At 48.3% G+C, this 72089-nt stretch overlaps 1 protein-coding gene across 1 annotated transcript; it reads left to right on the top strand.

Annotated features, from left to right (window-relative positions):
• Positions 1–31819: 31819 nt before the first annotated feature.
• scrt2 (scratch family zinc finger 2) lies at positions 31820–65842 on the top strand. The gene is made up of 2 exons (XM_031904476.1): positions 31820–31951; positions 64018–65842. The coding sequence occupies exons 1-2, from the start codon at positions 31840–31842 to the stop codon at positions 64740–64742; spliced, it is 837 nt and encodes a 278-aa protein (XP_031760336.1). The 5' UTR covers positions 31820–31839; the 3' UTR covers positions 64743–65842.
• Positions 65843–72089: the final 6247 nt, after the last annotated feature.

Genomic DNA, 72089 nt, shown 5'->3' with positions numbered 1-72089 from the left:
AGCTGCAGAGTGCCATTGAGCCCTATGGGAGGCTTTCCTTGGGCCGGGTTGGAGCTGCAGAGTGCCATTGAGCCCTATGGGAGACTTTCCTTGGGCCGGGTTGGAGCTGCAGAGTGCCATTGAGCCCTATGGGAGGCTTTCCTTGGTCCAGGTTGGAGCTGCAGAGTGCCATTGAGCCCTATGGGAGACTTTCCTTGGGCCGGGTTGGAGCTGCAGAGTGCTATTGAGCCCTATGGGAGGCTTTCCTTGGGCCAGGTTGGAGCTGCAGAGTGCCATTGAGCCCTATGGGAGACTTTCCTTGGGCCAGGTTGGAGCTGCAGAGTGCCATTGAGCCCTATGGGAGACTTTCCTTGGGCCGGGTTGGAGCTGCAGAGTGCCATTGAGCCCTATGGGAGACTTTCCTTGGGCCGGGTTGGAGCTGCAGAGTGCCATTGAGCCCTATGGGAGACTTTCCTTGGGACAGGTTGGAGCTGCAGAGTGCCATTGAGCCCTATGGGAGACTTTCCTTGGGTCAGGTTGGAGCTGCAGAGTGCCATTGAGCCCTATGGGAGACTTTCCTTGGGCCGGGTTGGAGCTGCAGAGTGCCATTGAGCCCTATGGGAGACTTTCCTTGGGCCGGGTTGGAGCTGCAGAGTGCCATTGAGCCCTATGGGAGACTTTCCTTGGGCTGGGTTGGAGCTGCAGAGTGCCATTGAGCCCTATGGGAGGCTTTCCTTGGGCTGGGTTGGAGCTGCAGAGTGCCATTGAGCCCTATGGGAGACTTTCCTTGGGTCAGGTTGGAGCTGCAGAGTGCCATTGAGCCCTATGGGAGACTTTCCTTGGGCCAGGTTGGAGCTGCAGAGTGCCATTGAGCCCTATGGGAGACTTTCCTTGGGTCAGGTTGGAGCTGCAGAGTGCCATTGAGCCCTATGGGAGACTTTCCTTGGGCCGGGTTGGAGCTGCAGAGTGCCATTGAGCCCTATGGGAGACTTTCCTTGGGCCGGGTTGGAGCTGCAGGGTGCCATTGAGCCCTATGGGAGACTTTCCTTGGGCCGGGTTGGAGCTGCAGAGTGCCATTGAGCCCTATGGGAGACTTTCCTTGGGCCGGGTTGGAGCTGCAGAGTGCCATTGAGCCCTATGGGAGACTTTCCTTGGGCCGGGTTGGAGCTGCAGAGTGCCATTGAGCCCTATGGGAGACTTTCCTTGGGCCGGGTTGGAGCTGCAGAGTGCCATTGAGCCCTATGGGAGACTTTCCTTGGGCCGGGTTGGAGCTGCAGGGTGCCATTGAGCCCTATGGGAGACTTTCCTTGGGCCGGGTTGGAGCTGCAGGGTGCCATTGAGCCGTATGGGAGGCTTCCAAAATCATGCTAAGTCTGAAAGTTTCGGCCGCCGCTTACGAGCGCTCAATACGAAAAAGTGGCGACAAGATATGAGCGAATCGTAATGGGCTACGAAAAACTCGCGTTTTTTTGCGAAAATCGCATTGGTAACGAAAAAGTCGCGACAATTTCCGAAAAGTCGTAAAGGCGCCGAAAAAAATCGCAAAAAATACGAAAAAGTCACAAAATGTTCGTTTTCCAATCGAAATTTTTCCAATTCGGATTCGAATTCGTGTCTTAGTAAATCAGCCCCTTAGTCGCATTTACACACATTTACACACATTTACACACACATTTACTCACATTTACACACACATTTACTCACATTTACACACACATTTACTCAAATTTAAACACACATATACACATATTTTCTCACTTTTACTCACACATTTGCGCACATTTATACATATTTACTCACATGTACACACATTTGCTCACATTTGCTCACATTTACTCACATTTAGAAACATTTACTCACATTTACAGAAATTTAAAATACATTTACTCACATTTACACACTAACTAACATTCACACACATTTACACACACATTTACACACTAACATTCACACACATTTACACACTAACATTCACACACATTTACTCACATTTACAATTATTTACTCACATTTACACACACATTTACTGAAATTTACACAAATTTAAACACATATTTACACATATTTACTCACTTTTACTCACATTTACACATTTTTACTAACATTTACATAAATTTAAACATACATCTACACACATTTACTCACATTTATACATATTTACTCACATTTACTCACATTTACAAAATTATTTACTCCCAGTTACACACATTTTCACACACATTTACTCACATTTACACACATTTACTGACATTTACACACATTTACACATTTACTTTCATTTACTCACATTTACACACATTAACAGATATTTACACACATTTACTCATTTTTACGCACATTTACATACATTTACTAACATTTACTCACCTTTACAAACATTTGCTCACATTTATACATATTTACTTACATTTACTCAAATTTCACACATTTACTCATATTTACTCACATTTAAATAAATTTAAACTTACAGTTACACATATTTACTCACATTTACTCACATTTACACACATTCATAACTATTTACTCACATTTACACAAACATTTGCTCACATTTATACATATTTACTCACATTTACACACATTTACTCATGTTTACACATATTTATTAACATTTACACACTTTTAGTTACATTTACATACATTTACACAAATTTAAACACACATTTACTCACATATATTCACATTTACACTCATTTACACACATTTACTAACATTTAGACATTTACTCACATTTACACAAATTTACTCACATTTACACACATTTACATTAATTTAGACATTTACTCACATTTACACCTTTACTCACATTTACACACATTTTTTCCACGTTTACACACATTTACACATGTTTACACACATTTACACACTTTTACCCACATTTAATCACATTTACACATATTTACACAAATTTACAGTTTTTTCTTATTGCTTAAGCACATTTTTTGTAACTATTGGCTATTTTTGCAAAACTCTACACACAAATAAGAAAACCTTTCACCCAATTATCAAAACATTGTAGTTCTCTTGCAAAAGCGAACACAGCGAGATTAACTCTTCCCACCTTCGTAAAAATGGTGTTTTCGTATCAAACAGTACACACAAGCCATCATCTACTAAGCACACAATGCGCCAACTAAACACTGATGGTAGGAATACAAAACACATCTGGCTTTTTCTTTCTCTGTGTACAGATGTCAATTTGAGGTCATACTTTTGTCATAGTGTCATGTAAACGTACAAGGATCCAAACTTCAAGTATTGGTGTTTATTCACACTCATCTAAACCAAGACAAAGTCAGAACACAAAATAGTAATTTCACAAAAAAAAAAGGGAAAAAAAAAGACAGTCCAAGGCACCGGGGAAAATATCTCCTTGAATGCCGTATCCAGGCCTGACATGATGCCTGGTCAATATCTCCACATGCCTCCTCCATTGCCTGTAAAAGGGCTACCTGTTGATGAGGACGGTCGTACACTTTCCAGCACCAGGCAGAGAAGAACTCCTCGATGGGATTTAAGAATGGAGAGTATGGAGGGAGGTTGAGTGCCATGAAGGATGGGTGGTCTGTAAACCAGATGTGGACCAAAGCAGCCCTATGGAAACTAACATTGTCCCATATGATGACATATCGGGTATGCTCTGGTCTCTGAACAGTGAGCATGTCATGTAAGGTATCCAGGAATGCAATAATGTGTGCAGTGTTGTATGGGCCTATGGTTGCATGATGGTTAACAACACCATTTTGGCTTATAGCTGCACACATGGTTATGTTACCACCATGTTGTCCTGGGACATTGATGATGGCACGGTGTCCAATAATGTTCCTGCCACGTCTCCTGGTTTTACTGAGGTTAAAACTGGCCTCATCTACAAAAAGTAGCTCATGTCCCATGGCATCTGCTTCTAGTTCCATCACTCTCTGGACAAGACACAACAAATGCAACACATCAGGCCCATGCACAGCACTACAGTATGCACTTCCAAATTCAGAACCAATGCCACTATAGCTTACCTGCACATAGTCACATCGCAGTTGCTTTACACGTTCTGTGTTTCTCTCGAAAGGAACTCTGTAAATTTCCTTCATTCTCATTCTGTGGCGCGCAAGTACACGACTTAGTGCAGAAATGTTTGCACTGTGTATATTTTGAAAGATGGTGTCATTATCAATTATGCGCTGCTGTATTTCGTGCAGTCTTATTGCATTATTGGCAATCACCATGTTCACTATATGGGTCTCTTGCTCTGGAGTGAACATTCTTCCTCTGCCCCCATCATCTGGACGTCTAGCAATTCTGTAAAGTAACAATTTCAGTGTTTTTGCATGTAGGGTACTGTTGTGTTTCTCATTAGAGTATGGCAGTGCTACAAAGTACTTACCGATTCTCATTTCAAAATGTCCTAATGATGCTTGCCACAGTGTAGCGGCTCAAATTAGGCTGAACCCGTTGGCCAGCTTCCCTCAGGGTCATCCCATGGTTGATGACATGGTCTACTAGTGTAGCTCTGATGTCATCAGTTATTCTATTTCTTACTCTTCTTACCCTTCCTCTTTCCCCTCCTTGTCCTCTTCTTGCTCCTCCTTGTCCTCTTCCTCTAACTTCCTCTAACCCTCTCGCTTCTTCACCTCCACGTCCTCTCCCTCGGCCTCCTCTGATTCTCACTCTTCACACTCTTACTGCTCCTTCCATTGTACTCCACATAGACAGCTTACCTGTGGCTTATTTATAGCACTTAGGCTGATTGCAAAGTGAACTAATTATCTAAAACAGTTTTCACATGTGAAAGTGTGCCAGACAGTTGGCAACATAGTGTTAATGATAGCCATACATGTGTATAATTTTGCTAGGAGTGTGTTGGAAATTTGGTAATTGAGTGTAAGCAGTGAGTTGTGTTTAAAGTTCTGCAAAAAAGAGTGTTGTGCAGTGAATTGTGCCTACAGTTTTGTAAAGTGTGTGTTACAAAATTGCAAAGTGAGTGCAAAGCAGTGTTTGTGCTTTTAGTTTTGCAAACTCAGTGAGTGGTTTTGCTATAAGTATTAATAGTTTTAGAAATTGTGCTATAAGAATCACAGTTAGGGTTTAAGCAATCAGAAAAAACTGTAAACACACATTTACACATTTACTCACATTTACTCACATTTACACAAATTTACATAAATTTAAACACACATTTACCCACATTTACACACATTTACCCACATTTACACACATTTACACACATTTATTACATTTACCCACATTTACCCACATTTACCCACATTTACACACATTTACACACATTTATTACATTTACACACATTTACACAAATTTAAACACACATTTACACACATTTACCCACATTTACACACATTTATTTACATTTACACACATTTACATAAATTTAAACACACATTTATTTACATTTACACAAATTTACATAAATTTAAACACACATTTATTTACAGTTACTCACAGTTACACACATTTACTCACATTTACACACATTTACTCACATTTACTCACATTTACACATTTTCTCACATTTACACATTTTCTCACATTTACATAAATTTAAACACACATTTACACACATTTATTCACATTTATTTACATTTACACACATTTACACACATTTACACACATTTACACACATTTACACACATTTATTTACATTTACTCACATTTACACATTTTCTCACATTTACACATTTTCTCACATTTACTCATTTACTCACATTTACACATTTTCTCACATTTACACATTTACTCACATTTACTCATTTACTCACATTTACACATTTTCTCACATTTACACATTTTCTCACATTTACACATTTACTCACATTTACATAAATTTAAACACACATTTACACACATTTATTCACATTTATTCACATTTACACACATTTACACACATTTACACACATTTACCCACATTTACACACATTTATTCACATTTATTTACATTTACACACATTTACTCACATTTACTCACATTTACACAAATTTACATAAATTTAAACACACATTTACACACATTTATTCACATTTATTTACATTTACACACATTTATTCACATTTATTTACATTTACACACATTTACACACATTTACACACATTTACCCACATTTACACACATTTATTCACATTTATTTACATTTACACACATTTACTCATATTTACTCACATTTACACAAATTTACATAAATTTAAACACACATTTATTCACATTTACACACATTTACACACATTTACACACATTTACCCACATTTACACACATTTACTCACATTTACTCACATTTACACAAATTTACATAAATTTAAACACACATTTACACACATTTATTCACATTTATTTACATTTACACACATTTGCACACATTTACCCACATTTACACACATTTATTACATTTACACATTTACTTACACAGTGACACATTTTTCTTTTAATGGTTCCTTTTTATTGGGTTCAACAGTTTAAAGATACAACTAGAAGAGAGAGAGTCAGATTTAATCTTGGTCACACAACATGGAGTATGGGGGCAGCATTGGGGAAGAGACAAATTGCAGGGTTCCAGTATCGTGGTGCCACTCTCCTTACGTATCTCCATTAAAAGGATGAGAGAAGCTGCTGAGCTCCATTCAATGCATCACTAGGCTTCACTTCCCATGGAGCAGATGGAGTCTTTTGCGATCCCTGGTGCTTCTCACTGGTTCCATGGAGCCTGCTAGGCTCAGCAGACAGATTTTGGGGTCTGGAGTCTGTAGGAGGTTCCGCAAAACCCCTACCTTTAGAGATTTTTTAGGCACCTGAGGGCCCCCCATTAAGGCTGCCAGCCTAGGCACGGGCCCCTGAGTGCCTATATATAAATACAGTCCTGCTTTGTTCTTTCCAAAAATATATGGTTTTCTAGGGGACAAGAGGGGTGCAATTCCCTAACTGCACTTATTAGAGATGAGGTTTTGGGGCAGTTGGCCGGTACTAATACCTACAGATTTCTACCCGCTGACCCCACTGAGAAATTCAAACTTAACTTAATGCAATGTTACCCTTTGCTCTCAATGCAGGTTGGACTGACAAGGACACATATCAGTTTATGGGCACTGAATACCCTCCTATACCAATGATACCTACGTTACCCAAAATACATGGGTTGCTCTCGGCACCTCCTGGCAGATCCCCTATACCCTACACACAAGACTCCACATGTGTAATACTTAGGGGCACATTTACTAACCCACGAATCCGAATTGGAAAAATTCCGATTGGAAAACGAACATTTTGCGATTTTCGTATTTTTTGCGCCGTTACGACTTTTCGTAAATTGTCGCCATTTTTTCGTAACCATTACGACTTGTGTGAAAAGTCGCAACTTTTTTGTGGCCATTACGATTTGCTCGTATCTTGTCGCGACTTTTTCTTTTGAGCACTCGTAAGCGGCGGGCGAAACTTTCAGACATAGCATGATTTTGGAAGCCTCCCATAGGGCTCAATAGCACTCTGCAGCTCCAACCCGGCCCAAGGAAAGCCTCCCATAGGGCTCAATAGCACTCTGCAGCTCCAACCCGGCCCAAGGAAAGTCTCCCATAGGGCTCAATAGCACTCTGCAGCTCCAACTCGGCCCAAGGAAAGTCTCCCATAGGGCTCAATAGCACTCTGCAGCTCCAACCCGGCCCAAGGAAAGTCTCCCATAGGGCTCAATAGCACTCTGCAGCTCCAACCCGGCCCAAGGAAAGTCTCCCATACGGCTCAATGGCACTCTGCAGCTCCAACCCGGCCCAAGGAAAGCCTCCCATAGGGCTCAATGGCACTCTGCAGCTCCAACCCGGCCCAAGGGAAGTCTCCCATAGGGCTCAATGGCACTCTGCAGCTCCAACCCGGCCCAAGGAAAGTCTCCCATAGGGCTCAATGGCACTCTGCAGCTCCAACCCGGCCCAAGGAAAGTCTCCCATAGGGCTCAATGGCACTCTGCAGCTCCAACCCGGCCCAAGGAAAGTCTCCCATAGGGCTCAATGGCACTCTGCAGCTCCAACCCGGCCCAAGGAAAGTCTCCCATAGGGCTCAATGGCACTCTGCAGCTCCAACCCGGCCCAAGGAAAGCCTCCCATAGGGCTCAATGGCACTCTGCAGCTCCAACCCGGCCCAAGGAAAGTCTCCCATAGGGCTCAATGGCACTCTGCAGCTCCAACCCTGCCCATGGAAAGTCTCCCATAGGGCTCAATGGCACTCTGCAGCTCCAACCCGGCCCAAGGAAAGTCTCCCATAGGGCTCAATGGCACTCTGCAGCTCCAACCCGGCCCAAGGAAAGTCTCCCATAGGGCTCAATGGCACTCTGCAGCTCCAACCCGGCCCAAGGAAAGTCTCCCATAGGGCTCAATGGCACTCTGCAGCTCCAACCCGGCCCAAGGAAAGTCTCCCATAGGGCTCAATGGCACTCTGCAGCTCCAACCCGGCCCAAGGAAAGTCTCCCATAGGGCTCAATGGCACTCTGCAGCTCCAACCCGGCCCAAGGAAAGTCTCCCATAGGGCTCAATGGCACTCTGCAGCTCCAACCCAGCCCAAGGAAAGTCTCCCATAGGGCTCAATGGCACTCTGCAGCTCCAACCCGGCCCAAGGAAAGTCTCCCATAGGGCTCAATGGCACTCTGCAGCTCCAACCCGGCCCAAGGAAAGTCTCCCATAGGGCTCAATGGCACTCTGCAGCTCCAACCTGGCCCAAGGAAAGTCTCCCATAGGACTCAATGGCACTCTGCAGCTCCAACCCGGCCCAAGGAAAGTCTCCCATAGGGCTCAATGGCACTCTGCAGCTCCAACCTGGCCCAAGGAAAGTCTCCCATAGGGCTCAATGGCACTCTGCAGCTCCAACCCGGCCCAAGGAAAGTCTCCCATAGGGCTCAATGGCACTCTGCAGCTCCAACCCGGCCCAAGGAAAGTCTCCCATAGGGCTCAATGGCACTCTGCAGCTCCAACCCAGCCCAAGGAAAGTCTCCCATAGGGCTCAATGGCACTCTGCAGCTCCAACCCGGCCCAAGGAAAGTCTCCCATAGGGCTCAATGGCACTCTGCAGCTCCAACCCGGCCCAAGGAAAGTCTCCCATAGGGCTCAATGGCACTCTGCAGCTCCAACCCAGCCCAAGGAAAGTCTCCCATAGGGCTCAATGGCACTCTGCAGCTCCAACCCGGCCCAAGGAAAGTCTCCCATAGGGCTCAATGGCACTCTGCAGCTCCAACCCGGCCCAAGGAAAGTCTCCCATAGGGCTCAATGGCACTCTGCAGCTCCAACCCGGCCCAAGGAAAGCCTCCCATAGGGCTCAATGGCACTCTGCAGCTCCAACCCGGCCCAAGGAAAGTCTCCCATAGGGCTCAATGGCACTCTGCAGCTCCAACCTGGCCCAAGGAAAGTCTCCCATAGGGCTCAATGGCACTCTGCAGCTCCAACCCGGCCCAAGGAAAGTCTCCCATAGGGCTCAATGGCACTCTGCAGCTCCAACCCAGCCCAAGGAAAGTCTCCCATAGGGCTCAATGGCACTCTGCAGCTCCAACCCGGCCCAAGGAAAGTCTCCCATAGGGCTCAATGGCACTCTGCAGCTCCAACCCGGCCCAAGGAAAGTCTCCCATAGGGCTCAATGGCACTCTGCAGCTCCAACCCGGCCCAAGGAAAGTCTCCCATAGGGCTCAATGGCACTCTGCAGCTCCAACCTGGCCCAAGGAAAGTCTCCCATAGGGCTCAATGGCACTCTGCAGCTCCAACCCGGCCCAAGGAAAGCCTCCCATAGGGCTCAATGGCACTCTGCAGCTCCAACCCGGCCCAAGGAAAGTCTCCCATAGGGCTCAATGGCACTCTGCAGCTCCAACCTGGCCCAAGGAAAGTCTCCCATAGGGCTCAATGGCACTCTGCAGCTCCAACCCGGCCCAAGGAAAGTCTCCCATAGGGCTCAATGGCACTCTGCAGCTCCAACCCAGCCCAAGGAAAGTCTCCCATAGGGCTCAATGGCACTCTGCAGCTCCAAACTGGCCCAAGAAAATTCACCATACTGAAGCTTGAATGAATCGGAAACTTTCGTACTCGGCGCGAAAGCTGCAAAAAAGTCGCGACTTTTCGCGCAAGTCGTAGCGCTACGAAAAAGTCGATACATTTTGCGAAAAATTCGTAATGGCTACGAAAAAGTTGCGAAATTTTCAGAAAAATCGCAAAATACCGATCATTACGTTCGTGCATTAGTAAATGTGCCCCTTAGACTGAAGGATTTAGGGGACATTTCTGCTGACTGCTTTACAGTCACTATGGATGAGAAGAGCCTATTTACTATCATACCACATGATCAGGGCATCATGGCATCCAGGGGGCACCCCTGGATCCTTGAATGCACCTATTGAGCCCTAGGTACAACTACTTGAGCTTACCTTAACAGAACAACTTTTGAATGGAAAATTGGTTCTATTTACAGCAATGGGGAGTGTGCTCACTCCTGTGCCAATTTTGTGCCATTCCTGTGCTAATTCTGTGCCACTCCTGTGCCAATCCCATTGTTTCTATAGAGGCCAACTCCTTCCTTCTCTACTGTCGCTACATTGATGATCTATCCTTAATCTGGACACGAGGGGTAGATGATTTGCTTCAGGGCCGGAACTAGGTGTAGGCAGAAGAGGCAGCTGCCTAGGGCGCAACGATTGGGGGGTGCCAGGCAGGAGCCTCTCCTGCCTACCCCTAGTCCTCCTCCTCTGTCATTGCCAACCCCACTTGCCATTAGCGGTGGAGGCAATGACCATTGGATCATGCCTCCCCTGCACCTCTAGGCAACCCGGTCAGAATTAGGAATAATAACTCACTGAACTGGTCAGAGAACAACTTGAAGAAATGTAAGTTTCAGGAACGGGAATCAGGGGTGGACTGGGGGGTGCAGGCAGGGTCAGACTGGGCTGCCAGGGCACTGGCCCTTATAGGCCCCAGTGGCCCAGACCCTAACCCTGTAGGCGTTCCCCCAGCCATCAGTCTCCCTCCCCTGATGCATCACTTACTTGCCCTCAGGGAAGGACATAGGGTGGGTGGGTGGGGCCCCTGGGGGGTGTGACCAGGGCTCCCTGGGGGGTGAGGAGCAACTGGTACCCCGCCGGCCCAGCCTGACCCTGACAGGGATACACAGACACTTTGTAGGACCAACAACTACAAAGGGCCCTCCAGCCCCCACAGGAGGATCTTCTACATAAGAATACAACACATTTGGATCAGTCACTCATCTTAAGTACAAGCTTTACCTTGGCCTCACAACAGACCTGTAAAAGTCAATCAATAAGAACTGACCAATCATCAGTCAGGATGAGTCTCTGTCACTGCACTTGGCTAACGAACCCACAATGGGAAACGGAAGGAGGAGCAGCCTCAGGGATTAACTTGTAAGAAGAGACTTTATGGGCAGCATTAGGGCACCCTTAGGGAATCATTTGGGCACCATTACGGAATCATAAGTGCACCATTAGGGTGCTGTTAGGGCACTATTGGGGCACCATTAGGGAATCATTAGGGAACCCTTAGGGAATCATTTGGGCACCATTACGGAATCATAAGTGCACCATTAGGGTGCTGTTAGGGCACTATTGGGGAATCATTAGGGCACCATTAGGTAATCATTAGGGTGCTGTAAAGGCTCCATTAGGGTGCCATTAGGGAATCATCAGGGCGCCATTAGGGTGCTGTTAGGGCACTATTGGGGCACCATTAGGGAATCATTAGGGCACCATTAGGTAATCATTAGGGCACCATTAGGGAAACATTGGGGCACAGTTAGGGCACCATTATGGAATCATTAGGGAACCATTATGGAATCATTAAGGCACCATTAGGGAATAATTAAGGCACCATTATGGCACCATTAGGAAATCATTAGGGCATTATAGGTAATCATTAGGGCACCATTAGGGAGTCATTAGGGCACCATTAGAGAATCATTAGGGCACCATTAGGGAATCATTAGGGCATTATAGGTAATCATTAGGGCACAATTAGGGAATCATTAGGGCACCATTAGGGAATCATTAGGGCACCATTAGGGAATCTTTAGGGCGCCATTAGGGAGTCATTAGGGCACCATTAGGGAGTCATTAGGGCACCGTTAGGTAATCATTAGGGCACCATTAGGGAATCATTAGGGCACCATTAGGGAATCATTAGGGTACCATTAGGGAATCATTAGGGCACCATTAGGGAATCATTAGGGCACCATTAGGGAATCATTAGGGCACCATTAGGGAATCTTTAGGGCGCCATTAGGGAGTCATTAGGGCACCATTAGGGAGTCATTAGGGCACCGTTAGGTAATCATTAGGGCACCATTAGGTAATCATTAGGGCACCATTAGGGAATCTTTAGGTTGCCATTAGGGAGTCATTAGGGCACCATTAGGGAGTCATTAGGGCACCATTAGGTAATCATTAGGGCACCATTAGGGAATCATTAGGGCACCATTAGGGAATCATTAGGGCACCATTAGGGAATCATTAGGGCACCATTAGGTAATCATTAGGGCACCATTAGGGAATCATTAGGGCACCATTAGGGAATCATTAGGGCACCATTAGGGAGTCATTAGGGCACCATTAGGGAATCATTAGGGTGCCATTAGGGAATCATTAGGGCACCATTAGGGAATCATTACGGCACCATTATGGAATCATTAGGACATTATTATGGAATAATTAGGGCACCATTAGGGAATCATTAGGGTGCCATTAGGGAGTCATTAGGGCACCATTAGGTAATCATTGGGGCACAATTAGGGAATCATTAGGGCACCATTAGGTAATCATTAGGGCACCATTAGGTAATCATTAGGGAATCATTAGGGCATTATAGGTAATCATTAGGGCATTATAGGTAATCATTAGGGCACAATTAGGGAATCATTAGGGCACCATTAGGGAATCTTTAGGGCGCCATTAGGGAGTCATTAGGGCACCGTTAGGTAATCATTAGGGCACCATTAGGGAATCATTAGGGCACCATTAGGTAATCATTAGGGCACCATTAGGGAATCATTAGGTTGCCATTAGGGAGTCATTAGGGCACCATTAGGTAATCATTAGGGCACCATTAGGGCACCATTAGGGAATCATTAGGGTGCCATTAGGGAATCATTAGGGCACCATTAGGGAATCATTAGGGCACCATTATGGAATCATTAGGACATTATTATGGAATCATTAGGGCACCATTAGGGAATCATTAGGGTGCCATTAGGGAATCATTAGGGTGCCATTAGGGAGTCATTAGGGCACCATTAGGTAATCATTAGGGCACAATTAGGGAATCATTAGGGCACCATTAGGTAATCATTAGGGCACCATTAGGGAGTCATTAGGGCACCATTAGGTTATCATTAGGGCACCATTAGGGAATCATTAGGGTGCCATTAGGGAGTCATTGGGGCACCATTAGGTAATCATTAGGGCACCATTAGGGAATCATTAGGGTGCCATTAGGGAGTCATTAGGGCACCATTAGGGAATCATTAGGGCACCATTATGGAATCATTAGGACATTATTATGGAATCATTAGGGCACCATTAGGGAATCATTAGGGCACCATTAAGGAATCATTAGGGCGCCATTAGGGAGTCATTAGGGCACCATTAGGGAATCATTAGGTTGCCATTAGGGAGTCATTAGGGCACCATTAGGGAATCATTAGGGCGCCATTAGGGAGTCATTAGGGCACCATTAGGGAATCATTAGGGCACCATTAGGGAATCATTAGGGCACCATTAGGGAATCATTAGGGCACCATTATGGAATCATTAGGACATTATTATGGAATCATTAGGGCACCATTAGGGAATCATTAGGGCACAATTAGGGCACCAAGGGACTGGCATTCATTACAGGACAAGTTGGGCTGTTTCCTAATGGGTCCAGTGTTCCCTCACCCCTCCACATGAGAATAAGGTTCAGGATTAAACATTGGTTATGGTGTATTTATTGCTTCTACGTGCGGAATGAACTATGCTGAAAATACTAAATATGAAATAAATCAGTAATTGCTGTTGGGAAAATAATGAGGCTCTTAAGGAGGATAAAGTGGTTCAAGCCATTGCAAAACATGTTGTGCAAATGTAATTCTCCCTCCCAAATGAACAGCTATAGCCCCCCCAACCGCCTCCCACACAGGGGCAACAGGGGTTTGTATTCCAGAGGGATTTACAGACTGGACTGTGTGGCCCCTCAGGGTTTCAACAAGACTTTACCATTTGGAAGGTTTATACAGTCGGCTTTGCCTCTGACAGGATACTTAGTATTTCTTTATGTTGGGGAAACATTGCTGCTATTTTGTTTGCTGACTATTGAACGGATTCACTGGTCCTGAAGTTCATTTTTCATCCCACTGCGGCCCCTGGGACAGAGGAGCAGTTTGGTAGATACTTTGGGTGCCAGGCATACACTGTGCAATAATCTGGATATTGGTTGTGTAAAATGCCCTAGCTTATCTCCCCTACACCTGGTGCAAGTCGCCCCATGGGGGGCAGGCCCTACGCGCTATGTGGATGTGATTGTTAGTGAAGATCATTTCTGTTAATTTTACTGGTGCCTCCATCTGCTGCCGCACCCTTGCCTTGCTGTATCCAATGTGGCGAATCTGAATAAAGTCAGACTTAATGCTCCCCTAATACCTCTAGTGCTATAACTTTTAACCTCTAGTGCCTTTAGCATTTCTTCATAGCATTTCAGTAGAATGGAATAACTTTCAATATCAATAATCCGAAAGTCTGGCAGGACAAAGGTACAGAATGATATAGTAAGAAATGAGAAAGGAAAGATAACGACAGCAACATGGCACCCATAATGAATGGTTGGAGGTGTGAAGAACATAAAGGGGAAGAGAAGCAGAAGAGTAACAGAAAATTGGAAAGAAAGAGAGAAGCAGAGGAGGAGAACTAAATTGGAAAAAAAGAGAGAAGCAGAGGAGGGACAGTAAACTGGAAAAAAGAGAGAAGCAGAGGAGGCACCGTAAATTAGAAAGAAAGAAGAAGAGGAGTAGGCACAGTAAATTGGAAAGAAAGTAAGAAGAGGAGGAGGCACAGTAAATTGGAAAAAAAGAAGAGGAGGAGGCACAGTAAATTGGAAAGAAAGAAGAAGAGGAGGCACAGTAAATTGGAAAGAAAGAAAGAAGAAGAGAGGTAAACTAGAAATAAAGAAAGAAAAAGAGGAGGCATAGTAAACTGGAAAAAGAGAGAAGCAGAGGAAGCACAGTAAATCAGAAAGAAAGAAAGAAGAAGAGGAGGCACAGTAAACTGGAAAAAAAAAGAGAAGCAGAGGAGGCACAGTTAATTGGGAAGAGGAAGAGAAACAGATGAGGCACAGTAAATTGGAAAAAAAGAAAGAAGCATAGGAGGCACAGTTAATTGGAAAAAAGAGAGAAGCAGAGGAGGCACAATAAATTGGAAAGAAAGAAGCATAGGAGGCACAGTAAACTGGAAAAAAGAGAGAAGCAGAGGAGGCACAGTAAATTGGAAAGAAAGAGAGAAGCAGAGGAAGCACAGTAAATTGAAAAGAAAGAAAGAAGAAGAGGAGGCACAGTAAACGGAAAAAAAAGAGAGAAGCAGAGGAGGCACAGTAAATTGGAAGGAAAGAAAGAAGAGGAGGAGGCACAGTAAATTGGAAAGAAAGAAGAAGAGGAGGCACAGTAAATTGGAAAGAAAGAAGAAGAGGAGGCATAGTAAACTGGAAAAAGAGAGAAGCAGAGGAAGCACAGTAAATCAGAAAGAAAGAAAGAAGAAGAGGAGGCACAGTAAACTGGAAAAAAAAAGAGAAGCAGAGGAGGCACAGTTAATTGGGAAGAGGAAGAGAAACAGATGAGGCACAGTAAATTGGAAAAAAAGAAAGAAGCATAGGAGGCACAGTTAATTGGAAAAAAGAGAGAAGCAGAGGAGGCACAATAAATTGGAAAGAAAGAAGCATAGGAGGCACAGTAAACTGGAAAAAAGAGAGAAGCAGAGGAGGCACAGTAAATTGGAAAGAAAGAGAGAAGCAGAGGAAGCACAGTAAATTGAAAAGAAAGAAAGAAGAAGAGGAGGCACAGTAAACGGAAAAAAAAGAGAGAAGCAGAGGAGGCACAGTAAATTGGAAGGAAAGAAAGAAGAGGAGGAGGCACAGTAAATTGGAAAGAAAGAAGAAGAGGAGGCACAGTAAATTGGAAAGAAAGAAGCATAGGAGGCACAGTAAACTGGAATAAAAAGAGAAGCAGAGGAGGCAAAGTAAATTGGAAAAAAGAGAGAAGCAGAGGAGGCACAGTAAATTGGAAAAAAAGAGAGAAGCAGAGGAGGCACAGTAAATTGGAAAAAAAGAGAGAAGCAGAGGAGGCACAGTAAACTGGAAAGAAAGAAAAAAAAAGAAGCAGAGGAGGCACAGTAAATTGGGAAAAAAAGAGAGAAGCAGAGGAGGCACAGTAAATTGGAAAAAAGAGAGAAGCAGAGGAGGCACAGTACACTGGAAAGAAAGAGATAGAGGAGGCACAGTTAATTGGAAAGAAAGAGAGAACAAGAGGAGGCACAGAAAACTGGAAAATAAAACAGAGAAAAAGAGGAGGCACTGTACATTGGAAAAAACAGAGAAGCAAAGAAGGCACAGTAAATTGGAAATAAAGAGAGAAGCAGAGGAGGCACAGTTAACTGAAAAAAATAGAGAAGAAGAGAAAGCACAGTAAATTGGAATGAAAGAAGAAGAGGAGGCACAGTAAACTGGAAAGAAAGAAGAAGAGGCACAGTAAACTGGGAAAAAAAGAAAGAAGAAGAGGAGGCACAGTAAACTGGAAAAAAGAGAGAAGCAGAGGAGGCACAGTTAATTGGGAAGAGGAAGAGAAACAGATGAGGCACAGTAAATTGGAAAGAAAGAAAGAAGCATAGGAGGCACAGTTAACTGGAAAAAAGAGAGAAGCAGAGGGGGCACAGTACATTGGAAAGAAAGAAGCATAGGAGGCACAGTAAACTGGAAAAAAGAGAGAATCAGAGGAGGCACAGTAAACTGGAAAAAAAAAGAGAAGAGGAGGAGGCACAGTAAATTGGAAAGAAAGAAAGAAAGAAAGAAAGAAAGAAAGAAGCATAGGAAGCACAGTTAATTGGAAAGAAAGAGTGAAGATGAGGAGGCACAGTAAATTGGAAAAAAAGAGAGAAGCAGAGGAGGCACAGTAAACTGGAAAGAAAGAAAAAAAAAGAAGCAGAGGAGGCACAGTAAATTGGGAAAAAAAGAGAGAAGCAGAGGAGGCACAGTAAATTGGAAAAAAGAGAGAAGCAGAGGAGGCACAGTACACTGGAAAGAAAGAGATAGAGGAGGCACAGTTAATTGGAAAGAAAGAGAGAACAAGAGGAGGCACAGAAAACTGGAAAATAAAACAGAGAAAAAGAGGAGGCACTGTACATTGGAAAAAACAGAGAAGCAAAGAAGGCACAGTAAATTGGAAATAAAGAGAGAAGCAGAGGAGGCACAGTTAACTGAAAAAAATAGAGAAGAAGAGAAAGCACAGTAAATTGGAATGAAAGAAGAAGAGGAGGCACAGTAAACTGGAAAGAAAGAAGAAGAGGCACAGTAAACTGGGAAAAAAAGAAAGAAGAAGAGGAGGCACAGTAAACTGGAAAAAAGAGAGAAGCAGAGGAGGCACAGTTAATTGGGAAGAGGAAGAGAAACAGATGAGGCACAGTAAATTGGAAAGAAAGAAAGAAGCATAGGAGGCACAGTTAACTGGAAAAAAGAGAGAAGCAGAGGGGGCACAGTACATTGGAAAGAAAGAAGCATAGGAGGCACAGTAAACTGGAAAAAAGAGAGAATCAGAGGAGGCACAGTAAACTGGAAAAAAAAAGAGAAGAGGAGGAGGCACAGTAAATTGGAAAGAAAGAAAGAAAGAAAGAAAGAAGCATAGGAAGCACAGTTAATTGGAAAGAAAGAGTGAAGATGAGGAGGCACAGTAAACTGGAAAAAAAGAGAGAAGCATAGGAGGCACAGTAAACTGGGAGGAAAAAGAGAAGAAGAGGAGGCACAGTTAATTGGAAAGAAAGAAAGAAGCAGAGGAGGCAAAGTAAATTGGAAAGAAAGAGAGAAGAGGAGGCCCAGTAAACTGGAAAAAAGAGAGAAGCATAGGAGGAACAGTAAACGGGAAAAAAAGAGAGAAGCAGAGGAGGCACAGTAAATTGGAAAAAAAGAGAGAAGAAGAGGAGGCACAGTTAATTGGAAAGAAAGAAAGAACAAGAGGAGGCACAGAAAACTGGAAAAAAAAGAGAGAAGCAGAGGAGGCACTGTACATTGGAAAAAAGAGAGAAGCAAAGAAGGCACAGTAAATTGGAAAGAAAGATAGAAGCAGAGGAGGCACAGTTAACTGAAAAAAAGAGAGAAGCAGAGGAGGCACAGTAAATTGGAAAGAAAGAAGAAGAGGAGGCACAGTAAATTGGAAAGAAAGAAGGTAGAAGAGGAGGCACAGTAAATTGGAAAAAAAAGAGAGAAGCAGAGGAGGCACAGTTAATTGGGAAGAGAAACAGATGAGACACAGTAAATTGGAAAGAAAGAAAGAAAGAAAGAAGCAGAGGAGGCACAGTAAATTGGAAAGAAAGAGAGAAGCAGAGGAGGCACAGTAAATTGGAAAGAAAGAGAGAAGAAGAGGAGGCACAGTAATTCTGAAAAAAAGAAGCAGAGGAGGCACAGTAAATTGAAAACAAAGAGAGAAGCAAAGGGGGCACAGTGAACTTGGAAGAAGAAGAGAAACAGAGGAGGCAAAGTAAATTGGAAAGACAGAAGCAGCGGAGGCACAGTAAATTGGGAAGAGAAAGAGAAATAGAGGAGGCATAGTAAATTAGAAAGAAAGAGAGAAGCAGAGGAGGCACAGAAAATTTGAAAGAGAGAAGCAGAGGAAGCACAGTAAATTGGAAAAAAGAGAGAAGCAGAGGAGGCACAGTAAATTAGAAACAAAGAGAGAAGCAGAGGAGGCACAGTTAATTGGAAAGAAAGGGAGAAACAGAGGAGGCACAGTAAATTGAAAAGAAAAGAGAGAAGCAGAGGAGGCACAGTTTACTGGAAAAAAAGAGAGAAGAAGAGGAGGCACAGTAAATTGGAAGGAAAGAAAGAGAAAGAAAGAAAGAAAGAAGAGGAGGAGGCATAGTAAACTGGAAAGAAGGAAAGAAGAAGAGGAGGCACAGTAAATTTTGAAAGAAAGAGAGTAGCAGAGGAGGCACAGTAAATTGGAAAAAAGAGAGAAGCAGAGGAGGCACAGTAAATTAGAAACAAAGAGAGAAGCAGAGGAGGCACAGTAAATTAGAAACAAAGAGAGAAGGAGAGGTGGCACAGTTAATTGGAAAGAAAGGGAGAAACAGAGGAAGCACAGAAATGTCGAAAGAGAGAGAGTAGCAGAGGAGGCACAGTAAATTGGAAAAAAAGAGAGAAGCAGCGGAGGCACAGTAAATTGAGAGAAGCAGAGGAGGCACCATTAATTAGGAAGAGGGAGGGAAATAGTTGAGGCACAGTAAATTGGAAAGAAAGAGAGAAGCAGAGGAGGCACAGTAAATTGGAAATAAAGAAAGAAGCAGAGGAGGGGAAGAGAAAGGGAAGAGGGGGCACAGTAAATAGTGAAGGGGAAGAGAAAGGGAAGAGGAGGCACAGTAAATAGTAAAGGGGAAGAGAAAGAGAAGAGGAGGCACAGTAAATAGGGAAGGGGAAGAGAAAGAGAAGAGGAGGCACAGTAAATAGTGAAGGGGAAGAGAAAGAGAAGAGGAGGCACAGTAAATAGTGAAGGGGAAGAGAAAGAGAAGAGGAGGCACAGTAAATAGTAAAGGGGAAGAGAAAGGGAAGAGGAGGCACAGTAAATAGGGAAGGGGAAGAGAAAGAGAAGATGAGGCACAGTAAATAGGGAAGGGGAAGAGAAAGAGAAGATGAGGCACAGTAAATAGGGAAGGGGAAGAGAAAGAGAAGAGGAGGCACAGTAAATAGGGAAGGGGAAGAGAAAGAGAAGAGGAGGCACAGTAAATAGGGAAGGGGAAGAGAAAGAGAAGAGGAGGCACAGTAAATAGGGAAGGGGAAGAGAAAGAGAAGAGGAGGCACAGTAAATAGGGAAGGGGAAGAGAAAGAGAAGATGAGGCACAGTAAATAGGGAAGGGGAAGAGAAAGAGAAGAGGAGGCACAGGAAATAGTAAAGGGGAAGAGAAAGGGAAGAGGAGGCACAGTAAATAGTGAAGGGGAAGAGAAAGAGAAGAGGAGGCACAGTAAATAGGGAAGGGGAAGAGAAAGGGAAGAGGAGGCACAGTAAATAGGGAAGGGGAAGAGAAAGGGAAGAGGAGGCACAGTAAATTCAGAAAGGGAAGAGGAGGCACAGTAAATTCAGAAAGGGAAGAGGAGGCACAGTAAATAGTAAAGGGGAAGAGAAAGAGAAGAGGAGGCACAGTACATAGGGAAGGGGAAGAGAAAGAGAAGAGGAGGCACAGTAAATAGGGAAGGGGAAGAGAAAGAGAAGAGGAGGCACAGTAAATTCAGAAAGGGAAGAGAAAGGGAAGAGGAGGCACAGTAAATTCAGAAAGGGAAGAGAAAGGGAAGAGGAGGCACAGTAAATTCAGAAAGGGAAGAGAAAGGGAAGAGGAGGCACAGTAAATTCAGAAAGGGAAGAGGAGGCACAGTAAATAGTAAAGGGGAAGAGAAAGGGAAGAGGAGGCACAGTAAATTCAGAAAGGGAAGAGAAAGGGAAGAGGAGGCACAGTAAATTCAGAAAGGGAAGAGAAAGGGAAGAGGAGGCACAGTAAATTCAGAAAGGGAAGAGGAGGCACAGTAAATAGTAAAGGGGAAGAGAAAGAGAAGAGGAGGCACAGTAAATAGGGAAGGGGAAGAGAAAGAGAAGAGGAGGCACAGTAAATAGTAAAGGGGAAGAGAAAGGGAAGAGGAGGCACAGTAAATAGGGAAGGGGAAGAGAAAGAGAAGATGAGGCACAGTAAATAGGGAAGGGGAAGAGAAAGAGAAGATGAGGCACAGTAAATAGGGAAGGGGAAGAGAAAGAGAAGAGGAGGCACAGTAAATAGGGAAGGGGAAGAGAAAGAGAAGAGGAGGCACAGTAAATAGGGAAGGGGAAGAGAAAGAGAAGAGGAGGCACAGTAAATAGGGAAGGGGAAGAGAAAGAGAAGAGGAGGCACAGTAAATTCAGAAAGGGAAGAGAAAGGGAAGAGGAGGCACAGTAAATTCAGAAAGGGAAGAGGAGGCACAGTAAATAGTAAAGGGGAAGAGAAAGGGAAGAGGAGGCACAGTAAATTCAGAAAGGGAAGAGAAAGGGAAGAGGAGGCACAGTAAATTCAGAAAGGGAAGAGAAAGGGAAGAGGAGGCACAGTAAATTCAGAAAGGGAAGAGGAGGCCACAGTAAATAGTAAAGGGGAAGAGAAAGGGAAGAGGAGGCACAGTAAATTCAGAAAGGGAAGAGAAAGGGAAGAGGAGGCACAGTAAATTCAGAAAGGGAAGAGAAAGGGAAGAGGAGGCACAGTAAATTCAGAAAGGGAAGAGGAGGCACAGTAAATAGTAAAGGGGAAGAGAAAGAGAAGAGGAGGCACAGTAAATAGGGAAGGGGAAGAGAAAGAGAAGAGGAGGCACAGTAAATAGTAAAGGGGAAGAGAAAGGGAAGAGGAGGCACAGTAAATAGGGAAGGGGAAGAGAAAGAGAAGATGAGGCACAGTAAATAGGGAAGGGGAAGAGAAAGAGAAGATGAGGCACAGTAAATAGGGAAGGGGAAGAGAAAGAGAAGAGGAGGCACAGTAAATAGGGAAGGGGAAGAGAAAGAGAAGAGGAGGCACAGTAAATAGGGAAGGGGAAGAGAAAGAGAAGAGGAGGCCACAGTAAATAGGGAAGGGGAAGAGAAAGAGAAGAGGAGGCACAGTAAATAGGGAAGGGGAAGAGAAAGAGAAGAGGAGGCACAGTAAATAGGGAAGGGGAAGAGAAAGAGAAGAGGAGGCACAGTAAATAGGGAAGGGGAAGAGAAAGAGAAGAGGAGGCACAGTAAATAGGGAAGGGGAAGAGAAAGAGAAGAGGAGGCACAGTAAATAGTAAAGGGGAAGAGAAAGGGAAGAGGAGGCACAGTAAATAGTGAAGGGGAAGAGAAAGAGAAGAGGAGGCACAGTAAATAGGGAAGGGGAAGAGAAAGGGAAGAGGAGGCACAGTAAATAGGGAAGGGGAAGAGAAAGGGAAGAGGAGGCACAGTAAATTCAGAAAGGGAAGAGAAAGGGAAGAGGAGGCACAGTAAATTCAGAAAGGGAAGAGGAGGCACAGTAAATAGTAAAGGGGAAGAGAAAGAGAAGAGGAGGCACAGTAAATAGGGAAGGGGAAGAGAAAGAGAAGAGGAGGCACAGTAAATAGTAAAGGGGAAGAGAAAGGGAAGAGGAGGCACAGTAAATAGGGAAGGGGAAGAGAAAGAGAAGATGAGGCACAGTAAATAGGGAAGGGGAAGAGAAAGAGAAGATGAGGCACAGTAAATAGGGAAGGGGAAGAGAAAGAGAAGAGGAGGCACAGTAAATAGGGAAGGGGAAGAGAAAGAGAAGAGGAGGCACAGTAAATAGGGAAGGGGAAGAGAAAGAGAAGAGGAGGCACAGTAAATAGGGAAGGGGAAGAGAAAGAGAAGAGGAGGCACAGTAAATAGGGAAGGGGAAGAGAAAGAGAAGAGGAGGCACAGTAAATAGGGAAGGGGAAGAGAAAGAGAAGAGGAGGCACAGTAAATAGTAAAGGGGAAGAGAAAGGGAAGAGGAGGCACAGTAAATAGTGAAGGGGAAGAGAAAGAGAAGAGGAGGCACAGTAAATAGGGAAGGGGAAGAGAAAGGAAGAGGAGGCACAGTAAATAGGGAAGGGGAAGAGAAAGGGAAGAGGAGGCACAGTAAATTCAGAAAGGGAAGAGAAAGGGAAGAGGAGGCACAGTAAATTCAGAAAGGGAAGAGGAGGCACAGTAAATAGTAAAGGGGAAGAGAAAGAGAAGAGGAGGCACAGTAAATAGGGAAGGGGAAGAGAAAGAGAAGAGGAGGCACAGTAAATAGGGAAGGGGAAGAGAAAGAGAAGAGGAGGCACAGTAAATTCAGAAAGGGAAGAGAAAGGGAAGAGGAGGCACAGTAAATTCAGAAAGGGAAGAGAAAGGGAAGAGGAGGCACAGTAAATTCAGAAAGGGAAGAGGAGGCACAGTAAATAGTAAAGGGGAAGAGAAAGGGAAGAGGAGGCACAGTAAATTCAGAAAGGGAAGAGAAAGGGAAGAGGAGGCACAGTAAATTCAGAAAGGGAAGAGAAAGGGAAGAGGAGGCACAGTAAATTCAGAAAGGGAAGAGAAAGGGAAGAGGAGGCACAGTAAATAGTGAAGGGGAAGAGAAAGAGAAGAGGAGGCACAGTAAATAGTGAAGGGGAAGAGAAAGAGAAGAGGAGGCACAGTAAATAGTAAAGGGGAAGAGAAAGGGAAGAGGAGGCACAGTAAATAGGGAAGGGGAAGAGAAAGAGAAGATGAGGCACAGTAAATAGGGAAGGGGAAGAGAAAGAGAAGAGGAGGCACAGTAAATAGGGAAGGGGAAGAGAAAGAGAAGAGGAGGCACAGTAAATAGGGAAGGGGAAGAGAAAGAGAAGAGGAGGCACAGTAAATAGGGAAGGGGAAGAGAAAGAGAAGAGGAGGCACAGTAAATAGGGAAGGGGAAGAGAAAGAGAAGAGGAGGCACAGTAAATAGGGAAGGGGAAGAGAAAGAGAAGATGAGGCACAGTAAATAGGGAAGGGGAAGAGAAAGAGAAGAGGAGGCACAGGAAATAGTAAAGGGGAAGAGAAAGGGAAGAGGAGGCACAGTAAATAGTGAAGGGGAAGAGAAAGAGAAGAGGAGGCACAGTAAATAGTAAAGGGGAAGAGAAAGGGAAGAGGAGGCACAGTAAATAGTGAAGGGGAAGAGAAAGGGAAGAGGAGGCACAGTAAATAGGGAAGGGGAAGAGAAAGGGAAGAGGAGGCACAGTAAATAGGGAAGGGGAAGAGAAAGGGAAGAGGAGGCACAGTAAATTCAGAAAGGGAAGAGGAGGCACAGTAAATTCAGAAAGGGAAGAGGAGGCACAGTAAATAGTAAAGGGGAAGAGAAAGAGAAGAGGAGGCACAGTAAATAGGGAAGGGGAAGAGAAAGAGAAGAGGAGGCACAGTAAATAGGGAAGGGGAAGAGAAAGAGAAGAGGAGGCACAGTAAATTCAGAAAGGGAAGAGAAAGGGAAGAGGAGGCACAGTAAATTCAGAAAGGGAAGAGAAAGGGAAGAGGAGGCACAGTAAATTCAGAAAGGGAAGAGAAAGGGAAGAGGAGGCACAGTAAATTCAGAAAGGGAAGAGGAGGCACAGTAAATAGTAAAGGGGAAGAGAAAGGGAAGAGGAGGCACAGTAAATTCAGAAAGGGAAGAGAAAGGGAAGAGGAGGCACAGTAAATTCAGAAAGGGAAGAGAAAGGGAAGAGGAGGCACAGTAAATTCAGAAAGGGAAGAGGAGGCACAGTAAATAGTAAAGGGGAAGAGAAAGAGAAGAGGAGGCACAGTAAATAGGGAAGGGGAAGAGAAAGAGAAGAGGAGGCACAGTAAATAGTAAAGGGGAAGAGAAAGGGAAGAGGAGGCACAGTAAATAGGGAAGGGGAAGAGAAAGAGAAGATGAGGCACAGTAAATAGGGAAGGGGAAGAGAAAGAGAAGATGAGGCACAGTAAATAGGGAAGGGGAAGAGAAAGAGAAGAGGAGGCACAGTAAATAGGGAAGGGGAAGAGAAAGAGAAGAGGAGGCACAGTAAATAGGGAAGGGGAAGAGAAAGAGAAGAGGAGGCACAGTAAATAGGGAAGGGGAAGAGAAAGAGAAGAGGAGGCACAGTAAATAGGGAAGGGGAAGAGAAAGAGAAGAGGAGGCACAGTAAATAGGGAAGGGGAAGAGAAAGAGAAGAGGAGGCACAGTAAATTCAGAAAGGGAAGAGAAAGGGAAGAGGAGGCACAGTAAATTCAGAAAGGGAAGAGAAAGGGAAGAGGAGGCACAGTAAATAGTGAAGGGGAAGAGAAAGAGAAGAGGAGGCACAGTAAATAGTGAAGGGGAAGAGAAAGGGAAGAGGAGGCACAGTAAATAGTAAAGGGGAAGAGAAAGGGAAGAGGAGGCACAGTAAATAGGGAAGGGGAAGAGAAAGAGAAGATGAGGCACAGTAAATAGGGAAGGGGAAGAGAAAGAGAAGAGGAGGCACAGTAAATAGGGAAGGGGAAGAGAAAGAGAAGAGGAGGCACAGTAAATAGGGAAGGGGAAGAGAAAGAGAAGAGGAGGCACAGTAAATAGGGAAGGGGAAGAGAAAGAGAAGAGGAGGCACAGTAAATAGGGAAGGGGAAGAGAAAGAGAAGATGAGGCACAGTAAATAGGGAAGGGGAAGAGAAAGAGAAGAGGAGGCACAGGAAATAGTAAAGGGGAAGAGAAAGGGAAGAGGAGGCACAGTAAATAGTGAAGGGGAAGAGAAAGAGAAGAGGAGGCACAGTAAATAGGGAAGGGGAAGAGAAAGGGAAGAGGAGGCACAGTAAATAGGGAAGGGGAAGAGAAAGGGAAGAGGAGGCACAGTAAATTCAGAAAGGGAAGAGGAGGCACAGTAAATTCAGAAAGGGAAGAGGAGGCACAGTAAATAGTAAAGGGGAAGAGAAAGAGAAGAGGAGGCACAGTAAATAGGGAAGGGGAAGAGAAAGAGAAGAGGAGGCACAGTAAATAGGGAAGGGGAAGAGAAAGAGAAGAGGAGGCACAGTAAATTCAGAAAGGGAAGAGAAAGGGAAGAGGAGGCACAGTAAATTCAGAAAGGGAAGAGAAAGGGAAGAGGAGGCACAGTAAATTCAGAAAGGGAAGAGAAAGGGAAGAGGAGGCACAGTAAATTCAGAAAGGGAAGAGGAGGCACAGTAAATAGTAAAGGGGAAGAGAAAGGGAAGAGGAGGCACAGTAAATTCAGAAAGGGAAGAGAAAGGGAAGAGGAGGCACAGTAAATTCAGAAAGGGAAGAGAAAGGGAAGAGGAGGCACAGTAAATTCAGAAAGGGAAGAGGAGGCACAGTAAATAGTAAAGGGGAAGAGAAAGAGAAGAGGAGGCACAGTAAATAGGGAAGGGGAAGAGAAAGAGAAGAGGAGGCACAGTAAATAGTAAAGGGGAAGAGAAAGGGAAGAGGAGGCACAGTAAATAGGGAAGGGGAAGAGAAAGAGAAGATGAGGCACAGTAAATAGGGAAGGGGAAGAGAAAGAGAAGAGGAGGCACAGTAAATTCAGAAAGGGAAGAGAAAGGGAAGAGGAGGCACAGTAAATTCAGAAAGGGAAGAGAAAGGGAAGAGGAGGCACAGTAAATAGTAAAGGGGAAGAGAAAGGGAAGAGGAGGCACAGTAAATTCAGAAAGGGAAGAGAAAGGGAAGAGGAGGCACAGTAAATTCAGAAAGGGAAGAGAAAGGGAAGAGGAGGCACAGTAAATAGTGAAGGGGAAGAGAAAGAGAAGAGGAGGCACAGTAAATAGGGAAGGGGAAGAGAAAGAGAAGAGGAGGCACAGTAAATTCAGAAAGGGAAGAGAAAGGGAAGAGGAGGCACAGTAAATAGTAAAGGGGAAGAGAAAGGGAAGAGGAGGCACAGTAAATTCAGAAAGGGAAGAGAAAGGGAAGAGGAGGCACAGTAAATTCAGAAAGGGAAGAGAAAGGGAAGAGGAGGCACAGTAAATTCAGAAAGGGAAGAGAAAGGGAAGAGGAGGCACAGTAAATAGTGAAGGGGAAGAGAAAGAGAAGAGGAGGCACAGTAAATAGTGAAGGGGAAGAGAAAGAGAAGAGGAGGCACAGTAAATAGTAAAGGGGAAGAGAAAGGGAAGAGGAGGCACAGTAAATAGGGAAGGGGAAGAGAAAGAGAAGATGAGGCACAGTAAATAGGGAAGGGGAAGAGAAAGAGAAGAGGAGGCACAGTAAATAGGGAAGGGGAAGAGAAAGAGAAGAGGAGGCACAGTAAATAGGGAAGGGGAAGAGAAAGAGAAGAGGAGGCACAGTAAATAGGGAAGGGGAAGAGAAAGAGAAGAGGAGGCACAGTAAATAGGGAAGGGGAAGAGAAAGAGAAGATGAGGCACAGTAAATAGGGAAGGGGAAGAGAAAGAGAAGAGGAGGCACAGGAAATAGTAAAGGGGAAGAGAAAGGGAAGAGGAGGCACAGTAAATAGTGAAGGGGAAGAGAAAGAGAAGAGGAGGCACAGTAAATAGGGAAGGGGAAGAGAAAGGGAAGAGGAGGCACAGTAAATAGGGAAGGGGAAGAGAAAGGGAAGAGGAGGCACAGTAAATTCAGAAAGGGAAGAGGAGGCACAGTAAATTCAGAAAGGGAAGAGGAGGCACAGTAAATAGTAAAGGGGAAGAGAAAGAGAAGAGGAGGCACAGTAAATAGGGAAGGGGAAGAGAAAGAGAAGAGGAGGCACAGTAAATAGGGAAGGGGAAGAGAAAGAGAAGAGGAGGCACAGTAAATTCAGAAAGGGAAGAGAAAGGGAAGAGGAGGCACAGTAAATTCAGAAAGGGAAGAGAAAGGGAAGAGGAGGCACAGTAAATTCAGAAAGGGAAGAGAAAGGGAAGAGGAGGCACAGTAAATTCAGAAAGGGAAGAGGAGGCACAGTAAATAGTAAAGGGGAAGAGAAAGGGAAGAGGAGGCACAGTAAATTCAGAAAGGGAAGAGAAAGGGAAGAGGAGGCACAGTAAATTCAGAAAGGGAAGAGAAAGGGAAGAGGAGGCACAGTAAATTCAGAAAGGGAAGAGGAGGCACAGTAAATAGTAAAGGGGAAGAGAAAGAGAAGAGGAGGCACAGTAAATAGGGAAGGGGAAGAGAAAGAGAAGAGGAGGCACAGTAAATAGTAAAGGGGAAGAGAAAGGGAAGAGGAGGCACAGTAAATAGGGAAGGGGAAGAGAAAGAGAAGATGAGGCACAGTAAATAGGGAAGGGGAAGAGAAAGAGAAGAGGAGGCACAGTAAATAGGGAAGGGGAAGAGAAAGAGAAGAGGAGGCACAGTAAATAGGGAAGGGGAAGAGAAAGAGAAGAGGAGGCACAGTAAATAGGGAAGGGGAAGAGAAAGAGAAGAGGAGGCACAGTAAATAGGGAAGGGGAAGAGAAAGAGAAGAGGAGGCACAGTAAATAGGGAAGGGGAAGAGAAAGAGAAGAGGAGGCACAGTAAATAGTAAAGGGGAAGAGAAAGGGAAGAGGAGGCACAGTAAATAGGGAAGGGGAAGAGAAAGAGAAGATGAGGCACAGTAAATAGGGAAGGGGAAGAGAAAGAGAAGATGAGGCACAGTAAATAGGGAAGGGGAAGAGAAAGAGAAGAGGAGGCACAGTAAATAGGGAAGGGGAAGAGAAAGAGAAGAGGAGGCACAGTAAATAGGGAAGGGGAAGAGAAAGAGAAGAGGAGGCACAGTACATAGGGAAGGGGAAGAGAAAGAGAAGAGGAGGCACAGTAAATAGGGAAGGGGAAGAGAAAGAGAAGAGGAGGCACAGTAAATAGGGAAGGGGAAGAGAAAGAGAAGATGAGGCACAGTAAATAGGGAAGGGGAAGAGAAAGAGAAGAGGAGGCACAGTAAATAGTAAAGGGAAGAGAAAGGGAAGAGGAGGCACAGTAAATAGTGAAGGGGAAGAGAAAGAGAAGAGGAGGCACAGTAAATAGGGAAGGGGAAGAGAAAGGGAAGAGGAGGCACAGTAAATAGGGAAGGGGAAGAGAAAGGGAAGAGGAGGCACAGTAAATTCAGAAAGGGAAGAGGAGGCACAGTAAATTCAGAAAGGGAAGAGGAGGCACAGTAAATAGTAAAGGGGAAGAGAAAGAGAAGAGGAGGCACAGTAAATAGGGAAGGGGAAGAGAAAGAGAAGAGGAGGCACAGTAAATAGGGAAGGGGAAGAGAAAGAGAAGAGGAGGCACAGTAAATTCAGAAAGGGAAGAGAAAGGGAAGAGGAGGCACAGTAAATTCAGAAAGGGAAGAGAAAGGGAAGAGGAGGCACAGTAAATAGTAAAGGGGAAGAGAAAGAGAAGAGGAGGCACAGTAAATAGGGAAGGGGAAGAGAAAGGGAAGAGGAGGCACAGTAAATTCAGAAAGGGAAGAGGAGGCACAGTAAATTCAGAAAGGGAAGAGGAGGCACAGTAAATAGTAAAGGGGAAGAGAAAGGGAAGAGGAGGCACAGTAAATTCAGAAAGGGAAGAGAAAGGGAAGAGGAGGCACAGTAAATTCAGAAAGGGAAGAGAAAGGGAAGAGGAGGCACAGTAAATAGTAAAGGGGAAGAGAAAGAGAAGAGGAGGCACAGTAAATAGGGAAGGGGAAGAGAAAGAGAAGAGGAGGCACAGTAAATAGGGAAGGGGAAGAGAAAGAGAAGAGGAGGCACAGTAAATAGGGAAGGGGAAGAGAAAGGGAAGAGGAGGCACAGTAAATTCAGAAAGGGAAGAGAAAGGGAAGAGGAGGCACAGTAAATTCAGAAAGGGAAGAGGAGGCACAGTAAATTCAGAAAGGGAAGAGAGAGGGAAGAGGAGGCACAGTAAATTCAGAAAGGGAAGAGGAGGCACAGTAAATTCAGAAAGGGAAGAGAAAGGGAAGAGGAGGCACAGTAAATTCAGAAAGGGAAGAGAAAGAGGAGGCACAAGGGAAGGGTTGCAGCTGCAGAAGGCAAGAGCTGTTGGTTATGGTGTTGCAGAGAGATTTGCTTCAGAAATTGAGATTATGGGAATGGGGAAAGGAAGGAAATGATGCATAGAAACCTGAGACAAAGGAAAGGGGGAAAGTGCCCTCCCTACACTGGGTCAGTGCATCCTCCCTCCGGCTGCTTTTCCCCTTCTGTTTTTCAGAGAAAATCCGTCTGCTGAGATAAGGAAGAAGAGCTGAACAGCAGCAGCTCAGGGGGCCCCTGGGGACCGTGGTAGCTTTACACCAGGCCATCCTGTCGCAGCACCTGATCACAGCGTTATAAATCCCACAGCGTGAGCTGGAAGCCTTCAGATGCACAGAACACTGAGCAAGAGAAAACTAAAGCCAGAGTGGGAGGAACAGAGAGCAGCAGAATGAGAGAGTGACGGGGGGGAGGCGGGGGAGTGGAGAGCAGAAGGAGGGGCTCAGAGAGAAAACAGAAAGAGAAGGGGGGGCCGATACAGAGGTTTGGGAGGAAAACGGAATAAAATCGGATTGATGAATAGAGAAGAAAAAGGCAAGAAGATAAAAGAGAACGAGGGGGGGGCATATGAGGAGATAGAGAGGCAAAGAGACACGAGAGGAGGTGCAGAAGGATAAGAATGCAGAGGCTGAAGATTTTGGGAGCTGTCCAGTGCTGAAAGGCTGGGATCTGCATCAGGACCCAAATCCCTGTCCAGTGCTGAAAGGCTGGGATCTGCATCAGCACCCAAATCCCTGTCCTGGGCTGAAAGGCTGGGATCTGCATCAGCACCCAAATCCCTGTCCTGGGCTGAAAGGCTGGGATCTGCATCAGAACCCGAATCCCTGTCCAGTGCTGAAAGGCTAGAATCTGCATCAGAACCCAAATCCCTGTCCAGTGCTGAAAGGCTGGGATCTGCATCAGCACCCAAATCCCTGTCCTGGGCTGAAAGGCTGGGATCTGCATCAGCACCCAAATCCCTGTCCTGGGCTGAAAGGCTGGGATCTGCATCAGAACCCGAATCCCTGTCCAGTGCTGAAAGGCTAGAATCTGCATCAGAACCCAAATCCCTGTCCAGTGCTGAAAGGCTGGGATCTGCATCAGCACCCAAATCCCTGTCCTGGGCTGAAAGGCTGGAATCTGCATCAGGACCCAAATCCCTGTCCTGGGCTGAAAGGCTAGAATCTGCATCAGAACCCAAATCCCTGTCCAGTGCTGAAAGGCTGGGATCTGCATCAGGACCCAAATCCCTGTCCTGGGCTGAAAGGCTAGAATCTGCATCAGAACCCAAATCCCTGTCCAGTGCTGAAAGGCTGGAATCTGCATCAGAACCCAAATCCCTGTCCTGGGCTGAAAGGCTGGGATCTGCATCAGGACCCAAATCCCTGTCCAGTGCTGAAAGGCTGGGATCTGCATCAGGACCCAAATCCCTGTCCTGGGCTGAAAGGCTAGAATCTGCATCAGAACCCAAATCCCTGTCCAGTGCTGAAAGGCTGGAATCTGCATCAGAACCCAAATCCCTGTCCTGGGCTGAAAGGCTGGGATCTGCATCAGGACCCAAATCCCTGTCCTGGGCTGAAAGGCTAGAATCTGCATCAGAACCCAAATCCCTGTCCTGGGCTGAAAGGCTGGAATCTGCATCAGGACCCGAGTGCCTGTCCAGGGCTGAAAAGCTGAAAGCTGCAGTGAGGACCCAAGGCCCTGGCCAGTGCTGAAAGCTGCAGTGAGGACCCAAGGCCCTGGCCAGTGCTGAAAGCTGCAGTGAGGACCCAAGACCCTGGCAAGTGCTGAAAGCTGCAGTGAGGACCCAAGGCCCTGGCCAGTGCTGAAAGCTGCAGTGAGGACCCAAGGCCCTGGCCAGTGCTGAAAGCTGCAGTGAGGACCCAAGGCCCTGGCCAGTGCTGAAAGCTGCAGTGAGGACCCAAGGCCCTGGCCAGTTCTTGACAGGCTGGAAGCTGCAGGAAACATTTGGTCACTGCCCAGTGCTGCATTATCCAGACCCATGGTACCCAGCAGAGGCAGCCCTAATTCTGAGGGTTGGGGCCACACACCTGGCCTTCCACAGGCTCATTCTCTTTGACCCTGACAGCAGGACATTTTGTCCCTGTTTTTAGCTAGAGCGGAGGGGAGGCTCACATTTATGCCCACCTGCACCTCTCTCCTCCGCTCTTGTTTTTGTTCTGGTTCCTCCTATAATCATTTCCCTCACTCATTCCCCTGTCATTCCTGACCCCTTACCCTGCTCCGACCTCTTGCCTCTGGAGGGGAAGAGGAACAATGCCAAGGTCCTTTCTGGTCAAAAAGGTGAAGGATGGCTTCTGCTCAGCTGATAGTGAGAGTGTATATGGCAGACACCGCACGGACTTCAGCACACACCTCTCCGACAAAGGTATGGGGAATGCATGTATGTGTCATGTGACATTGTCTGTTAGACCTCATGTGGAGGCACATCTGCTCTTTTAGAGGTACATGGTGTGCTTACAGTTGGGCAGCTCAATATAATAAAGAGGTCCATCTATTCTTGTATTGGTAAATAGTGCCCTTAAGGTATAGCACAACTAAATCTTAAAGAGGCCCAGCTATTTTAGTATAGGTATGCGATGCCCTTCCAATAGGGCAACATAATATAATAAGGAGGCCCATCTGTTCTTGTAGGTACATAGTGCCATTCCAATAGGGTACCACAATATAACAAGGAATATAATAAGTAGTGAAATACAGTATAATAAAGAGGCCCATCTATTCTTGTAGAAGTACATGGTGCCCTCTTGCAGTAGGGCAGGGATCCCCAACCTTTGATACCTGTGAGCAACATTCAAATGGAAACATTTTGGAGAGAAACACAAGCATGAAAAATGTTCCTGGAGGCGCCAATGAGAGTTAAAACTGTCTATTTGGCCACCCTATGTTGACTCAAAGCCTACAGAAGGGTCTACTTGCCAATTACACTGGCTTTTTGTGTAACCAAAACTATAAAATATGGAGGTCCATCTATTCTTGTAGAAGTACATGGTGCCCCCTTCCAGTAGGGGAACACTGTATAACAAGGGGGACCATCTATTATTGTAGAGGTACATGGTGTCCCCTTCCAGTATGGAACACATATGATAAAGAGGCCCATCTATTCTTGTAGAGGTACATGATGCCCTATTCCAGTATGGAACACACATGATAAAGAGGCCCATCTATTCTTGTAGAGGTACATGGTGCCCTATTCCAATATTGAACACATATGATAAGGAGGCCCATCTATTCTTGTAGAGGTACATGGTGCCCTATTCCAGTATGGAACACATATGGTAAGGAGGCCCGTCTATTCTTGTAGAGGTACATGGTGCCCAATTCCTATATTGAACACATATGATAAGGAGGCAAACCTATTCTTGTAGCGGTACATGGTGTCCAATTCCAGTATGGAAGACATATGATAAGGAGGCCCATCTATTCTTGTAGAGGTACATGGTGCCCTATTCCAGTATGGAACACATACTGTATGATAAGGAGACCCATCTATTCTTGTAGAGGTACATGGTGCCCTATTCCAGTATGGAACACAGTATAATAAGGAGGCCCATCTATTCTTGTAGAGGTACATGGTGCCCTATTACAGTAGAAAAATACAGTATGATAAGGAGGCCCATCTATTCTTGTTGAGGTACATGGTGCCCTATTCCAGTAGGGGAACACATATGATAGGGAGGCCCACCTATTCTTGTAGAGGTACATGGTGCCCTATTCCAGTAGGGGAACACATATGATAAGGAGGCCCATCTATTCTTGTAGAGGTACATGGTGCCTTATTCCAGTAGTGGAACACATATGATAAGGAGGCCCATCTATTCTTGTAGAGGTACATAGTGTCCTATTCAAGTAGGGGAACACATATGATAAGGAGGCCCATCTATTCTTGTAGAGGTACATGGTGCCCTATTCCAGTATGGAACACATATGATAAGGAGGCCCATCTATTCTTGTAGAGGTACATGGTGCCCTATTCCAGTATGGAACACATATAATAAGGAGGCCCAGCTATTCTTGTAGAGGTACATGGTGCCCTATTCCAGTATGGAACACATATGATAAGGAGGCCCATCTATTCTTGTAGAGGTACATGGTGCCCTATTCCAGTATGGAACACATATGATAAGGAGGCCCATCTATTCTTGTAGAGGTACATGGTGCCCTATTCCAGTAATGAACACATATAATAAGGAGGCCCAGCTATTCTTGTAGAGGTACATAGTGCCCTATTCCAGTAGGGGAACACATATGATAAGGAGGCCCATCTATTCTTGTAGAGGTACATGGTGTCCTATTCCAATATTGAACACATATGATAAGGAGGCCCATCTATTCTTGTAGAGGTACATGGTGCCCTATTCCAATATTGAACACATATAAAAAGGAGGCCCATCTATTCTTGTAGAGGTACATGGTGGCCAATTCCAGTATGGAACACATATGATAAGGAGGCCCATCTATTCTTGCAGAGGTACATGGTGCCCTATTCCAATATTGAACACATATGATAAGGAGGCCCATCTATTCTTGTAGCGGTACATGGTGCCCAATTCCAGTATGGAACACATATGATAAGGAGGCCCATCTATTCTTGTAGAGGTACATGGTGCCCCATTCCAATATTGAACACATATGATAAGGAGGCCCATGTATTCATGTAGAGGTACATGGTGTCCAATTCCAGTATGGAACACATATGATAAGGAGGCCCGTCTATTCTTGTAGAGGTACATGGTGCCCTATTCCAGTATGGAACACAGTATAATAAGGAGGCCCAGCTATTCTTGTAGAGGTACATGGTGCCCTATTCAAGTATGGAACACATATGATAAGGAGGCCCATCTATTCTTGTAGAGGTACATGGTGCCCTATTCCAGTATGGAACACATATGATAAGGAGGCCCATCTATTCTTGTAGAGGTACATGGTGCCCTATTCCAGTATGGAACACATATGATAAGGAGGCCCATCTATTCTTGTAGAGGTACATGGTGCCCTATTCCAGTATTGAACACATATAATAAGGAGGCCCAGCTATTCTTGTAGAGGTACATGGTGCCCTATTCAAATATTGAACACATATGATAAGGAGGCCCATCTATTCTTGTAGAGGTACATGGTGCCCTATTCCAGTAGGGGAACACATATGATAAGGAGGCCCATCTATTCTTGCAGAGGTACATGGTGCCCTATTCCAGTATGGAACACATATGATAAGGAGGCCCATCTATTCTTGTAGAGGTACATGGTGCCCTATTCAAATATTGAACACATATGATAAAGAGGCCCATCTATTCTTGTAGAGGTATATGGTGCCCTATTTCAGTAGAGAAACACAGTATGATAAGGAGGCCCATCTATTCTTGTAGAGGTACATGGTGCCCCCTTCCAGTAGAGGAACACAGTATAATAAGGAGGCCAATCTATTCTTGTAGAGGTACATGGTGCCCTATTTCAGTAAGGGAACACATATGATAAAGAGGCCCATCTATTCTTGTAGAGGTACATAGTGCCCTATTCCAGTAGGGTAGGGGAACACAGTATAATAAGGAGGCCCATCTATTCTTGTAGAGGTAACCGGTGCCATATTCCAGTAGGGGAACACATATGATAAGGAGGCCCAACTATTCATGTAGAGGTACATGGTGCCCTATTCCAGTATGGAACACATATGATAAGGAGGCCCATCTATTCTTGTAGAGGTACATAGTGCCCTATTCCAGTATAGAACAGATATGATAAGGAGGCCCATCTATTCTTGTAGAGGTACATGGTGCCCTAATTAAGTATGGAACACAGTATAATAAGGAGGCCCATCGATTCTTGTAGAGGTACATGGTGCCCTATTCCCTTATGGAACAAATATGATAAGGAGGCCAATCTATTCCTGTAGAGTTACATGGTGCCCTAATTAAGTATGGAACACATATCATAAGGAGGGCCTTCTATTCTTGTCGAGGTACATGGTGCGATCTTCAAGTAGGGGAACACATATAATAAGGAGGCCCAACTATTCTTGTAGAGGTACATGGTGCCCTCTTCTAGTAGGGGAACACAGTATGAAAAGGAGGCCCATCTATTCTTGTAGAGGTACATGGTGCCCTATTCCAGTATGGAACACATATGATAAGGAGGCCCATCTATTCGTGTAGCGGTACATGGTGCCCTATTCCATTATGGAACACATATGATAAGGAGGCCCATCTATTCTTGTAGAGGTACATGGTGCCCTATTCCAGTATGGAACACACATGATAAGGAGGCCCATCTATTCTTGTGGAGGTACATGGTGCCCTATTCCAGTATGGAACACATATGATAAGGAGGCCCATTTATTCTTGTAGAGGTACATAGTGCCCTATTCAAGTAGGGGAACACATATAATAAGGAGGCCCATCTATTCTTGTAGAGGCACATGGTGCCCTATTCCAGTATGGAACACATATGATAAGGAGGTCCATCTATTCTTGTAGAGGTACATGGTGCCCTCTTCAAGTAGGGGAACACATATAATAAGGAGGCCCAACTATTCTTGTAGAGGTATATGATGCCCTCTTCTAGTAGGGGAACACAATATGATAAGGAGGCCCATCTATTCTTGTAGAGGTACACGGTGCCCTATTCCAGTAGGGGAACACAGTATGATAAGGAGGCCCATGTATTCTTGTAGAGGTAAATAGTGCCCTAGTCAAGTAGGGGAACACACATGATAAGGAGGCCCATCTATTCTTGTAGAGGTACATGGTGCCCTCTTCCAGTAGGGAACACATATGATAAGAAGGCCCATCTATTCTTGTAGAGGTACATGGTGCCCTATTCCAGTATGGAACACATACTGTATGATAAGGAGGCCCATCTATTCTTGTAGAGGTACATGGTGCCCTATTCCAATATTGAACACATATGATAAGGAGGCCCATCTATTCTTGTTGAGGTACATGGTGCCCTATTCCAGTAGGGGAACACATATGATATAGAGGCCCATCTATTCTTGTAGAGGTACATGGTGCCCTATTCCAGTATGGAACACAGTATAATAAGGAGGCCCATCTATTCTTGTAGAGGTACATGGTGCCCTATTACAGTAGAAAAATACAGTATGATAAGGAGGCCCATCTATTCTTGTAGAGGTACATGGTGCCCTATTCAAGTAGGGGAACACATATGATAGGGAGGCCCACCTATTCTTGTAGAGGTACATGGTGCCTTATTCCAGTAGGGGAACACATATGATAAGGAGGCCCACCTATTCTTGTAGAGGTACATGGTGCCTTATTCCAGTAGGGGAACACATATGATAAGGAGGCCCATCTATTCTTGTAGAGGTACATAGTGTCCTATTCCAGTAGGGGAACACATATGATAAGGAGGCCCATCTATTCTTGTAGAGGTACATGGTGCCCTATTCCAGTATGGACCACATGTGATAAGGAGGCCCATCTATTCTTGTAGAGGTACATGGTGCCCTATTCCAGTATGGAACACATATGATAAGGAGGCCCATCTATTCTTGTAGAGGTACATGGTGCCCTATTCCAGTATGGAACACATATAATAAGGAGGCCCAGCTATTCTTGTAGAGGTACATGGTGCCCTATTCCAGTAGGGGAACACATATGATAAGGAGGCCCATCTATTCCTGTAGAGGTACATGGTGCCCTATTCCAGTATGGAACACATATGATAAGGAGGCCCATCTATTCTTGTAGAGGTACATGATGCCCTATTCAAATATTGAACACATATGATAAGGAGGCCCATCTATTCTTGTAGAGGCACATGGTGCCCTATTCCAGTATGGAACACATATGATAAGGAGGTCCATCTATTCTTGTAGAGGTACATGGTGCCCTCTTCAAGTAGGGGAACACATATAATAAGGAGGCCCAACTATTCTTGTAGAGGTATATGATGCCCTATTCCAGTAGGGGAACACAGTATGATAAGGAGGCCCATGTATTCTTGTAGAGGTACACGGTGCCCTATTCCAGTAGGGGAATACAGTATGATAAGGAGGCCCATGTATTCTTGTAGAGGTAAATAGTGCCCTAGTCCAGTAGGGGAATACATATGATAAGGAGGCCCATCAATTCTTGTAGAGGTACATGGTGCCCTCTTCCAGTATGGAACACATATGATAAGAAGGCCCATCTATTCTTGTAGAGGTACATGATGCCCTATTCCAGTATGGAACACATATTGTATGATAAGGAGGCCCATCTATTCTTATAGAGGTACATGGTGCCCTATTCCAGTATGGAACACATACTGTATGATAAGGAGGCCCATCTATTCTTATAGAGGTACATGGTGCCCTATTCCAGTATGGAACACATATGATAAGGATGCCCATCTATTCTTGTAGAGGTACATGGTGCCCTATTCCAGTATGGAAAACTTATGATAAGGAGGCCAATCTTTTCTTGTAGAGATACATGGTGCCCTATTCCAGTATGGAACACATACTGTATGATAAGGAGGCCCATCTATTCTTATAGAGGTACATGGTGCCCAATTCCAATATTGAACACATATGATAAGGAGGCCCATCTATTCTTGTAGAGGTACATGGTGCCCTATTCCAATATTGAACACATATGATAAGGAGGCCAATCTATTCTTGTAGAGGTACATGGTGCCCTATTCCATTATTGAACACATATGATAAGGAGGCCCATCTATTCTTGTAGAGGTACATGGTGCCCAATTCCAGTATGGAACACATATGATAAGGAGGCCCATCTTTTCTTGTAGAGGTACATGGTGCCCTATTCCAATATTGAACACATATGATAAGGAGGCCCATCTATTCTTGTAGCGGTACATGGTGCCCAATTCCAGTATGGAACACATATGATAAGGAGGCCCATCTATTCTTGTAGAGGTACATGGTGCCCTATTCCAGTATGGAACACATACTGTATGATAAGGAGGCCCATCTATTCTTGTAGAGGTACATGGTGCCCTATTCCAATATTGAACACATATGATAAGGAGGCCCATCTATTCTTGTAGAGGTACATGGTGCCCTATTCCAGTAGGGGAACACATATGATAAGGAGGCCCATCTATTCTTGTAGAGGTACATGGTGCCCTATTCCAGTAATGAACACAGTATAATAAGGAGGCCCATCTATTCTTGTAGAGGTACATGGTGCTTTATTACAGTAGAAAAATACAGTATGATAAGGAGGCCCATCTATTCTTGTAGAGGTACATGGTGCCCTATTCAAGTAGGGGAACACATATGATAGGGAGGCCCACCTATTCTTGTAGAGGTACATGGTGCCCTATTCCAGTAGGGGAACACATATGATAAGGAGGCCCATCTATTCTTGTAGAGGTACATGGTGCCTTATTCCAGTAGGGGAACACATATGATAAGGAGGCCAATCTATTCTTGTAGAGGTACATGGTGCCCTATTCCAGTATGGAACACATATGATAAGGAGGCCCATCTATTCTTGTAGAGGTACATGGTGCCCTATTCAAGTATGGAACACATATAATAAGGAGGCCCAGCTATTCTTGTAGAGGTACATAGTGCCCTATTCCAGTAGGGGAACACATATGATAAGGAGGCCCATCTATTCCTGTAGAGGTACATGGTGCCCTATTCCAGTATGGAACACATATGATAAGGAGGCCCATCTATTCTTGTAGAGGTACATGATGCCCTATTCAAATATTGAACACATATGATAAGGAGGCCCATCTATTCTTGTAGAGGCACATGGTGCCCTATTCCAGTATGGAACACATATGATAAGGAGGTCCATCTATTCTTGTAGAGGTACATGGTGCCCTCTTCAAGTAGGGGAACACATATAATAAGGAGGCCCAACTATTCTTGTAGAGGTATATGATGCCCTATTCCAGTAGGGGAACACAGTATGATAAGGAGGCCCATGTATTCTTGTAGAGGTACACGGTGCCCTATTCCAGTAGGGGAACACAGTATGATAAGGAGGCCCATGTATTCTTGTAGAGGTAAATAGTGCCCTAGTCCAGTAGGGGAATACATATGATAAGGAGGCCCATCAATTCTTGTAGAGGTACATGGTGCCCTCTTCCAGTATGGAACACATATGATAAGAAGGCCCATCTATTCTTGTAGAGGTACATGATGCCCTATTCCAGTATGGAACACATATTGTATGATAAGGAGGCCCATCTATTCTTATAGAGGTACATGGTGCCCTATTCCAGTATGGAACACATACTGTATGATAAGGAGGCCCATCTATTCTTATAGAGGTACATGGTGCCCTATTCCAGTATGGAACACATATGATAAGGATGCCCATCTATTCTTGTAGAGGTACATGGTGCCCTATTCCAGTATGGAAAACTTATGATAAGGAGGCCAATCTTTTCTTGTAGAGATACATGGTGCCCTATTCCAGTATGGAACACATACTGTATGATAAGGAGGCCCATCTATTCTTATAGAGGTACATGGTGCCCAATTCCAATATTGAACACATATGATAAGGAGGCCCATCTATTCTTGTAGAGGTACATGGTGCCCTATTCCAATATTGAACACATATGATAAGGAGGCCAATCTATTCTTGTAGAGGTACATGGTGCCCTATTCCATTATTGAACACATATGATAAGGAGGCCCATCTATTCTTGTAGAGGTACATGGTGCCCAATTCCAGTATGGAACACATATGATAAGGAGGCCCATCTTTTTTTGTAGAGGTACATGGTGCCCTATTCCAATATTGAACACATATGATAAGGAGGCCCATCTATTCTTGTAGCGGTACATGGTGCCCAATTCCAGTATGGAACACATATGATAAGGAGGCCCATCTATTCTTGTACAGGTACATGGTGCCCTATTCCAGTATGGAACACATACTGTATGATAAGGAGGCCCATCTATTCTTGTAGAGGTACATGGTGCCCTATTCCAATATTGAACACATATGATAAGGAGGCCCATCTATTCTTGTAGAGGTACATGGTGCCCTATTCCAGTAGGGGAACACATATGATAAGGAGGCCCATCTATTCTTGTAGAGGTACATGGTGCCCTATTCCAGTAATGAACACAGTATAATAAGGAGGCCCATCTATTCTTGTAGAGGTACATGGTGCTTTATTACAGTAGAAAAATACAGTATGATAAGGAGGCCCATCTATTCTTGTAGAGGTACATGGTGCCCTATTCAAGTAGGGGAACACATATGATAGGGAGGCCCACCTATTCTTGTAGAGGTACATGGTGCCCTATTCCAGTAGGGGAACACATATGATAAGGAGGCCCATCTATTCTTGTAGAGGTACATGGTGCCTTATTCCAGTAGGGGAACACATATGATAAGGAGGCCCATCTATTCTTGTAGAGGTACATAGTGTCCTATTCCAGTAGGGGAACACATATGATAAGGAGGCCCATCTATTCTTGTAGAGGTACATGGTGCCCTATTCCAGTATGGAACACATATGATAAGGAGGCCCATCTATTCTTGTAGAGGTACATGGTGCCCTATTCCAGTATGGAACACATATGATAAGGAGGCCCATCTATTCTTGTAGAGGTACATGGTGCCCTATTCAAGTATGGAACACATATAATAAGGAGGCCCAGCTATTCTTGTAGAGGTACATAGTGCCCTATTCCAGTAGGGGAACACATATGATAAGGAGGCCCATCTATTCCTGTAGAGGTACATGGTGCCCTATTCCAGTATGGAACACATATGATAAGGAGGCCCATCTATTCTTGTAGAGGTACATGGTGCCCTATTCAAATATTGAACACACATGATAAGGAGGCCCATTTATTCTTGTAGAGGTACATGGTGCCCTATTCCAGTATGGAACACATATAATAAGGATTCCCAGCTATTCTTGTAGAGGTACATAGTGCCCTATTCCAGTAGGGGAACACAGTATAATAAGGAGGCCCATCTATTCTTGTAGAGGTACATGGTGCCCTATTCCAGTAGGGGAACACAGTATGATAAGGAGGCCCATCTATTCTTCTAGAGGTACATGGTGCCCTATTCCAGTATGGAACACATATAATAAGGAGGCCCAGCTATTCTTGTAGAGGTACATGGTGCCCTATTCCAGTATGGAACACATATAATAAGGAGGCCCAGCTATTCTTGAAGAGGTACATGGTGCCCCATTCCAGTAGGGGAACACAGTATGATAAGGAGGCCAATCTATTCTTGTAGAGGTACATGGTGCCCTATTCCAGTAGGGAAACACAGTATAATAAAGAGGCCCATCTATTCTTGTAGAGGTACATGGTGCCCCCTTGCAGTAGGAAAACACAGTATAATAAAGAGGTCCATCCATTCTTGTAGAGGTACATGGTGCCCCCTTGCAGTAGGGCAGGGATCCCCAACATTTAATACCTGTGAGCCACAGTCAAATGGAAACATTTTGGAGAGCAACACAAGCATGAAAAATGTTCCTGGAGGCGCCAATGAGAGTTATAATAGGCTATTTCGAAGCCCTTATGTTGACTGGATCCTAAAGAAGGCTCTGTTTGGCAATTACACTGGGTTTTTGTGTAACCAAAACTATAAAATATGGAGGTCCATCTATTCTTGTAGAGGTACATGGTGCTCCCTTCCAGTAGGGGAAAACAGTATAATAAGGAGGTCCACCAATTTTTGTAGATGTATGTGGTGCTCTTCCAGTAGGGGGACACAATATAATAAGAGGCCCATCTATTCTTGTAGAGGTACATGGTGCCCCCTTCCAGTAGGGGAACACAGTATAATAAGGAGGTCCATCTATTCTTGTAGAGGTACATGGTGCCCCTTCCAGTAGGGGAACACATATAATAAGGAGGCCCAACTATTCTTGTAGAGGTACATGGTGCCCCCTTCCAGTAGGGGAACACAGTATAATAAGGAGGTCCATCTATTCTTGTAGAGGTACATGGTGCCCCCTTCCAGTAGGGGAACACAGTATAATAAGGGGGGCCATCTATTCTTATAGAGGTACATGGTGCCCCCTTCAAGTTGAGGGACAAAGTATAATAAGAGGCCCGTCTATTCTTGTAGAGGTACATGTGGCCTTCCAGTAGGGGAACACATATAATAAGGAGGCCCATCTATTCTTGTACAGGTAGATGGTGCCCTCTTCCAGTAGGGGAACACAGTATGATAAGGAGGCCCATCTATTCTTGTAGAGGTACATGGTGCCCTATTTTAGTATGGAACACATATAATAAGGAGGCCCAGCTATTCTTGTAGAGGTACATGGTGCCCTATTCCAGTAGGGAAACACATATAATAAGGAGGCCAATCTATTCTTGTAGAGGTACATGGTGCCCTATTCCAGTAGGGAAACACATATGATAAGGAGGCCAATCTATTCTTGTAGAGGTACATCTTGCCCTATTACAGTATGGAACACATATGATAAGGGGGCCATCTATTCTCTTAGAGGTACTTGTTGCCCTATTACAGTATGGAACACATATGATAAGGAGGCCCATCTATTCTTGTAGAGTTACATGGTGCCCTATTCCAGTATGGAACACATATGATAAGGAGGCTCATCTATTCTTGTAGAGGTACATGGTGCCCTATTCCAGTATAGAACACATATGATAAGGAGGCCCATCTATTCTTTTAGAGGTACATGGTGCCCTCTTGCAGTAGGGCAGGGATCCCCAACCTTTAATACCTGTGATCCACAGTCAAATGGAAACATTTTGGAGAGCAACACAAGCATGAAAAATGTTCCTGGAGGCGCCAATGAGAGTTATAATAGGCTATTTCGCAGCCCTTATGTTGACTGGATCCTAAAGAAGGCTCTGTTTGGCAATTACACTGGGTTTTTGTGTAACCAAAACTATAAAATATTGAGGCCCATCTATTCTTGTAGAGGTACATGGTGCTCCCTTCCAGTAGGGGAAAACAGTATAATAAGGAGGTCCACCAATTTTTGTAGATGTATGTGGTGCTCTTCCAGTAGGGGGACACAATATAATAAGTGGCCCATCTATTCTTGTAGAGGTACATGGTGCCCCCTTCCAGTAGGGGAACACAGTATAATAAGGGGGGCCATCTATTCTTATAGAGGTACATGGTGCCCTCTTCCAGTAGGGGAACACAGTATAATAAGGAGGCCCAACTATTCTTGTAGAGGTACATGGTGCCCCTTCCAGTAGGGGAACACAGTATAATAAGGAGGCCCAACTATTCTTGTAGAGGTACATGGTGCCCTATTCCAGTAGGGGAACACAGTATAATAAGGAGGCCCATCTATTCTTGTAGAGGCACATGGTGCCCCCTTCCAGTAGGGGAACACAGTATAATAAGGGGGGCCATCTATTCTTATAGAGGTACATGGTGCCCCCTTCCAGTAGGGGAACACAGTATAATAAGGAGGCCCATCTATTCTTGTAGAGGTACATGGTGCCCTATTCCAGTAGGGGAACACAGTATAATAAGGAGGCCCATCTATTCTTGTAGAGGTACATGGTGCCCCTTCCAGTAGGGGAACACAGTATAATAAGGAGGCCCATCTATTCTTGTAGAGGTACATGGTGCCCCTTCCAGTAGGGGAACACAGTATAATAAGTGGGGGCATCTATTCTTGTAGAGGTACATGGTGCCCCCTTCCAGTAGGGGAACACATATAATAAGGAGGCCCAACTATTCTTGTAGAGGTACATGGTGCCCCCTTCCAGTAGGGGAACACATATAATAAGGAGGCCCAACTATTCTTGTAGAGGTACATGGTGCCCCCTTCCAGTAGGGGAACACATATAATAAGGAGGCCCAACTATTCTTATAGAGGTACAAGTTGCCCCCTTCCAGTAGGGGAACACAGTATAATAAGGGGGGGCCATCTATTCTTATAGAGGTACATGGTGCCCCCTTCAAGTTGAGGGACAAAGTATAATAAGAGGCCCTTCTATTCTTGTAGAGGTACATGTGGCCTTCCAGTAGGGGAACACATATAATAAGGAGGCCCATCTATTCTTGTAGAGGTACATGGTGCCCTCTTAGAGTAGGGGAACACAGTATATTAAGGAGGCCCAACTATTCTTGTAGAGGTACATGGTGCCCTCTTCCAGTAGGGGAACACAGTATAATAAGGAGGCCCATCTATTCTTGTAGAGGTACATGTGGCCTTCCAGTAGGGGAACACATATAATAAGGAGGCCCATCTATTCTTGTAGAGGTACATGGTGCCCTCTTAGAGTAGGGGAACACAGTATATTAAGGAGGCCCAACTATTCTTGTAGAGGTACATGGTGCCCTCTTCCAGTAGGGGAACACAGTATAATAAGGAGGCCCATCTATTCTTGTAGAGGTACATGGTGCCCTATTCCAGTAGGGGAACACAGTATTATAAGGAGGCCCATCTATTCTTGTAGAGGTACATGGTGCCCTCTTCCAGTAGGGGAACACAGTATAATAAGGAGGCCCATCTATTCTTGTAGAGGTACATGGTGCCCTATTCCAGTAGGGGAACACAGTATAATAAGGAGGCCCAACTATTCTTGTAGAGATACATGGTGCCCTATTCCAGTAGGGGAACACAGTATAATAAGGAGGCCCATCTATTCTTGTAGAGGCACATGGTGCCCTCTTCCAATAGGGGAACACAGTATAATAAGGAGGCCCATCTATTCTTGTAGAGGTATATGGTGCCCTCTTCCAGTATTGAACACAGTATAATAAGGAGGCCCATCTATTCTTGTAGAGGTACATGGTGCTCCCTTCCAGTAGGGGAACACAGTATGATAAGGAGGCCCATCTATTCTTGTAGAGGTACATGGTGCTCCCTTCCAGTAGGGGAACACAGTATAATAAGGAGGTCCATCTATTCTTGTAGAGGTACATGGTGCCCTCTTCCAGTAGGGGAACACAGTATAATAAGGAGGCCCAACTTTTCTTGTAGAGGCACATTGTGCTCCCTTCCAGTAGGGGAACACAGTATAATAAGAAGGCCCCTATCCCCCCCATGTAGAGTGGACCCTGGGTAGTGTTACCCCTTTCCACCCCCCCCATGTACAGTGGACCCAGGGTAGTGTTACCCTTATCCCCCCCATGTACACTTGACACTGGGTAATGTTACCCCCACCCACCACATGTACAGTGGACCCTGGGTAGTGTTACCCCTATCCCCCCCATGTACAGTGCATCCTGGGTAGTGTTACCCCTATCCCCCACCCTATGTACAGTGGACCCTGGGTAGTCTTACCCCTATCCCCCCCATGTACAGTGCATCCTGGGTAGTGTTACCCCTATCCCCCCCCATGTACAGTGCATCCTGGGTAGTGTTACCCCTTTCCACCCCCCCCTGTACAGTGGACCCAGGGTAGTGTTACCCTTATCCCCCCCATGTACACTTGACACTGGGTAATGTTACCCCACCCACCACATGTACAGTGGACCCTGGGTAGTGTTACCCCTATCCCCCCCCATGTACAGTGCATCCTGGGTAGTGTTACCCCTATCCCCCACCCTATGTACAGTGGACCCTGGGTAGTCTTACCCCTATCCCCCCCATGTACAGTGCATCCTGGGTAGTGTTACCCCTATCCCCCCCATGTACAGTGCATCCTGGGTAGTGTTACCCCTTTCCACCCCCCCCATGTACAGTGGACCCAGGGTAGTGTTACCCTTATCCCCCCCATGTACACTTGACACTGGGTAATGTTACCCCCACCCACCACATGTACAGTGGACCCTGGGTAGTGTTACCCCTACCCTCCCCCATGTACAGTGCATCCTGGGTAGTGTTACCCTTAACCCCCCCCCCCATGTACAGTGCATCCTGGGTAGTGTTACCCCTATCCCCCCCCATGTACAGTGCATCCTGGGTAGTGTTACCCCTATCCCCCCCCATGTACAGTGGACCCTGGGTAGTGTTACCCCTATCCCCCCCCCATGTACAGTGCATCCTGGGTAGTGTTACCCCTATCCCCCCCCCATGTACAGTGCATCCTGGGTAGTGTTACCCCTATCCCCCCCCCATGTACAGTGCATCCTGGGTAGTGTTACCCCTATCCCCCCCATGTACAGTGCATCCTGGGTAGTGTTACCCCTATCCCCCCCATTGTACAGTGCATCCTGGTAGTGTTACCCCTATCCCCCCCCCATGTACAGTGCATCCTGGGTAGTGTTACCCCTATCCCCCCCATGTACAGTGCATCCTGGGTAGTGTTACCCCTATCCCCCCCATGTACAGTGCATCCTGGGTAGTGTTACCCCTATCCCCCCCCCCATGTACAGTGCATCCTGGGTAGTGTTACCCCTATCCCCCCCATGTACAGTGCATCCTGGGTAGTGTTACCCCTATCCCCCCCCCCCCATGTACAGCGCATCCTGGGTAGTGTTACCCCTATCCCCCCCCATGTACAGTGCATCCTGGGTAGTGTTACCCCTATCCCCCCCCCCCCCATGTACAGTGGACCCAGGGTAGTGTTACCCCTATCCCCCCCCCATGTACAGCGCATCCTGGGTAGTGTTACCCCTATCCTCCCCCATGTACAGTGCATCCTGGGTAGTGTTACCCCTATCCCCCCCCATGTACAGCGCATCCTGGGTAGTGTTACCCCTATCCCCCCCCATGTACAGTGCATCCTGGGTAGTGTTACCCCTATCCCCCCCCATGTACAGTGCATCCTGGGTAGTGTTACCCCTATCCCCCCCCCCCCCCATGTACAGCGCATCCTGGGTAGTGTTACCCCTATCCCCCCCCATGTACAGTGCATCCTGGGTAGTGTTACCCCTATCCCCCCCCATGTACAGTGCATCCTGGGTAGTGTTACCCCTATCCCCCCCCATGTACAGTGCATCCTGGGTAGTGTTACCCCTATCCCCCCCCCATGTACAGTGCATCCTGGGTAGTGTTACCCCTATCCCCCCCCCCCCATGTACAGTGGACCCAGGGAAGTGTTACCCCTATCCCCCCCCATGTACAGCGCATCCTGGGTAGTGTTACCCTATCCTCCCCCCATGTACAGCGCATCCTGGGTAGTGTTACCCCTATCCCCCCCATGTACAGTGCATCCTGGGTAGTGTTACCCCTATCCCCCCCCATGTACAGTGCATCCTGGGTAGTGTTACCCCTATCCCCCCCCATGTACAGTGCATCCTGGGTAGTGTTACCCCTATCCCCCCCCCCATGTACAGCGCATCCTGGGTAGTGTTACCCCTATCCCCCCCCCCATGTACAGTGCATCCTGGGTAGTGTTACCCCTATCCCCCCCCATGTACAGTGCATCCTGGGTAGTGTTACCCCTATCCCCCCCCCCCATGTACAGCGCATCCTGGGTAGTGTTACCCCTATCCCCCCCCATGTACAGTGCATCCTGGGTAGTGTTACCCCTATCCCCCCCCCATGTACAGTGCATCCTGGGTAGTGTTACCCCTATCCCCCCCATGTACAGTGCATCCTGGGTAGTGTTACCCCTATCCTCCCCCCATGTACAGTGCATCCTGGGTAGTGTTACCCCTATCCCCCCCCCATGTACAGCGCATCCTGGGTAGTGTTACCCCTATCCCCCCCCCCATGTACAGTGCATCCTGGGTAGTGTTACCCCTATCCTCCCCCCATGTACAGCGCATCCTGGGTAGTGTTACCCCTATCCCCCCATGTACAGTGCATCCTGGGTAGTGTTACCCCTATCCCCCCCCATGTACAGTGCATCCTGGGTAGTGTTACCCCTATCCCCCCCCATGTACAGTGCATCCTGGGTAGTGTTACCCCTATCCCCCCCATGTACAGTGCATCCTGGGTAGTGTTACCCCTATCCCCCCCATGTACAGTGCATCCTGGGTAGTGTTACCCCTATCCCCCCCATGTACAGTGCATCCTGGGTAGTGTTACCCCTATCCCCCCCCATGTACAGCGCATCCTGGGTAGTGTTACCCCTATCCTCCCCCCATGTACAGCGCATCCTGGGTAGTGTTACCCCTATCCCCCCCATGTACAGTGCATCCTGGGTAGTGTTACCCCTATCCCCCCCCATGTACAGTGCATCCTGGGTAGTGTTACCCCTATCCCCCCCCATGTACAGTGCATCCTGGGTAGTGTTACCCCTATCCCCCCCCCCATGTACAGCGCATCCTGGGTAGTGTTACCCCTATCCCCCCCATGTACAGTGCATCCTGGGTAGTGTTACCCCTATCCCCCCCATGTACAGTGCATCCTGGGTAGTGTTACCCCTATCCCCCCCATGTACAGTGCATCCTGGGTAGTGTTACCCCTATCCCCCCCCCATGTACAGTGCATCCTGGGTAGTGTTACCCCTATCCCCCCCATGTACAGTGCATCCTGGGTAGTGTTACCCCTATCCCCCCCCATGTACAGTGCATCCTGGGTAGTGTTACCCCTATCCCCCCCATGTACAGTGGACCCTGGGTAGTGTTACCCCTATCCCCCCCCCATGTACAGTGCATCCTGGGTAGTGTTACCCTATCCCCCCCATGTACAGTGCATCCTGGGTAGTGTTACCCTATCCCCCCCCCCATGTACAGCGCATCCTGGGTAGTGTTACCCTATCCCCCCCCCATGTACAGTGCATCCTGGGTAGTGTTACCCTATCCCCCCCCCATGTACAGTGCATCCTGGGTAGTGTTACCCCTATCCCCCCCATGTACAGTGGACCCTGGGTAGTGTTACCCCTATCCCCCCCCCCATGTACAGCGCATCCTGGGTAGTGTTACCCCTATCCCCCCCCATGTACAGTGCATCCTGGGTAGTGTTACCCCTATCCCCCCCCCATGTACAGCGCATCCTGGGTAGTGTTACCCCTATCCCCCCCCATGTACAGTGCATCCTGGGTAGTGTTACCCCTATCCCCCCCCCATGTACAGTGCATCCTGGGTAGTGTTACCCTATCCCCCCCCATGTACAGTGGACCCTGGGTAGTGTTACCCCTATCCCCCCCCCATGTACAGCGCATCCTGGGTAGTGTTACCCCTATCCCCCCCCATGTACAGTGCATCCTGGGTAGTGTTACCCCTATCCCCCCCCCATGTACAGCGCATCCTGGGTAGTGTTACCCCTATCCCCCCCCCATGTACAGTGCATCCTGGGTAGTGTTACCCCTATCCCCCCCCCCATGTACAGCGCATCCTGGGTAGTGTTACCCCTATCCCCACCCCATGTACAGTGCATCCTGGGTAGTGTTACCCCTATCCCCCCCCATGTACAGTGGACCCTGGGTAGTGTTACCCCTATCCCCCCCCCATGTACAGCACATCCTGGGTAGTGTTACCCCTATCCCCCCCCATGTACAGCGCATCCTGGGTAGTGTTACCCCTATCCCCCCCCATGTACAGCGCATCCTGGGTAGTGTTACCCCTATCCCCCCCCCATGTACAGCGCATCCTGGGTAGTGTTACCCCTATCCCCCCCCCATGTACAGTGCATCCTGGGTAGTGTTACCCCTATCCCCCCCCATGTACAGCGCATCCTGGGTAGTGTTACCCCTATCCCCCCCCCCCATGTACAGCACATCCTGGGTAGTGTTACCCCTATCCCCCCCCCATGTACAGTGCATCCTGGGTAGTGTTACCCCTATCCCCCCCATGTACAGTGCATCCTGGGTAGTGTTACCCCTATCCCCCCCCCATGTACAGCGCATCCTGGGTAGTGTTACCCCTATCCCCCCCCCCCATGTACAGTGCATCCTGGGTAGGGTAGTGTTACCCCTATCCCCCCCCATGTACAGTGCATCCTGGGTAGTGTTACCCCTATCCCCCCCCCATGTACAGCGCATCCTGGGTAGTGTTACCCCTATCCCCCCCCCCCATGTACAGTGCATCCTGGGTAGTGTTACCCCTATCCCCCCCCCATGTACAGTGGACCCTGGGTAGTGTTACCCCTATCCCCCCCCCATGTACAGCGCATCCTGGGTAGTGTTACCCCTATCCCCCCCCATGTACAGCGCATCCTGGGTAGTGTTACCCCTATCCCCCCCCATGTACAGTGCATCCTGGGTAGTGTTACCCCTATCCCCCCTCCACATGTACAGTGCATCCTGGGTAGTGTTACCCCTATCCCCCCCCATGTACAGTGCATCCTGGGTAGTGTTACCCCTATCCCCCCCCATGTACAGCGCATCCTGGGTAGTGTTACCCCTATCCCCCCCCCCATGTACAGTGCATCCTGGGTAGTGTTACCCCTATCCCCCCCCCCCCATGTACAGTGCATCCTGGGGTAGTGTTACCCCTATCCCCCCCCCATGTACAGTGCATCCTGGGTAGTGTTACCCCTATCCCCCCCCCATGTACAGTGGACCCTGGGTAGTGTTACCCCTATCCCCCCTCCACATGTACAGTGCATCCTGGGTAGTGTTACCCCTATCCCCCCTCCACATGTACAGTGCATCCTGGGTAGTGTTACCCCTATCCCCCCCCATGTACAGTGCATCCTGGGTAGTGTTACCCCTATCCCCCCCCATGTACAGCGCATCCTGGGTAGTGTTACCCCTATCCCCCCCCCCATGTACAGTGCATCCTGGGTAGTGTTACCCCTATCCCCCCCCCCCATGTACAGTGCATCCTGGGTAGTGTTACCCCTATCCCCCCCCATGTACAGTGCATCCTGGGTAGTGTTACCCCTATCCCCCCCCCCATGTACAGTGCATCCTGGGTAGTGTTACCCCTATCCCCCCCCCCATGTACAGTGCATCCTGGGTAGTGTTACCCCTATCCCCCCCCCCATGTACAGTGGACCCTGGGTAGTGTTACCCCTATCCCCCCCCATGTACAGTGCATCCTGGGTAGTGTTACCCCTATCCCCCCCCCCCCATGTACAGTGGACCCTGGGTAGTGTTACCCCTATCCCCCCCCCATGTACAGTGCATCCTGGGTAGTGTTACCCCTATCCCCCCCCCATGTACAGTGCATCCTGGGTAGTGTTACCCCTATCCCCCCCCCATGTACAGTGCATCCTGGGTAGTGTTACCCCTATCCCCCCCCATGTACAGTGGACCCTGGGTAGTGTTACCCATATCCCCCCCCCCATGTATAGCGCATCCTGGGTAGTGTTACCCCTATCCCCCCCCCATGTACAGTGCATCCTGGGTAGTGTTACCCCTATCCCCCCCCCATGTACAGTGCATCCTGGGTAGTGTTACCCCTATCCCCCCCATGTACAGTGGACCCTGGGTAGTGTTACCCCTATCCCCCCCCCCATGTACAGTGCATCCTGGGTAGTGTTACCCCTATCCCCCCCATGTACAGCGCATCCTGGGTAGTGTTACCCCTATCCCCCCCCATGTACAGTGCATCCTGGGTAGTGTTACCCCTATCCCCCCCCCATGTACAGCGCATCCTGGGTAGTGTTACCCCTATCCCCCCCCATGTACAGCGCATCCTGGGTAGTGTTACCCCTATCCCCCCCCCATGTACAGTGCATCCTGGGTAGTGTTACCCCTATCCCCCCCCCCATGTACAGTGCATCCTGGGTAGTGTTACCCCTATCCCCCCCCATGTACAGTAGACCCTGGGTAGTGTTACCCCTATCCCCCCCCCCATGTACAGCGCATCCTGGGTAGTGTTACCCCTATCCCCCCCCATGTACAGTGCATCCTGGGTAGTGTTACCCCTATCCCCCCCCCCATGTACAGCGCATCCTGGGTAGTGTTACCCCTATCCCCCCCCCATGTACAGTGCATCCTGGGTAGTGTTACCCCTATCCCCCCCCATGTACAGTGGACCCTGGGTAGTGTTACCCCTATCCCCCCCCCCATGTACAGCACATCCTGGGTAGTGTTACCCCTATCCCCCCCCCATGTACAGTGCATCCTGGGTAGTGTTACCCCTATCCCCCCCCCATGTACAGCGCATCCTGGGTAGTGTTACCCCTATCCCCCCCCCATGTACAGTGCATCCTGGGTAGTGTTACCCCTATCCCCCCCCATGTACAGCGCATCCTGGGTAGTGTTACCCCTATCCCCCCCCATGTACAGCGCATCCTGGGTAGTGTTACCCCTATCCCCCCCCCCCCATGTACAGTGGACCCTGGGTAGTGTTACCCCTATCCCCCCCATGTACAGTGCATCCTGGGTAGTGTTACCCCTATCCCCCCCCCCCATGTACAGTGGACCCTGGGTAGTGTTACCCCTATCCCCCCCCCCATGTACAGTGCATCCTGGGTAGTGTTACCCCTATCCCCCCCCCATGTACAGTGCATCCTGGGTAGTGTTACCCCTATCCCCCCCCCATGTACAGCGCATCCTGGGTAGTGTTACCTCTATCCCCCCCCCATGTACAGTGCATCCTGGGTAGTGTTACCCCTATCCCCCCCCATGTACAGTGCATCCTGGGTAGTGTTACCCCTATCCCCCCCCATGTACAGTGGACCCTGGGTAGTGTTACCCCTATCCCCCCCCCATGTATAGCGCATCCTGGGTAGTGTTACCCCTATCCCCCCCCATGTACAGTGCATCCTGGGTAGTGTTACCCCTATCCCCCCCCATGTACAGTGCATCCTGGGTAGTGTTACCCCTATCCCCCCCCATGTACAGCGCATCCTGGGTAGTGTTACCCCTATCCCCCCCCCCATGTACAGCGCATCCTGGGTAGTGTTACCCCTATCCCCCCCCCATGTACAGTGCATCCTGGGTAGTGTTACCCCTATCCCCCCCCCCCATGTACAGTGCATCCTGGGTAGTGTTACCCCTATCCCCCCCCATGTACAGTGCATCCTGGGTAGTGTTACCCCTATCCCCCCCCATGTACAGCGCATCCTGGGTAGTGTTACCCCTATCCCCCCCCCCATGTACAGCGCATCCTGGGTAGTGTTACCCCTATCCCCCCCCCATGTACAGCGCATCCTGGGTTGTGTTACCCCTATCCCCCCCCATGTACAGCGCATCCTGGGTAGTGTTACCCCTATCCCCCCCCCATGTACAGTGCATCCTGGGTAGTGTTACCCCTATCCCCCCCCCATGTACAGTGCATCCTGGGTAGTGTTACCCCTATCCCCCCCCATGTACAGTGCATCCTGGGTAGTGTTACCCCTATCCCCCCCCCCATGTACAGCGCATCCTGGGTAGTGTTACCCCTATCCCCCCCCCCCATGTACAGCGCATCCTGGGTAGTGTTACCCCTATCCCCCCCCCCCATGTACAGTGCATCCTGGGTAGTGTTACCCCTATCCCCCCCCCCCCATGTACAGTGGACCCTGGGTAGTGTTACCCCTATCCTCCCCCCCCCATGTACAGTGCATCCTGGGTAGTGTTACCCCTATCCCCCCCCCCCCATGTACAGTGGACCCTGGGTAGTGTTACCCCTATCCTCCCCCCCCCATGTACAGTGCATCCTGGGTAGTGTTACCCCTATCCCCCCACCCCCATGTACAGTGCATCCTGGGTAGTGTTACCCCTATCCCCCCCCATGTACAGTGCATCCTGGGTAGTGTTACCCCTATCCCCCCCCCATGTACAGTGCACCCTGGGTAGTGTTACCCCTATCCCCCCCCCCATGTACAGTGCATCCTGGGTAGTGTTACCCCTATCCCCCCCATGTACAGTGCATCCTGGGTAGTGTTACCCCTATCCCCCCCCATGTACAGTGCATCCTGGGTAGTGTTACCCCTATCCCCCCCCCCATGTACAGTGCATCCTGGGTAGTGTTACCCCTATCCCCCCCCCATGTACAGTGCATCCTGGGTAGTGTTACCCCTATCCCCCCCCATGTACAGTGCACCCTGGGTAGTGTTACCCCTATCCCCCCCCCATGTACAGTGCATCCTGGGTAGTGTTACCCCTATCCCCCCCCATGTACAGTGCATCCTGGGTAGTGTTACCCCTATCCCCCCCATGTACAGTGCATCCTGGGTAGTGTTACCCTATCCCCCCCCCATGTACAGTGCACCCTGGGTAGTGTTACCCCTATCCCCCCCCCATGTACAGTGCATCCTGGGTAGTGTTACCCCTATCCCCCCCCATGTACAGTGCATCCTGGGTAGTGTTACCCCTATCCCCCCCATGTACAGTGCATCCTGGGTAGTGTTACCCCTATCCCCCCCCCCCATGTACAGTGCATCCTGGGTAGTGTTACCCCTATCCCCCCCCCCATGTACAGTGCACCCTGGGTAGTGTTACCCCTATCCCCCCCATGTACAGTGCATCCTGGGTAGTGTTACCCCTATCCCCCCCCATGTACAGTGCACCCTGGGTAGTGTTACCCCTATCCCCCCCCCATGTACAGTGCATCCTGGGTAGTGTTACCCCTATCCCCCCCCATGTACAGTGCATCCTGGGTAGTGTTACCCCTATCCCCCCCCCCCATGTACAGTGCATCCTGGGTAGTGTTACCCCTATCCCCCCCCATGTACAGTGCATCCTGGGTAGTGTTACCCCTATCCCCCCCCCCCCATGTACAGCGCATCCTGCGATAATGTTTAACCCCTGCTGCCCCTAATCTGCCCCAAGGGCACCCATTCAGCCTTCTGCCCCTTATTGCCCTCCCCAGGATGCAGTGGGGGCTATTAATGCTGACCTTGAGTGCTGGCAGCCCGCAGGATGGGGGGGCGTTACCATGGCAGCAGCAGGGAGGGGGGGTCTCATTGTTTGGGAAGAGAAACCCCCGACGGGAGGCTATTTTGGGAAATGCGCTGATTGCGCAGGATTCCGTTTTGCAGAGGAACAATTAACCCCCTGAGCGCTGGGAGGCGCAGCACATTGCGGAGAGGATGCGGTACTGGGGGGCAAGGGGCTCCGGCGGGGGTCCCACATTTCCCTCTCTCCCCCCCAACTCAGATGGAATTGTTTTCTTATAAAGTGGGTCACAGATCTGGTAGCGCAGGGCTGGGGGGGGGGGCAAATGTGCTGAGCTGGGGAAACGGGGGGGGGGGGGTCGGAACTGCTGACACTGGAACAGGGAGGGAACCGGGGCAAGTAACTGGGCTGCACTGGGGGACTGGGCACAATCAGCTTGTCACAGAGCTCTGTGAGTGTGTAAGTACCCTCCCGTGAGTGTGAGTGTGTAAGTACCCTCCCGTGAGTGTGTAAGTACCCTCCCATGAGTGTGAGTGTGTAAGTACCCTCCCATGAGTGTGAGTGTGTAAGTACCCTCCCATGAGTGTGAGTGTGTAAGTACCCTCCCATGAGTGTGAGTGTGTAAGTACCCTCCCGTGAGTGTGTAAGTACCCTCCCATGAGTGTGAGTGTGTAAGTACCCTCCCATGAGTGTGAGTGTGTAAGTACCCTCCCGTGAGTGTGTAAGTACCCTCCCATGAGTGTGAGTGTGTAAGAACCCTCCCGTGAGTGTGTAAGTACCCTCCCATGAGTGTGAGTGTGTAAGTACCCTCCCGTGAGTGTGTAAGTACCCTCCCATGAGTGTGAGTGTGTAAGTACCCTCCCATGAGTGTGAGTGTGTAAGTACCCTCCCATGAGTGTGAGTGTGTAAGTACCCTCCTGTGAGTGTGTAAGTACCCTCCCATGAGTGTGAGTGTGTAAGTACCCTCCCATGAGTGTGAGTGTGTAAGTACCCTCCTGTGAGTGTGTAAGTACCCTCCCATGAGTGTGAGTGTGTAAGTACCCTCCCGTGAGTGTGTAAGTACCCTCCCATGAGTGTGAGTGTGTAAGTACCCTCCCGTGAGTGTGTAAGTACCCTCCCATGAGTGTGAGTGTGTAAGTACCCTCCCGTGAGTGTGTAAGTACCCTCCCATGAGTGTGAGTGTGTAAGTACCCTCCCGTGAGTGTGAGTGGCAAGTACCCTCCCGTGAGTGTGTAAGTACCCTCTCGTGAGTGTGAGTGGCAAGTACCCTCCCATGAGTGTGAGTGGCAAGTACGGCAAGTGGCGACTAAGCTGATAAAGGGAATGGGCTCAGTTATGGGGAAAGGCTGGCCCAGTTGGGATTGGTTACACTGGGGGGGGCAGTTAAGGGGGGGGGTCACTATATATAAATATATAAGGGGGGGCAGTAATGAAATAGAGAAAGTACAGGGAAGAGTGACTAAGCTGATAAAGGGAATGGGCTCAGTTATGGGGAAAGGCTGGCCCAGTTGGGATTGGTTACACTGGGGGGGGGGGCAGTTAAGGGGGGGTCACTATATATAAATATATAAGGGGGGGCAGTAATGAAATAGAGAAAGTACAGGGAAGAGCGACTAAGCTGATAAAGGGAATGGGCTCAGTTATGGGGAAAGGCTGGCCCAGTTGGGATTGGTTACACTGGGGGGGGGGGGCAGTTAAGGGGGGTCACTATATATAAATATATAAGGGGGGGCAGTAATGAAATAGAGAAAGTACAGGGAAGAGCGACTAAGCTGATAAAGGGAATGGGCTCAGTTATGGGGAAAGGCTGGCCCAGTTGGGATTGGTTACACTGGGGGGGGGGGGGCAGTTAAGGGGGGTCACTATATATAAATATATAAGGGGGGGCAGTAATGAAATAGAGAAAGTACAGGGAAGAGTGACTAAGCTGATAAAGGGAATGGGCTCAGTTATGGGGAAAGGCTGGCCCAGTTGGGATTGGTTACACTGGGGGGGGGGGCAGTTAAGGGGGGGGGGTCACTATATATAAATATATAAGGGGGGGCAGTAATGAAATAGAGAAAGTACAGGGAAGAGCGACTAAGCTGATAAAGGGAATGGGCTCAGTTATGGGGAAAGGCTGGCCCAGTTGGGATTGGTTACACTGGGGGGGGGGGGCAGTTAAGGGGGGGGGGTCACTATATATAAATATATAAGGGGGGGCAGTAATGAAATAGAGAAAGTACAGGGAAGAGCGACTAAGCTGATAAAGGGAATGGGCTCAGTTATGGGGAAAGGCTGGCCCAGTTGGGATTGGTTACACTGGGGGGGGGGCAGTTAAGGGGGGGGTCACTATATATAAATATATAAGGGGGGGGCAGTAATGAAATAGAGAAAGTACAGGGAAGAGCGACTAAGCTGATAAAGGGAATGGGCTCAGTTATGGGGAAAGGCTGGCCCAGTTGGGATTGGTTACACTGGGGGGGGGGGGCAGTTAAGGGGGGGGGTCACTATATATAAATATATAAGGGGGGCAGTAATGAAATAGAGAAAGTACAGGGAAGAGCGACTAAGCTGATAAAGGGAATGGGCTCAGTTATGGGGAAAGGCTGGCCCAGTTGGGATTGGTTACACTGGGGGGCCAGTTAAGGGGGGGGTCACTATATATAAATATATAAGGGGGGCAGTAATGAAATAGAGAAAGTACAGGGAAGAGCGACTAAGCTGATAAAGGGAATGGGCTCAGTTATGGGGAAAGGCTGGCCCAGTTGGGATTGGTTACACTGGGGGGGGGGGGGGCAGTTAAGGGGGGGTCACTATATATAAATATATAAGGGGGGGCAGTAATGAAATAGAGAAAGTACAGGGAAGAGCGACTAAGCTGATAAAGGGAATGGGCTCAGTTATGGGGAAAGGCTGGCCCAGTTGGGATTGGTTACACTGGGGGGGGGGGGGCAGTTAAGGGGGGGTCACTATATATAAATATATAAGGGGGGCAGTAATGAAATAGAGAAAGTACAGGGAAGAGCGACTAAGCTGATAAAGGGAATGGGCTCAGTTATGGGGAAAGGCTGGCCCAGTTGGGATTGGTTACACTGGGGGGGGGGGGCAGTTAAGGGGGGGTCACTATATATAAATATATAAGGGGGGGCAGTAATGAAATAGAGAAAGTACAGGGAAGAGCGACTAAGCTGATAAAGGGAATGGGCTCAGTTATGGGGAAAGGCTGGCCCAGTTGGGATTGGTTACACTGGGGGGGGGGGGGCAGTTAAGGGGGGGTCACTATATATAAATATATAAGGGGGGGCAGTAATGAAATAGAGAAAGTACAGGGAAGAGTGACTAAGCTGATAAAGGGAATGGGCTCAGTTATGGGGAAAGGCTGGCCCAGTTGGGATTGGTTACACTGGGGGGGGGGGCAGTTAAGGGGGGGGGGTCACTATATATAAATATATAAGGGGGGGCAGTAATGAAATAGAGAAAGTACAGGGAAGAGCGACTAAGCTGATAAAGGGAATGGGCTCAGTTATGGGGAAAGGCTGGCCCAGTTGGGATTGGTTACACTGGGGGGGGGGGGCAGTTAAGGGGGGGGGGTCACTATATATAAATATATAAGGGGGGGCAGTAATGAAATAGAGAAAGTACAGGGAAGAGCGACTAAGCTGATAAAGGGAATGGGCTCAGTTATGGGGAAAGGCTGGCCCAGTTGGGATTGGTTACACTGGGGGGGGGGCAGTTAAGGGGGGGGTCACTATATATAAATATATAAGGGGGGGGGCAGTAATGAAATAGAGAAAGTACAGGGAAGAGCGACTAAGCTGATAAAGGGAATGGGCTCAGTTATGGGGAAAGGCTGGCCCAGTTGGGATTGGTTACACTGGGGGGGGGGGCAGTTAAGGGGGGGGTCACTATATATAAATATATAAGGGGGGGCAGTAATGAAATAGAGAAAGTACAGGGAAGAGCGACTAAGCTGATAAAGGGAATGGGCTCAGTTATGGGGAAAGGCTGGCCCAGTTGGGATTGGTTACACTGGGGGGGGGGGCAGTTAAGGGGGGGGTCACTATATATAAATATATAAGGGGGGGCAGTAATGAAATAGAGAAAGTACAGGGAAGAGCGACTAAGCTGATAAAGGGAATGGGCTCAGTTATGGGGAAAGGCTGGCCCAGTTGGGATTGGTTACACTGGGGGGGGGGGGGCAGTTAAGGGGGGGTCACTATATATAAATATATAAGGGGGGGCAGTAATGAAATAGAGAAAGTACAGGGAAGAGCGACTAAGCTGATAAAGGGAATGGGCTCAGTTATGGGGAAAGGCTGGCCCAGTTGGGATTGGTTACACTGGGGGGGGGGGGGCAGTTAAGGGGGGGTCACTATATATAAATATATAAGGGGGGGCAGTAATGAAATAGAGAAAGTACAGGGAAGAGCGACTAAGCTGATAAAGGGAATGGGCTCAGTTATGGGGAAAGGCTGGCCCAGTTGGGATTGGTTACACTGGGGGGGGCAGTTAAGGGGGGGTCACTATATATAAATATATAAGGGGGGGGGTCACTATATATAAATATATAAGGGGGGGGTCACTATATATAAATATATTGGGGGGGGTCACTATATATAAATATATTAGGGGGGGGTCACTATATATAAATATATTAGGGGGGGTCACTATATATAAATATATTAGGGGGGGGTCACTATATATAAATATATTGGGGGGGTCACTATATATAAATATATTAGGGGGGGTCACTATATATAAATATATTAGGGGGGGTCACTATATATAAATATATAAGGGGGGGTCACTATATATAAATATATTAGGGGGGGTCACTATATATAAATATATAAGGGGGGTCACTATATATAAATATATAAGGGGGGTCACTATATATAAATATATTGGGGGGGGTCACTATATATAAATATATTAGGGGGGTCACTATATATAAATATATTAGGGGGGGGTCACTATATATAAATATATTGGGGGGGTCACTATATATAAATATATTAGGGGGGGGTCACTATATATAAATATATTAGGGGGGGTCACTATATATAAATATATAAGGGGGGTCACTATATATAAATATATTAGGGGGGGTCACTATATATAAATATATAAGGGGGGGCAGTAATGAAATAGAGAAAGTACAGGGAAGAGCGACTAAGCTGATAAAGGGAATGGGCTCAGTTATGGGGAAAGGCTGGCCCAGTTGGGATTGGTTACACTGGGGGGGGGGGGCAGTTAAGGGGGGGTCACTATATATAAATATATAAGGGGGGCAGTAATGAAATAGAGAAAGTAGAGGGAAGAGCGACTAAGCTGATAAAGGGAATGGGCTCAGTTATGGGGAAAGGCTGGCCCAGTTGGGATTGGTTACACTGGGGAAGGGGCAGTTATGGGGGGTCACTATATATAAATATATAAGGGGGGGCAGTAATGAAATAGAGAAAGTACAGGGAAGAGCGACTAAGCTGATAAAGGGAATGGGCTCAGTTATGGGGAAAGGCTGGCCCAGTTGGGATTGGTTACACTGGGGGGGGGGGCAGTTAAGGGGGGGTCACTATATATAAATATATAAGGGGGGGGCAGTAATGAAATAGAGAAAGTACAGGGAAGAGCGACTAAGCTGATAAAGGGAATGGGCTCAGTTATGGGGAAAGGCTGGCCCAATTGGGATTGGTTACACTGGGGGGGGGGGCAGTTAAGGGGGGTCACTATATATAAATATATAAGGGGGGGCAGTAATGAAATAGAGAAAGTAGAGGGAAGAGCGACTAAGCTGATAAAGGGAATGGGCTCAGTTATGGGGAAAGGCTGGCCCAGTTGGGATTGGTTACACTGGGGGGGGGGGGGCAGTTATGGGGGGGTCACTATATATAAATATATAAGGGGGGGCAGTAATGAAATAGAGAAAGTACAGGGAAGAGCGACTAAGTTGATAAAGGGAATGGGCTCAGTTATGGGGAAAGGCTGGCCCAGTTGGGATTGGTTACACTGGGGGGGGGGCAGTTAAGGGGGGGTCACTATATATAAATATATAAGGGGGGGCAGTAATGAAATAGAGAAAGTACAGGGAAGAGCGACTAAGTTGATAAAGGGAATGGGCTCAGTTATGGGGAAAGGCTGGCCCAGTTGGGATTGGTTACACTGGGGAAGGGGCAGTTAAGGGGGGGGTCACTATATATAAATATATAAGGGGGGGCAGTAATGAAATAGAGAAAGTAGAGGGAAGAGCGACTAAGCTGATAAAGGGAATGGGCTCAGTTATGGGGAAAGGCTGGCCCAGTTGGGATTGGTTACACTGGGGGGGGAAGGGGCAGTTAAGGGGGGGTCACTATATATAAATATAATAAGGGGGGGCAGTAATGAAATAGAGAAAGTACAGGGAAGAGCGACTAAGCTGATAAAGGGAATGGGCTCAGTTATGGGGAAGGCTGGCCCAGTTGGGATTGGTTACACTGGGGGGGGGGGGCAGTTAAGGGGGGGTCACTATATATAAATATATAAGGGGGGGGCAGTAATGAAATAGAGAAAGTACAGGGAAGAGCGACTAAGCTGATAAAGGGAATGGGCTCAGTTATGGGGAAAGGCTGGCCCAGTTGGGATTGGTTACACTGGGGGGGGGGGGGCAGTTAAGGGGGGGTCACTATATATAAATATATAAGGGGGGGCAGTAATGAAATAGAGAAAGTACAGGGAAGAGCGACTAAGCTGATAAAGGGAATGGGCTCAGTTATGGGGAAAGGCTGGCCCAGTTGGGATTGGTTACACTGGGGAAGGGGCAGTTAAGGGGGGGTCACTATATATAAATATATAAGGGGGGGCAGTAATGAAATAGAGAAAGTACAGGGATGAGCGACTAAGCTGATAAGGGAATGGGCTCAGTTATGGGGAAAGGCTGGCCCAGTTGGGATTGGTTACACTGGGGGGGAAGGGGCAGTTAAGGGGGGGTCACTATATATAAATATATAAGGGGGGCAGTAATGAAATAGAGAAAGTACAGGGAAGAGCGACTAAGCTGATAAAGGGAATGGGCTCAGTTATGGGGAAAGGCTGGCCCAGTTGGGATTGGTTACACTGGGGGGGGAAGGGGCAGTTAAGGGGGGGGCACTATATATAAATATATTAGGGGGGGGTCACTATATATAAATATATTAGGGGGGGGTCACTATATATAAATATATAAGGGGGGGGTCACTATATACAATAACGCCTCTGACGATCCCCTTGGGATTAGGAGAAATGAGGTTCCAGCCAGTAATTGAGTGAAAGAGACGGGAGAGTGACAGCTGGGCAGAGAGAGAGACAAGAGACTCTGCAGTAAATGAAATGAGAGAGTGAGCGCAGAGAGAGTCTCCCCAGGGACTAAAGAGCAGTCTCCTTTTCACTCTGAGTAACAGCAGTCTCATTCATCCCATAACGTCTCACTGTCCCAAGGTCACTCTGTCTGGGGGGGGGCCTGAAATTGCCCCGGGGGGGGGTCTCATAAATCTCAGCTGGCAACATTTGAAAACAAATTTCAAGGATCCTTTGTCACTGAGCTTTATAGGAACTGAACTGGCATTGAACTGAGCCCATTACTGCCCCCCCTTATATATATAGTGACCCCCCCTTAACTGCCCCCCCCCAGTGTAACCAATCCCAACTGGGCCAGCCTTTCCCCATAACTGAGCCCATTCCCTTTATCAGCTTAGTCGCTCTTCCCTGTACTTTCTCTATTTCATTACTGCCCCCCCCTTATATATTTATATATAGTGACCCCCCCTTAACTGCCGCCCCCCCCCCAGTGTAACCAATCCCAACTGGGCCAGCCTTTCCCCATAACTGAGCCCATTCCCTTTATCAGCTTAGTCGCTCTTCCCTGTACTTTCTCTATTTCATTACTGCCCCCCCTTATATATTTATATATAGTGACCCCCCCTTAACTGCCCCCCCCCCCCAGTGTAACCAATCCCAACTGGGCCAGCCTTTCCCCATAACTGAGCCCATTCCCTTTATCAGCTTAGTCGCTCTTCCCTGTACTTTCTCTATTTCATTACTGCCCCCCCTTATATATTTATATATAGTGACCCCCCCTTAACTGCCCCCCCCCCCAGTGTAACCAATCCCAACTGGGCCAGCCTTTCCCCATAACTGAGCCCATTCCCTTTATCAGCTTAGTCGCTCTTCCCTGTACTTTCTCTATTTCATTACTGCCCCCCCTTATATATTTATATATAGTGACCCCCCCTTAACTGCCCCTTCCCCCCCCCAGTGTAACCAATCCCAACTGGGCCAGCCTTTCCCCATAACTGAGCCCATTCCCTTTATCAGCTTAATCGCTCTTCCCTGTACTTTCTCTATTTCATTACTGCCCCCCCTTATATATTTATATATAGTGACCCCCCCCCCTTAACTGCCCCCCCCCCAGTGTAACCAATCCCAACTGGGCCAGCCTTTCTCCATAACTGAGCCCATTCCCTTTATCAGCTTAGTCGCTCTTCTCTGTACTTTCTCTATACCACTAAGTATAACCCCCCCCCATGAATCTATACCCCATATAATACAGCTCAATACCCTATTTGCCCTTAGTGCTGCTGCCTGGCATTGTTTGCTACAGCCAAGTATATTACCCACAACTACCCCCGGCTCCTCCCCCAATATGGATTTGCCCAGTGCAGCCCTATTAAGGGTATAAGTGGGGGCAGATTGTTACCCCCCAGGTAGTTACCTTACATTTACCCACACAGCTGTCACTCATATAGTTCCTGCCCCGCCTTTATGTCTCAGCCAGTTACTTTCAATGTCCATTCTGCACTTCCTGCATGGCACCACCCCCTCCCATTTCCTCCATCCCAGTGCGTTGGCGTCAGGTCCCCCATTCTGGCGCATCAGTAATATTTTGGGATGATACCAGTTGAGTTGGGTTATGCCTGGCACAACAGAAATGACTTGGGGTTGCTATTTTTGGGGTGACTGTGCCATGTTGTGTGTTGCAGGGTACCTCAGCGAATACATCGCCCCTTCCGTCTACGATGGCGACAGCGACGGGGCCATCAAGGTCCCCTCCCCAGACGCACTCTACACTACGGTTCACAGCGAATACGGAGCGGCGGACTCGGAGCCCCCCGACAGCCCTCGCTCTGAGATCACCGGCGGCTACATCAACGGGGACGCGGCCGTCAGCGAGGGCTACTCGGTGGACGCCTTCTTCATCACGGACGGGCGGTCTCGGCGCAAGGTGCTGAGCGGGGGGCGCTCTATCCAGAGGCACAGCTGCAGCGAGTGCGGCAAGAGCTACGCCACGTCTTCCAACCTGAGCCGCCACAAGCAGACCCACCGCAGCCTGGACAGCAAGCTCGCCAAGAAGTGCCCCACCTGTGGCAAGGTCTACGTGTCCATGCCGGCCATGGCCATGCACCTTCTCACCCACGACCTCAAGCACAAGTGTGAGACCTGCGGAAAGGCCTTCAGCCGCCCGTGGCTCCTTCAGGGTCACATGAGGTCCCACACGGGGGAGAAGCCCTTCGGCTGCGCCCACTGCGGCAAAGCCTTCGCCGACCGCTCCAACCTCCGCGCACACATGCAGACCCACTCGGCCTTCAAACACTACAAGTGCAAACGCTGCAGCAAGACCTTCGCGCTCAAGTCCTACCTAAACAAGCACTACGAGTCGGCCTGCTTCAAGGGAGCCGTGCCCCCCATGAGCCCCCTGGAGGACTGAGGCGCCCAACACCGTCGCCGCCCAACGCCAGCTCCTTTGGGTGCTCCGGAATCACAGCTGCCCCCCGGGGGAAGGAAACTCACCTTTTCTGTTGCCCGCGGTCACCAACCTGCGGAACCCGGTGCTGGTAATTTCTTTCCCGGGGGGCACGGAGCCTCCTGCGAGAGGTTGGCAGTGGGTGGGCATGGTTGGCATTCTCTCTCTTTATTTAGGTTTTGAAATGGAAGTCGGGTACTTGTTCATGTTCTTCCTAATTGCTACTAATTGACTTGGGTGGGACGAGGTTCTGCTCCCCCCCCCGACCCTTTTGGCGTTAATATTTATGTTATGACGAATAGCGGAATATTTTACACGAATAGGTTTGTATTAACGTCAAAACTGTCAGAGAACATGGCCTCTATGGTATATTGGGGCGCAGGGTGGGGCGCAGGGGCAGCCGGGTTTCTAGGGGTACATTGGGGTTTCTCTAGCTTTTTAGTTGCTGGTTGGCAGGGAAAGGCCTGCGGTTGGTCACTTTCAGTGCTCTCTTGTGTAGATTTCCAATACGAGAGGTGGGAGGGCGAGGGGCCCAGGTCACGCTAAAGCATCTCCAGGGACATTGGGAAGGTAGGTAGGTAGGTAGTAGGACCAGCACAGTGTTATTGGGCCAGATGCATGGGGAGTCCATGTTCCTTACAAGGGCTCGTACGTGTCTGTTCATCAACGCTATTCATATATATCTAAACTACAGCCATTTTCTACTTCCTGATCCCAAAGAGCAAAGTCCAACCAATCAGAAAAGCCTCTGTCTAAATAAACCCCTCCCGTCCCCCTGACCAGAGCCTATTGTTTGTCTTTGCTCTTTGGGATCAGGAATACAGAGGCTTTTTCATTGGCTGCTGCTTTGTTTGTCTTTGCTCTTTGGGATCAGGAAGTAGGAAATGGCTTTGGTTTCGTTCTCACATTTTGCCCAGTTTTGAGCAAGAAATAGTGAAAACCATAGATATTTCCCAATTACAACAAAAGGCCCTGACTGCGCCAGTATTACGCATGGGTAGGGCCCTGACTGTGCCAGTATTACTCATGGGTAGGGCCCTGACTGTGCCAGTGTTACGCATGGGTAGGGCCCTGACTGTGCCAGTGTTACACATGGGTAGGGCCCTGACTGTGCCAGTGTTACACATGGGTAGGGCCCTGACTGTGCCAGTGTTACACATGGGTAGGGCCCTGACTGTGCCAGTATTACTCATGGGTAGGGCCCTGACTGTGCCAGTGTTACTCATGGGTAGGGCCCTGACTGTGCCAGTGTTACACATGGGTAGGGCCCTGACTGTGCCAGTATTACGCATGGGTAGGGCCCTGACTGCGCCAGTAATACGCATGGGTAGGGCCCTGACTGTGCCATTGTTACACATGGATAGGGCCCTGACTGTGCCATTGTTACACATGGGTAGGGCCCTGACTGTGCCAGTATTACGCATGGGTAGGGCCCTGACTGCGCCAATAATACACATGGGTAGGGCCCTGACTGCGCCAGTATTACGCATGGGTAGGGCCCTGACTGTGCCAGTGTTACGCATGGGTAGGGCCCTGACTGTGCCAGTGTTACGCATGGGTAGGGCCCTGACTGTGCCAGTATTACTCATGGGTAGGGCCCTGACTGCACCAGTATTACGCATGGGTAGGGCCCTGACTGCGCCAGTAATACACATGGGTAGGGCCCTGACTGCGCCAGTATTACGCATGGGTAGGGCCCTGACTGTGCCAGTGTTACGCATGGGTAGGGCCCTGACTGTGCCAGTGTTACGCATGGGTAGGGCCCTGACTGTGCCAGTATTACTCATGGGTAGGGCCCTGACTGCACCAGTATTACGCATGGGTAGGGCCCTGACTGTACCAGTATTACGCATGGGTAGGGCTCTGTCTGTGCCAGTATTACGCATGGGTAGGGCCCTGACTGTGCCAGTGTTACGCATGGGTAGGGCCCTGACTGTGCCAGTATTACGCATGGGTAGGGCCCTGACTGTGCCAGTATTACGCATGGGTAGGGCTCTGACTGTGCCAGTATTACGCATGGGTAGGGCCCTGACTGTGCCAGTAATACACATGGGTAGGGCCCTGACTGCGCCAGTAATACGCATGGGTAGGGCCCTGACTGTGCCAGTATTACGCATGGGTAGGGCTCTGACTGTGCCAGTATTACGCATGGGTAGGGCCCTGACTGTGCCAGCAATACACATGGGTAGGGCCCTGACTGCGCCAGTAATACGCATGGGTAGGGCCCTGACTGTGCCAGTATTACGCATGGGTAGGACCCTGACTGTGCCAGTGTTACGCATGGGTAGGGCCCTGACTGTGCCAGTATTACGCATTGGGTAGGGCCCTGACTGCGCCAGTAATACGCATGGGTAGGACCCTGACTGTGCCAGTGTTACACATGGGTAGGGCCCTGACTGTGCCAGTGTTACGCATGGGTAGGGCCCTGACTGTGCCAGTATTACGCATGGGTAGGGCCCTGACTGCGCCAGTAATACGCATGGGTAGGGCCCTGACTGTGCCAGTGTTACGCATGGGTAGGGCCCTGACTGTGCCAGTATTACGCATGGGTAGGGCCCTGACTGTGCCAGTAATACGCATGGGTAGGGCCCTGACTGTGCCAGTATTACGCATGGGTAGGGCCCTGACTGTGCCAGTAATACGCATGGGTAGGGCCCTGACTGTGCCAGTATTACGCATGGGTAGGGCCCTGACTGTGCCAGTAATACGCATGGGTAGGGCCCTGACTGTGCCAGTATTACGCATGGGTAGGGCCCTGACTGTGCCAGTAATACGCATGGGTAGGGCCCTGACTGTACCAGTATTACGCATGGGTAGGGCTCTGACTGTGCCAGTATTACGCATGGGTAGGGCCCTGACTGTGCCAGCAATACACATGGGTAGGGCCCTGACTGCGCCAGTAATACGCATGGGTAGGGCCCTGACTGTGCCAGTATTACGCATGGGTAGGACCCTGACTGTGCCAGTGTTACGCATGGGTAGGGCCCTGACTGTGCCAGTATTACGCATTGGGTAGGGCCCTGACTGCGCCAGTAATACGCATGGGTAGGACCCTGACTGTGCCAGTGTTACACATGGGTAGGGCCCTGACTGTGCCAGTGTTACGCATGGGTAGGGCCCTGACTGTGCCAGTATTACTCATGGGTAGGGCCCTGACTGCGCCAGTAATACGCATGGGTAGGGCCCTGACTGTGCCAGTGTTACGCATGGGTAGGGCCCTGACTGTGCCAGTATTACGCATGGGTAGGGCCCTGACTGTGCCAGTAATACGCATGGGTAGGGCCCTGACTGTGCCAGTATTACGCATGGGTAGGGCCCTGACTGTGCCAGTAATACGCATGGGTAGGGCCCTGACTGTGCCAGTATTACGCATGGGTAGGGCCCTGACTGTGCCAGTAATACGCATGGGTAGGGCCCTGACTGTGCCAGTATTACGCATGGGTAGGGCCCTGACTGTGCCAGTAATACGCATGGGTAGGGCCCTGACTGTACCAGTATTACGCATGGGTAGGGCCCTGACTGTGCCAGTATTACGCATGGGTAGGGCCCTGACTGTGCCAGTATTACGCATGGGTAGGGCCCTGACTGCGCCAGTATTACGCATGGGTAGGGCCCTGACTGTGCCAGTATTACGCATGGGTAGGGCCCTGACTGTGCCAGTATTACGCATGGGTAGGGTCCTGACTGTGCCAGTATTACGCATGGGTAGGGCCCTGACTGCGCCAGTATTACGCATGGGGTAGGGCCCTGACTGCTCCAGTATTACGCATGGGGTAGGGCCCTGACTGTGCCAGTATTACGCATGGGTAGGGCCCTGACTGTGCCAGTATTACGCATGGGTAGGGCCCTGACTGTGCCAGTGTTACGCATGGGTAGGGCCCTGACTGTGCCAGTAATACGCATGGGTAGGACCCTGACTGCCCCAGTATTACGCATGGGTAGGGCCCTGACTGTGCCAGTATTACGCATGGGTAGGGCCCTGACTGTGCCAGTATTATGCATGGGTAGGGCCCTGACTGTGCCAGTATTACGCATGGGTAGGGCCCTGACTGTGCCAGTATTACGCATGGGTAGGGCCCTGACTGTCCCAGTATTACGCATGGGTAGGACCCTGACTGTGCCAGTATTACGCATGGGTAGGGCCCTGACTGTGCCAGTATTACGCATGGGTAGGGCCCTGACTGTGCCAGTATTACGCATGGGTAGGGCCCTGACATTGCCAGTATTACGCATGGGTAGGGTCCTGACTGTGCCAGTATTATGCATGGGTAGGGCCCTGACTGTGCCAGTATTATGCATGGGTAGGGCCCTGACTGTGCCAGTATTACGCATGGGTAGGGTCCTGACTGTGCCAGTATTATGCATGGGTAGGGCCCTGACTGTGCCAGTATTATGCATGGGTAGGGCCCTGACTGTGCCAGTATTACGCATGGGTAGGGTCCTGACTGTGCCAGTATTACGCATGGGTAGGGTCCTGACTGTGCCAGTATTACGCATGGGTAGGGCCCTGACTGTGCCAGTATTACGCATGGGTAGGGCCCTGACTGTGCCAGTATTAATATTAATAACTTATTGCGGTTAAAATCATTTGATAAATAGCTGAAAGAATATTAGTTGCAGTACCAGTTCTCACCAGTAAAAGCAAACTGGTATTTTTCCTCTGGTGCTGCAACAGAACAGCGCCCCCTGTACACAAATAAGGGGATGATAGTCACATAGAAGACACAGTCTCTATGGAATATTCCTCCCAATAGATCTTTTATTATCTTTTATTCCACCCTGAGTGCTTAGAGATTGGGGGACCCCGGGGCTAAGGGACAAGGGGGTCTTTGCATGGGAGGAGCATGTGATCCTGCATGAGATTTAGGTGTGGCCCCTGTGTATCTATTCATCACATTCACTGCCGGTGCCCCCCTACCCTCCTTACCTGCCCCTCTGCCACCACAAGTCACAGAGTGATGGACTCGCCCCTGGGGCAGGGGGGCAAAAGGCTTCAGACAGGACAGGATGGCATATCTGGCAAAGCATTATGGGAAACTGCAGAACATCCCATCAGCCTTGATGAACAGACCTGACAGGGGGTCCCCTATGAGCCAAAGGGGGAATTTTAGGGGCAGATCAGTGTAACTTGACCCAAAGGATCAGAATGGGGCCATAAGATCTGAAAGAAATGGATTCCCATTTATGGTTTTGATCTACTTCCTGGTCACTGGGGGACACGTCTATTAAATGAAACTATTGGGGTCTCCCCGTTGCTGCCAACCCCTATCCCCCCAAGAGAGTCAGGTTGGGCGGCGATGCTGGGGTAGAATGAGCCCCAAGAGAACAGAACCCACTTCCTTCCTTGGTTCCTCTCATGGTTTGGGGTCATTACTGGGCAGTGAGGGCTCTTACTGGGGCAGATGGTACCACCGAGGGGGCAGTAACAAGCTCTGTTCTTTTGTAAGAATGGCTACTAATCCCATAATAGTACAGCCCCAGCCAATCAGAAGAGAGGATCTGGAGATCCCGGTGCTTATTAGTCAAGAGACTTCTCCAACATACAGTTCTTCCTTTGTAGCCAATCAGAGCCAACAGGGTCTCCCTTCCTTGTATCCCAACCCAAAGCACCCTGGGAGCTGGACTGTTCCGGGCACTGCTGATGCCACCGTAGCCCTCACACCTGCCCCAGCAGAGATTCCTTACATAGAGGTTTAACTTCCCCTTGAAGTCAGATCAGAACGGGTTGGGACGTTCCTTCAGCCACTGACCCAGGAGCCAAGGTTCTGGTCCTGTAGGAGACACCATTATAGGGGGTAACAACTGCACCCATTGGATCACTAATACCCCTGAGTCTGGGGTGGCCAAGCTACACAACTTGCTCTGTGGGGCAGTTAATGGGGTAACTTTTCCCCCCATGGCAGCAAAGGGGTAAAATCCTGATATTGTTTCATTTAATATCACTCGTCCAGTTTCCTCTTAATCTGCCACTTCCTGGGGGCTAAATTCAATTGCCGGGGGCAAAACTTCTCACTTGAATTTGTAGCTGGAAACGTCAGTATTCGGTGCCTGGGCAGTGCCAGGGCCGTGCCCCCCGCGCAGGGGAATTTAGTCCCGTTTCATAGGAACGAGACCCGTTGCACGTTGGGGTCTCGCTTGCTTTTCAATTGCACTTAATATTGGGGGGATGCGCCCGAGCGGCACCAGCAAACCCAATCGGCGCATCTCTCTGCCCGCGACGCTTCGCCCGCTTTGCCCTCTCCGTAAGGGTTTGGATCAGTTTTGCCCAGCAATAAGCTTCATTTTAACCTAAACGCCACCAAATTCTTCCTGGGAATGATCAGAGCGCGGGCGGCTGGGCCCGGATCCCACCACTATGCCAAAGCATTAGCCACTTTTATTTGGTTAGAGACACGGCAAAGGGGCGATAGGGAAGGGTTAACCCATAATAAGCTTAGGGAGAGCGCCGGGGGGCCGGGGGGGCTGGGGGGCCGGCCCGCGGTACTTTGGGGTACTTTTGCATGCCACATTCTGGAATCTATGCCAATTTTGTAGGGTTTGGGGGTTTTTGCCAAATGTTAGTGCTTAGTTGCAATATATTCCCGAGCGGAAGAAGAAGCAATAATAATAATAACGATGATACTCATATAATAATAATAATAATAATAATAATAATGCATGCAGTTTGTAGGGATGCGGTGATTCTGAGCAATCAGGTACTGCCTCAATTATTCTAATATCAGGGATTATGGGCTTTTTTGGGGAAAAGGGGGGGCAGCAGTGCATGTCTGCCGGGGGAACCCCACCACTCTCAGTGCATTACTGGCGCCCCCTTTGCTTCCAACCGGCCTTCCCTGCAGCCCATTCTGCTCTGGCCAAGGGGGTCCGACCGGATATATTCACCCCAGGGGAATGTGGGGCTCAGACCCATATATCTATAGGTACAGGGAGAGCAGTTACATATTGGGGCCCAGCGTTTCCCCACTTGGCATCTGCAGACGTTTTAGCCCCAAAATCCCCTGTGTGCCCCCCTTACACCCACAGGGAGGGTAAGAGCACAGCCAAGACATGGGATAGTACGGCCAATATTCAGTAACAGCCAATGAGAGTGGATGGTCAGAGCTGCCCCCTGCAGGTGAGGGAAGGGCAGTGCCAGGGGCACAGGGATCTGTAGGGAGGGGCAGTGCCAGGGGCACAGGAATCTGTAGGGAGGGGCAGTGCCAGGGGCACAGGGATCTGTAGGGAGGGGCAGTGCCAGGGGCACAGGGATCTGTAGGGAGGGGCAGTGCCAGGGGCACAGGGATCTGTAGGGAGGGGCAGTGCCAGGGGCAC

This window comes from Xenopus tropicalis, chromosome 6 (genome assembly GCF_000004195.4).
Source record: "Xenopus tropicalis strain Nigerian chromosome 6, UCB_Xtro_10.0, whole genome shotgun sequence".
Lineage (NCBI taxonomy): Eukaryota > Metazoa > Chordata > Amphibia > Anura > Pipidae > Xenopus > Xenopus tropicalis.
This window is presented reverse-complemented; position numbering and strand designations above follow the sequence as displayed.

Excerpts from the sequence above, each read along its gene's own strand:
- scrt2 (XM_031904476.1), top strand. The coding sequence starts at position 31,840 with ATGCCAAGGTCCTTTCTGGTCAAAAAGGTGAAGGATGGCTTCTGCTCA. Across the intron at positions 31,952-64,017 it reads CACACACCTCTCCGACAAAG|GGTACCTCAGCGAATACATC; the intron begins GTATGGGGAATG and ends TGTGTGTTGCAG.